At 35.4% G+C, this 65829-nt stretch overlaps 1 protein-coding gene across 1 annotated transcript; it reads right to left on the reverse strand.

The window, feature by feature from the left end:
* Positions 1-1587: 1587 nt before the first annotated feature.
* On the reverse strand, positions 1588-47983 carry PSMD14 (proteasome 26S subunit, non-ATPase 14). Its single transcript, XM_083865813.1, has 13 exons — positions 47871-47983; positions 44831-44880; positions 43281-43356; positions 40274-40325; positions 25772-25843; positions 25324-25443; positions 24163-24233; positions 23040-23190; positions 11065-11172; positions 7916-7990; positions 5435-5560; positions 4201-4263; positions 1588-2017 (listed from the first exon to the last, which is right to left on the reverse strand). Exons 4-13 carry the CDS (start codon positions 40319-40321, stop codon positions 1919-1921), a joined length of 933 nt encoding a protein of 310 aa, XP_083721939.1. The 5' UTR covers positions 40322-40325; positions 43281-43356; positions 44831-44880; positions 47871-47983; the 3' UTR covers positions 1588-1918.
* Between the last annotated feature and the right edge of the window lie 17846 nt (positions 47984-65829).

Here is a 65829-nt window from a genome sequence, read left to right on the forward strand (position 1 = left end):
TGAGGAGTGAATAGAAAGCAGGGTACCACAGCATAAGCTTATACTACGGGAGATCTGCGTCGCCAACAGACTCCCTTCAGCTACCCTCTGCAAGATGTACATTTGTCAAAATTAATTTAGAATATGTAAGACTCACTGGTTTGTCTCCCTGCTTACACCAGCCTCTCACGCATGTATACACTGCAGCACTGCGCTAGCTCTTCTCCTGTTCTGCAGTGCCATGTTACCCACGACCTGCCAAACTCTGTCTCCCTCGTGGTGTTACACGTGTGTGTGGGAGTAGAGAGCGGCAGAGATGCAGAGCCCCCCTGGCAGACAAGCCCCAGGGCAGGTCCCTCGATCAGCTCCTGCCCCATCTCACCCCGGGCGTGCACATCCGGCAGCGGCGAGGCCCGAACGCAGCCTTCCTCAACCACCCCAGGTCTGCAGTGGGAATCTCCAGAAAGAACTTCCATTTAACTACAGGCAGGCAAATGTGGTTTGGTATGTCTCCATTTTCCCAGTCTGATATTCCACTGCCTACTGTGGGGGCAGAGGGAAGGCCATAAGGAGGGCAGCTGCAAAAATCTGCATGTTTCCCTCTGAAGTAAGTGCATGCTAAATATACTTTGAGAGAGAGTTAGTCTAAAATAGTAAATTAAAAGGCCTCAATAAGAAATTTCAAACAAAAGAAAAATCTTTGAATGGTAAAGTGTAAGTAAATACTGGCATAAGCCAGAAAATAAGACAATTTTATGGGTTATTTCCTTAGTACGTAAATAAGAAGTCAAATTTTTAAAACTTAACAAGAGATGTAGATAGTTTTGAAATATTTGCCTGCCAGTACTGTTGCTGTTTATTATTAAAAAAATCAAACCAACAGTGAAGGGAAAAAGAAAACTTCTGCCCAGACAAAAGAATGAAATCAGCCTAAGCAACATCCAGCATTTGATAAAAAGAACCCCAACGAAAAATTCCAATCAGTCTCTGCCCAAAACCCAGAGTCACTCCCCAAACCCAGATATTTTGCTTTGCCTGCTTCAAACCAAGCAGTCAAACCACCTGCCTTCCTGCAAGTTTTTCCTTCTCCAGTCAGTGGAAATGGTTTTAAATGTTGTATTCTAGTTGGGACTCTTTCCATATATTTATATTAATGGACATCTCATGTACATTCTCTCACAGGAGGGTGGGTTCATCTAACCTAGAACAGCTTCTTGTCACTCTAATGTTTATTCTCAGAATACTGCTATTTATGACACTACTAGTGAGAGTTCTGTGATTCAGTTATCAGCAACTGAATTAATTTCCTTAAGGTCAGTTGTCTTCTGTAGATATTAGGGTTTGAATAATATTCAAAAGGAACTGAGAGGAATTTTCAACATTTTTGGTTTTGTACATCCTCAGAATTCAACACTATGATTTTTTTTTTGTTTTAATCTCCAAGAGAGTAACTGGTAATCTATAGGAGCCAAATTCCAGCAGAGAATTTTTGCCTTCCTAGCAATTAGTATCTCAGTAGTTTTACAGTGGGGAGAAACAAATCTTTATTAATACTTTTTCTCATTTGTTAATTCCCGCTGTCCTTTCTCAAAAAACACCATCCAGAACTTAAGGCAGATTTGTAAATGTATTTTTATTATGTTGCAACAATCAAAATATATATGTACTACTGATTTCCCCCCCAAATATTAAATGAAAATGTACTACATTTTTTCCCACATTGTGTTCTCGAATGCTTTGGAATCTGTGAGGGCCCTGACATAAAGAAACTGAAGCAAATGCACAATTAGAGACTGAGAGGTGTTATAGTGCTGCACTTATATTGCAAATGAAGTCAGGTGTCTCCGTTTAATCAAATAGAGCCTCAACAGTCTCTGTTTTGTGAGTATTAAAAACAATAAACAAATATACACAGGAAGTATCACAAACGGTAAATCAGTTATTTAAATACAACTGTATCCAACATAGCAGCTAAACACTGGACAATGTTTGAGGTCATCAGCACATCCACATGCTCTTCTAAATGACGTTTAGGGTCCTGAAATACAAAGGATGCCATGAGAGGAATGACTGAAACACATCTCTGAAAGATTTCATTTACTTCAAGTCTATTTAAGATGTCTGTGAGTTAATGAACACAGGCCAGTAATGCTCCTAAATTTTCCATTCCAGGAAGACCTTGCAAATGACTGAATTTCCATGAACAAAATTTTATTAATTCATACTAACAGTTAAGTTGAGGATAGGTTTAGGAAGTAAGTTTCTATCCAGCATATCAAGAGTAACCGTAGCAGCTGTGAGTTAGTTTTAAGGGTAACACACAACATGTGAATTTTACCCTACATGCCACTAAGGCCAATATTTTAATCTTAGTCCTGGTACATTCCAATTTCTTTTCACATCTTTGCACAAATGTGTGTTCTAATCCTGCAAAGATTCAAGCATCATCTAACACAGCCTTTGAATAGCTATGTTGACTGCAAGAAAATTAGCGTATCTATACCCATAAAAACATGAAACATGAACAATGCCCTGTTCAAAAGCTCTTGGGAATTGAATGTTAAAGCTGAGCAGTTTTCTGAAAATACATATCCCCACGCACTATTACTCAATTGATGTAGGCATTTGTGGGCATCTGCATGCAACAATAAGATTATTTCTGGTTGAAAATCATACCCATGCACTTCTTCAGTTTCACCACTGATATGAAATAATTAATCTCTAAATACTACAAAAATATCAGGCACACCTCAAAAAGATGTCTAAACTTTATTATAGTATTATTGTAGTAATTCTTGTGTGTAAAGAAATTAAAATATGGAAGACAATAATGCATGGGAACTGTAACTTCTTTAAAAGATGGAATTATTGTCAAAATGTAATGAACCCATGTAAATTTATAAAGTTGAGTGCTACTGAATCCATGTACACTGCCCTTCTTAAAAAACTCCTTTTCAAAGATCAGACAGTTCTCCAATATTCTTTCTGTTCCTAACAAATTATACACCTAATAACATAATATCTCTATTGTGAGTGGCTGCTTGTTTACAAAGCTTTTTATCTAAGCTGCATAAAAAAACCCACTTGAAAATTACTTCACTGAACCATTTTTTTATTTAAAGAAAACTTAAAAAAATTTATCAGGAAAAAATTCTTTTTGAAGAACTATATCAAAATGGTTTTTTTCACATATGCGTAACAACTAGTCAAGTGCAAGTTCTGTTTAGGATGACATCATAACCCTTAAAATACAACCCTTTTACATATTTTATATGTATATATTTATGTATGTGTAGGTGTGCATAAACTCCATTGTTCTGAATGCTACAGAAATACATGAGTGACTGAACAATAGTGCAGATGTGTTATGACATTGCTGCTAGAAGCTGACACATAAGAGCAATCCAGAATCTTTTAAATTCTTCTACTGCTACTAGCAATACAATAAGTACTGGTTCTTTAAGGACACACTAGATATTTTAAAAGCTATTTCTTGTTTCCATTGCCCTTCTTGAATGCAAGCTCTTACAAATTTGCTTTGCTCTCCTCTTCTTCACAAGAGCACATTCCCTCTACCTTTATGTTGAAATCAAATATAGAAATAGTTTTTTTGTTGAGTCTTTAAAAAGACATTATATCCTAACATTGCAAAGGGATGGAATGAATTGAGTGGGTTTTTTTGGTTTCAGTTGTGGTCCTAAACAGTCTTCCTCAAACACCAATACAAAGGAACTCAGCCTACCTGCCAAGTGTGTCTGAGAGCTAAGCACTGACAGTGTGTTCATGAACTGAAGACAGGGGTGAGCTGGCTCTTCAGCCATGATAATGTACAAACACACCCCCCTCACCTCTGTTTCCATGATCACCATTTTTTAAGTGTCTCCACAGTTTGGGTCTCGCTGACACAGACTTGGATATCTTTATGTCTCTCAGAAGTTGTTAAAACAAATGAAGAATGAAAAGGGAAACTACTGAATTTCAACACTGCTCTTCAGCATATAATAAAAACAAATGTAGAACACAGCTTGCAGATATTCTGCCAATTACCTACTGTCAAAGGCCCTGTTCCTTGCACAACACCCAACCAAAATAAATTTATTATTTGAAGCATTGAGAACATCATGCACATAGAACTAAAATCACCTATGTGCATGTAAAAAATTAGTATTTAGAATGAACGAAGCATATCATTCCACCTCACTCTAATTCATCACACCTCACCTGCTTGCCAACATTTTTTATTGCCAGCTGTTCAGGTGTCATCTTATCTTCTTCTTCAACAGCCTGTGAAAGAAACACAGAAAAGGTCAGTGTTTCAGATTTCGTTTACTTTTTCCCCAAGCCACAGATTCTCAAAATACAATTCTGTTCCTTAAAAAAAAGGGGAAAAAAAAAAGGAAAAAAAAAAAAGGAAAAAAAATCAAACAGCAACACATTTCAGAAAGTCAAAAGGAAAGGTACTTCAGCTCTTCAGCAGACGTGGTTTTAATTACTGAGTGTTAGTGCAAAAGATCAAGGCAAACACTTATGAATGGTTTTATTGTCAGATATTCACCAAAATGTTATTAAGCAAAAATCTTAAATGAGCGGTATCAATAGTTAAAGATACTTGAAAACTGTTAAAATAGTAAAACAGAACCAAACCCAACATTATCTACACCATTTCAACTACTGGAGATTTGACCTCAATAAATTTTTGTACTCTTTAAAGTAATTTATTTTAATATATTTTGATGCTGTTATGTTGCCTTCAAATACAGTGTCTTCATAAAGTTCATCCACTAACTTAACTAGTGAACGTAATACTGAATAATGAATTTTGGTTTTAAGGACTTCTAAGGAGTTAAAAAAATAACACTTGTTAAGAAATACTGACATGATTACTATTCATAGAATGCTTGTTGAGATCTAGGATTTGTAAGAAATATTTCTAAGTGTGTCAGTATTAAAACGGTAAGTAGCTGTAATTCCTCTTACTTACAGTAACAAATTCCTTATGTAAACAGAAAGAACATTGAATTGGGCTCTGGACTGTGTTCTAAATACTTATAGCCTGTTACTAGACTGATACAGGTATATAACCTTTACTCTGCTGCAATGATCAAACAGTCCTTGACTGAAGGATTGAAAAATGCGACTAACTTCTCATTTTGACCTACAGAAATCTTACATTATCATCACCAAGTAAAAATACAAAATCGGTATGATTACTCACACTTCAAAGCAAAGCACGTAACTAAACACTTTGACAAAAGTTTAGGGCAAAAAGTCTGGTGGCAATGGCTGAGGAGCTAATCTGGCAACTTAATCCAGAAACCACACGTAGCTGATTAGTACGAACTACAGTCATTCTGAACAAAGTTTGTGATAATCAAGTCCTTCTGAAATTAAGCAACTAATTTCTTCACTTCATAAACACAGCTACAGTTATACTATCATTATGGGACATGAATACCTTGTTATAATTCTTAGCTAATTCTAACATCTCCTTCACTACTGTTTCATTGAGTTTGCAGTGTTCACTGTAGTCCTGAAGTGTCAAACCTTCCATCCAACTCTTCTTATGCAAATTTAGCAGCATCTGCAAGATAAAACCTCTTTAGAGCATTCACCATAAAATACTTTCAGAATATAATGAAGATCTCTTTGACAGGCAACTGATTTATAGTAAGAAGAATATATATTAAAAAAATTGGAACTTACAATGTCTGTGTTTAAACAGAGGAAATACAATGATAAGCTATTCTGGCCAGAGTAGAACATAAATTTGCACACTTTTTAAAGATTGAGCTTCTTGAATACTAAATATGAAAATAAGGGATGAAAACATGGGTCACATTTACTTTGACAAGAATATGTAGTTTTGTTTTCTGTGATTTGTTACTTTTGCTGCAGGTGGAGGATACACAATTGCCTCATAGCAGGGCTAAGAGAAAATCGAATACTTTAGCCACCATAGGAGGAACAGTTGAAGCTTTTGGCCTCTGACAAAGTTGAAAAATATTTTAATGCTTGGATTAAATTCATAAAGTAGTCACACAGGCTTCACTGATTATCTGATCTGTATGCAAGCAACTGACAGTTATGATAAAATAAACTTCGAAAGTGACCAAAGCATGACTTGGGTGTCTTTGCCTCATACAGAATAAACAAGCATAAAAACCGTAAGATAAAATGTGCAGAGATTTGATGGTGATAAATGCAGGCACTACTAAAAATATTTGAAAGGTTTTACTTGACACTTTCATGTAATCTTGAAAGAGCAAAGGAATAGCTACAACAGCAACTTCTTTATTTTCATGCATAAAGGAAGTGTATTTTGTGGATCTCCTGCACACTTGACTGTAGGGAGGACCCTTGCAGCAAACAGTTTCAGCTTGCCTTCAATTTGTGAACATTTACTAGACATTTTTGAGAACTGGTAATCCCTGTAATTGCTATCACCTGAATAAAAATACCTGTTTCATCCTATGTAGAGCTTCCAAAGAAACCTGGCTTTGGAACATGTGAACTGAGTTGAAAGTTTGTGTCATAATTTGTGTTAGCAAGATCTTAGCTACTGACAGAAGGAGTCGTAGGCAAACTGCATATGGACAGTTTAGCTAGGCTATCTTGATTTTAAAATTAAGGTTTGGTGTGATGAGCTCCTAATCTAATACATGAAGCATGTACTCTTCTTACCACAGATGGAGATAACAGATCACCACCACCACGAGGGGGGTTTGAGATATGTATGAAGCTGCCTCATGAAAGATGTGAGAGAGAGTTGTTACCTCACAGATTAAAGTCTTCCCAACTTGGTCAAGATTATTCTCCTACTTGCAAAGGTAATTAGTCACTTATGTAAAGCTATTGACGAAAGTACACACTTGAAACTTCAGACAAGACTGGATTTGCCAAATTGTTGCATTTGGCTGGAAAGAATAACCCCCTGGAAGCCTCAGGGACATTTCCTGAGAGCTGGTTTTGTTGAATCAGTTACTCTTTTCAGTAAGAGTGAGGTCTTATAAGTCTGATACTGCACGGAAAATGGTTGTGCATTTCACACACTCTTTCCAACACCTTAATTTGCACACATATTCCTCCACTATTTGAAACTGGGTTTTTTTTAATTATTATTACTTATAACTCAGAAAGTCTGAATTGTGTGAAAAAAACTATTCTGGCCATTTTATCATAAGCTTTAAGATGAATTTATAACCCTAACAAGGCCATGAAAATGCACACACATATCACAGAACATACACAGACGACAGAATCTGGCTTCTCAATGATTAATTTCTGTAGATTATAAGTAAGCCTTTTTCCTTCCTTTTTGTTTTCCTGTTGAGACTCTCAAGCTAGATTTTGCATGTAACCTGAAGAAGTTTGATGCAAAAATAACAAAAACCATTTGTTGTCAGTAACTCCATAGTATTTCTTCTGTAAATGCAGGACATCACTACTTCCTGATATTCAGTGATGTCTTGGGGAATTCCAATCATACCAACTAGAAGTACCTTCTGTCAAAGGGATTACAGCAAACAATAACCGAACATCTCTTGATTATACATTCCATTTTGGAAAACGCAGTTAAAAATTCTCCTAGCATCAGGAATTCCAGCCTGTGAAAACGAAGGCAGCTAGTATGTCTTTCAGCTTCATCACTGAAAACTTGAAACTTTGGACAAACTTAGGTGCAGAGAACAGCATGACAACTTCCCATAAGGTGGACAAAAATGTTGTCAAACTATTCATATGGTCATTAGAATGTGGTTGTGGAAAGTTTCATCACCATGACTGTACATTCAAGTGCTTTCTGGAAGAAAAGCCACCTATTCCAGGAGAGTTAAAACAATTACTGAAAGTAACAGCTGTTGAAATCAGAATACTGCCACAAATTTTAAATAGTTTGTATAATGTTCCTGGTACTCTGAATTAAAGCTGAAACAATTACCTTCTGTTCTAGTTCATTCTTCCTGTAGTTGATGGTGATGGAATAGTAATGTCTGTTTAGTCCATGGATTAGTGCCTGCAAAATTCAGGGGAGAAACTGAGTTAAATCACCCACCACTGGAATGAAGAAATATCATAAGGAGAAAGCTAATTTCAATATAAACATCTTTAAACATCACTCAAATAAAAGAAAACACACAAAGAAAAATATACAGAGACTGTAAGGAGATATGAAGTAAATATACCTGGTTCTATTTTTCATTTTGTGTTCATTAACTGACAGTTATGCTTTCTATTTCTAAACCAGATTTTTTTTCGCACAGTAGCAACTATAATAAGAAAAAATGGTAACTGCCTTCAAACATTTGACCGATACATATGCACAAACATATTTCTCTCAAATTCTTCCTCTCTCAATAAATTTGGTTATCACTCCTACTAAAATATTCTATTAAAATATTCTGTAACAAATAAAAGACTATTTGCTATCTATTTATTTATAAACACTGTAAACATTCCCAAGTTTATTCTCCAGGGTACAACGTGAAAAGGGATTAACTGAAACAAGCAAAAACCTCAGTTAGACAATGTGCATCAAATTAACCTTGGGTATTAAAACTAATTTTACTTTTTAACTGTAAATAAAGAAAAAACCAAATCACCTTTTTCACTATAATTATGGCCTCTGCAAATACAGTCTGATCAACTGGATTATTTTTAGTGACAGCTGTATGCGTGTATTTTCTATTTTGCTCATGCAGATTAGATATTTCCTTTTACATTTATGACTTAAGCATGAGATGTATTAATATTTAGGCAGGTAAAATTCTATGATCAGTCCTCATCACAACTAATAGAGTCTATTTTCAAATAAAATTTCACATATGAAGTATACATTTACAAACAAGATACAATAAATCATATGTAAAGTATGCTGAATTAGTGATAAATACCTGTTTCAAGCATTCCACCTAATTATGTTTAAATATATATTTAGAGCTATACAAAATGAATGTGTAGTTGCATCTTATGCAACTTAATATTTCAGCATTACAAAATCATCTGTATGAAAGCTGAAAATGTTTTCATACATACATTTTCAATAGATTTCTATTGCAAATACATCTATAAAGATAAAAAGTACTTGAAAAGTTATGAGAATTAGCATTTACATAAAACCATTACTTGTGCAACTTATTTTAATTAAACTTGTAAAATACAGGTTTTATCATCAACAAAGGAATTTATAGTTGAAACTATTACCAAGTAATTTCCACTGCCATTTTATTATCTCATTCAAAATGACTGCATATGAGGTTTTAGTGTTTGTGTACAAACTCAGGTGTAGAAATTTAGGAAGTTTTGTCAAGTTGTTAAAATTCGACAAATAGGTTTGCCTTCTCTCACTATCCTCTCCCTTTTCTGTCCCCTTTCAAAAACTACCCTTTAAAAGAGTGGGCAGATGTAAAAGGTAAACAACTGTAAAAAAGCCGTTTGTAAGGGAACACAAGAAAAAAGCACACACACAAAAAAGGAATGAAGCCAAGGCATGTATTATTCTATTATTCTTCTTCCTGAGATTTTAAGTAATGTCTAGCCCAGCTGAAATCAATATTTAGTTTGCTTCCGTCCTCAACTGGGTTGGAATTTTATTCATGGCTTAAAATAAAAGCAAAACAACACTCCAAGAGCTCTTGCAGCTTTAGGAACAGAACATCATTTAAAATTATGACATTTGCAACAGCTCATTGCCAGCTTGCAAAAAATCAACACAAACAAAAACTATCCATTTTAATAACAGAAACCCAAAATCCCATGGCCAAAATATGCCATGCTGCAGTGACAGTGATCTTAAAATAATGAAGCTATACAATCCTGCAGGGGTTTCCAAGGGAAAGCATTACACATGGTCCAGAAAAGCCCAGTTAGAAAAACCCTGAAACACACAAGCATGGGCTTGCCTACATCCAATCAAGAGTATTAGTGGCTTATTTCATACTCATTATTGTTTGCAGTTTTGACCAATTCAAAAATCAAAAGTAAAACAGCCTCCTGAAGCAGACACTCTTTAATTTTAAGACCCTTTTTCGCTAGCATTTTTATCAACAGCAAAGAGTTTCAATGTATTAATGACAAAAACCATCAAGTTATCTTTTTAAAGACTGGGGCATGGTGGTCTAGGACTTCCCATAGGATGGCACTCTTAGAGCATGAGTTCAGCCATTATTTCAGCTCTGTTCTGACTAGTGGATGGCCTTTTTCTTGAAAGTTTACCAAGCAAAAGATTGCTTTTATTGTTCAAGTAATGGAACAAAAAGCAGGAACTGGGCTTCATGGTTTCAAGGACACATGCCTTTAGAATACATAGGAAGGGAGAAAAGTTTTTTAAAGGAAAAACATTAAGGCAGAAGAACAGGGATAAAAACATTAATCACTCCAGAGAATACTTGTTTCAGGATAGAAGCCATTTCTCAAAATAAAGACTTGCTTCAGTGAAGACCAAAATTTTTTTCTTTTTAGTGAAAGTCAACTTCAGAAATCAAACTCTGAATATTTAAGTTTCACAAATGTGTGTGCAAAAGAAACATTACAGCAGAAGCCAATCAGGCATCCATTTTATCCATTGAATATCCTCCTGCACCATTTTTTCAGCAAACTACTGCATTACATAAAAATCAGAGATTAATTATTTAAGACACAACACAAGGTTTAATCTAGATTACATAATAAGCAAGAACCTTGAAAAATTAGAGTAAAAAGAAAAGAAAGAACTTTTTCCATAATTTACTCATGAGTAACTTATCTTAAAGAAAGCTGAGATGTTGACAAGCATCTGAAAAGAGCACCTGGTCTTGCTTCACATGCTATGTCATCAATTGTCACTTTTAAAAGTTTGCATTTCCATAAATTTATACTTGAATCTTTGCTGTACACATTAAATACATGCATTCACACTCAGTAAGCTAATTTAGGGCTCAATTTTAAACCCCTCACATATACATGTCCATTGATGAATCATATCAATTATAGATGTATGTGGAAAAATGCAATAGAGAGAATAAATAATTTGTAACCTACTTTTTTAAGTACCTTCCCCAAAAATTAATTAATTAATCTTGCAATTTATAGGACTATCAGCACGAGGTTTACCTGGATAGATGGCTTGTTTAAGTGACCCAGATTCGAAGTTGTTTGTCTTGGTTCATGTCCTAAGACCATCATATTAGCATTGATCAATCTGAAGGCATCAATAACAACCTGTAAAAACAAGATGTCAAGTCAATTCTTTTTAGAAAATGCAACTAATAGAGCCAAGCAACAGTGGACAAGGCACAATCAACTCTCATCTGTTTTTGGCCTTTATCCAGAAAATCATTTAATTATAATATTAATAAAAAAGAACCTCCTGCTGGCTATGTGATCAGCACAGTACACTACCTGGTATTGTAAGGTGACACCAATTATTACCTTTTCCGTGGAGCTGTAAGTTTTATATACATTATATCACCATATAACATTGAATTTTATGTACACTTACTCTAAGCCTCAAAACTATGCATATGTTTGTCACCTAAATCTTATCCAATCAAAATGAATGACAGAGAGAGACTAAAACTGAAAGTGAGCACAAGCTAAGGGACCAAGTCTAAAGCCCAGTCCTGTCACATCAATTATACTACCACAATACTTGAAATGACAACAAAATTATAGCCAGCAAGGAACTTGCCCCATGTATTCCCTTCTAGTCAGATGCTTTTTGCTTCTTGTGACTACGAAAGGGTCTATAAACTGTCTGATGGATTAAAAAGTCCTTGTCAGTGTCATGCTCAGGAGTAAAAAATAGAGAAAAAGAAAACCAAGGTCATTTATGATTTAAAGGTACACGGCAGGCAGTATTCAGTGCTATTTTATGGCAAATAATGTAAACCCATCACTGATTCTTACTCTGTCCTGTGCTAAATTTGTCTATGAAAATTTTTGGAAAGAGAAATTCATGGTCCCATATAATAAAATCCCCACCCCTATCCAAAACCTATAGGAGCTGTAACAGACCTAAGAACATAGCAACAATACACTCAAACCCTTATTGTGTCCTGACCAGCACAGGTTCATAACTGCAAGAAGAATTCTTCTTTAGGTCCCAGTCTTTTAACTGAACCAGTGCAGCCTTGCACATCCACTAAAACAGTACCAGGCAGACTTTGCAGGCATCTTGTCTGCATATGTTTGAAGAGTTATTAACTTAAATCTCCTTTTAACAGCTTTTCTATAATAATTTTTGTTCTTTTATTTTCTGTACTATGAGTTGGACAACGACAGTTGCATTTACATGCCTGGTTTGGTATTTTGAGGAATTAAGACTTGAACCTTGTTTATGTTGAACAAACAAGAAATCAACCACAGTCACTGAAAGTCTACAAAGAAAGTGACACTGAGTCTCCCACCTTGTTCCAGCACCTTCCTCTCCATTTACACAGGTATTAATAACTAAATAATGTGCAGTTTTTAGGATTACAAGGAAAAAAATATTAAGGTCCTTCATGTGGAAATGAAATTAATTGGCCAGTATTTATAACAAAAAAATCATCAGGTGTAAACAAAAAAACCCTACAAACTTATCACCTGTTGTGATTTACTTTTGAGACCCAAGTGAGACAGTGGTGTTGACTGACGGAGTGCCACTAAGGGCTACTGCTTGGTGTCTCAGCTGTTGGCCAGATCCACCTGCATATGTCATGTTTTCAAATTGCATGCAGAAAACCTTCCTAAAAAAGATGTTCTTTATTAAAAATGTTCAGTTGTGACCCATTAAAGTGAGTTACCAGTGATATTTTTTTTCCTGAACAATAAAAAAACCAATTCAGATTCAGAATGCAGAAGAAGTATGCTATCTGATACCAATGCTACAAAAAAGGAATTACATTTAAAGATTTCTCAAAAATATCTAAAACAGTTACTATATATCTACGCATTCTTTCTCATAACGTAAGTAGTAATTGGGGTTGTTTTCATTTACCGTTTTTCTCTTAGAACACTTGTGACAAGCTTTTGTATGTATCTTTGTATTCCATTTTAACCAGATGCTCTAATTCATCAACACCTGGAAATGCCCAACCGTAACAAACAGGCAGTATAAATTGAAAAGTCAAGCAAAGCAGAAAAAAAAAAGAAAAAAAAGAAAAGAAAAGAAGCACACCACCAGTTCCCCAGAGACTAGCTAGATAATGGAAAAAAACTAAGCAAGCAAAAATTTACCCTGAGGAGCAAGAAACATGAACTTGGAAGTATACTAGAATGACAAGAAGTTGCTTTATAGCTCACTAACAGCCCCACTTCTAGACCTTAATTTAACTGAGAACTTTACTAGACAATGTTGAGCTTATCCAAAAAGAATGGCATTGTCCAGCTTGGATTTGTTTTAGGGCTTGAGCTATGTAAAATAAAATATTACTTTTTTTTTTACAAGCAAATTCAACATTTCTGTTAGAGTTTGGGTTTTTTTTGTTGTTGTTAGATTAGTTAAATTTCACACTAAAATATGAGAACAAGTTCCTGAATTATTTATGAGTGATACTGAATATTGCTCAAACATCTTAATTCTGATCAGAAGTATCTGCCATTATGTTTCGGGTACAAGCTGCATGGGAATACACTGCACTCTCTATCTGTCCTCCTGAAGGAATGACGTGCAAGTATTTCCTAAGTATAACAAATATAAATCTAACAAAAAACCAGTATGAAAATCTGAAATCACAAATACCAAATATTATGCTTTTACACGGGATAAAATGACAAATGGCAATTCCTACAATCTCAGAGGAGTACAAAAAGTACATGTGCAAATGCTATTTTTCGTCATAGCTGCACTCTGATGACCAATGGTAACTAAATACTTTAACTACACTAAGATTAAAGGAATTTGCTGCTATCACTATAGCAACCATCTTAAAGAAACTAACATGCTCAGCAACCTGGAGGCTAAATTTAGACTTAATACATAATAAAAACATAAATACAATAATAAATCTTACATATTCATTTCTATGAAATGTAGTTTCTTTTTTTCATAGCAAGCATAAATCAGTCCCACCTTTAGAGGATTACATAAAAATAAATAGACTCATTAATGTCCAGTGTACTAATGAGCAATGGGTGAAGAAGGTGTTAATTATGCCACAGTAAGATCCAAGAAAAAAGCCCCAGTGAGCACTTGGAGGTGTGTACAAGCTGAAGTCTCTTCTCTATGTTTGTGTATTTCGAAGTACAGAATGATGCAGGCTGATGACAGAAACACGGTCACCCCCTATTCTATGATGGAAACTTTAGACACAGTATTTTGAACAAAGAACTTCTAAGGATTAATTAAACCCAGTACAATCCACCACTCAGTTGTTTAGATTTTTTATTGTAAAAAATCAGTATTTCCCAACCAAAAAATTTAAGTTTTCATTGTACTCAAATAACCTATATAATGTAATACAGCTCTTTTAGTAAAAAATTGTTTCCAAGCTTCATGCTAAATTCCTTTCCTAAAAAGACATTAAAAAGTTAACCAGAAGTCTATACTATTAGGATGTTTCCCAGAAATTCGAAGGTAATTTTTTTTTTAATGCACTTCCATAGTGCAACTCTTTCACCACTCTGACCATTTAATTTTTCCTTGTGTAAGTGTCTCCAGACTTTTCAGAGGTCATTTCAACAGCAGACAGCTTATAACAAAACCATTAGCAGTTTGGCTAGCTTAAGGAAACCTCTTACTTTCCTTTTTTGTTTATTATCACTGCATGAATCTGCAGCATATGAGAGTTTATAATTTCTCAGGCTTGTTAAATTCATGTTAAAGGTCTGTTTTCTTGTTGAATAAATTTTGTTCATATAATGCTGCCTATTTCATATACTGAGTCTTTAATAGCACCTTTGGTCTATGCGCAACTCACAGATCAAAACAGAGGACTAAAATAGGGGTTGATGATGCTATTTACATGTGTGATTCCTGCTGTCTTCTTGTTAGTAGCTTTAATATAATAGAAGACCTTGTCTGTTTTGTAATTAACACATCTTTACTGGAGAGATATTTGGAAGTGATTGCTGTGAATATACTGGTTAGTAAAATAAACACAATCACACACCACTTTCTGTTATCAGACAAATTTGTGAATTGTACACATTATACTCCAGATCAACAAACTGTGATATAACAGCCAAGTAGAAGACACATTTATATAACCCTTTATTTTTCTGAAAATATGTATTCAATCTGACCTTGCAAATATAATTAGCTTGTGGGATGTGTGGATTTCAGTACCATGGATGCTTTACTAATTGCAGTTCTTGGAAATAGATACTAAATATTTGGAAGCTGCCAATACAAAATAAAAACTGCATCTTTTTGTACATCTGTCTTAGCTTCAAAATGCATAATAAATCTAAAAAACAATAACTATACAGCTTTTTTTTTAGCATTTGCCTGGGGTCAACAGCCCACAGTACAGTTCATAGAATGTATTTTTAGAAAGAAGATTTAAAATTATATCCTGCGTAAATTTTGGGACAGCTGTAATTAATATGATTAAAATTTACTCACAGTCTAAGTACTGGACACCTCAACTGCTAGCTAGACAAAAATCTGGCCTCTTATAGTCCCCACACAGTTATTAAAAATAATGGCTTGATTAAAATTTAAGATACTTAGTAGCCAAACTTCTTTTAGCTTCTCCTGAAAGTGTGAATGATATCACTCTTTAGTTTCTTACTATCAGATACTGATAACAACTGAATATTATCAGTTTTTCTAAAACCATTTTCATAACTTTGTGGGGTATAAAAAAAAAAATTAATTCAAGAGTACTTTACACACTTGATTCTTATGTCCTTCTAATATAAATTTTTCAAATAATCCTGAATGAAATAGCTCTGGTTTTCAATTCCCATTGTATTTTAGTGGTAAACTTCAGTTCAGTGTAATTCAGCCTTTATTGTTTAAATTTAAAAAAATCTAACATCAATATTTTTCCAGTGAAGAATCTATGGCATATGGTGACTATCTTTAAAAATGCATTCTGTCCTTGGAATTCAAATACCAGTGTATTGTTTATGCCGTATGTTTATGAACAAACATACCAGTGCTTAAAGACAACTGATAGAGCAAAGGATAGAGTGTGGTTATGCCAGGTGTGGAAAAAGAAGTAATGTCCCATCTAAAATCTCTTTTATCACCTGCAACTGACCTGTTATCAAGTGCTTAGTTTGTTTCTAGATTCTTTAAAAATGAAATGGAACATGTGACCAGAGAAGTGCAGTTCAGGTTTATGACCATTTCGTTATTTATGCTGCCATGCACTGTTAGACAACTACAAGTGAAGAACATCTTCTGTCCCCTGCAAGCCCACAACATAAAAAATTCAAAGAAATCGTACTTTTTATGCCATTTCCAATGAAAAGCACTAAGAACTGAAACTGACTCATGCCAAATGCATATCACTGAATTGCTGTGATTGTGAGTTTGAAGTTTGCAACACGGAAATTATTTATAAAATGTCAATTTTAGCTCTGGAAAACATATTCCTAGGAGTATGTGCATTTTCCTTCTCTATCCTTGGAGAATTATTTACTTGTGGTCAAATCTGCAGTACAACTTCAATATCCATACTGGAAGGGGAAGAGAACTACAGCATAATACATTTATCTTGACAAGTGAGGGCATGCATCCGTAACTCCCATGAAGCTGAGCCACAAGTTTTAAAGCTATATGCCTTAATGAAGATAAATGGACTATTCTACATCCACCACAGCAAAAGGAAATTAAACATTTAATACTTTTCAACAAAGTCTTGGAACTTTCTGTTTTAGGGAAGGGCATGAACTCAAGTAATCTATGTAAATTGTTTTGTAGGTAAACATACATTACTTAATTAAATCACAAGTCCAACGGACATTACATAACAAATTTTGGAATATTAGGATTGATACGAACAATTTCAGCACTCCATTAAAAAAAATAGAAGGTAAAATATGGAAAATATGTTAATCTGGATATGTACAACCACTCTAGAAAATGTAACAAAGCAGCGGTGCACTGGCAGTAATAAAACTATGTAGTTTATGTCTAAGTTTACACAGCCTGAACTGAAAATACCAAGTGGCCCACACTGTGATGCAGACACAATTAATCTCCTACAAATATGATTCTCCAGGAAAAGAACATCAACCTTTACTAAATCAACAATGATCAAACCCAGCACAAACATACAACTTCCTTACTCTTCAAACCAGGCTCCTATTGAAACTCGGTTCTTCCCTAGATCAAACCACGACGTTGCTGTCCAGTCAAAGGCAAGAAATAGCATAGTATGTGAGAGTATCTAAAAATCTAAAATTACTATACACTGTGCATAATGTTCAGAAATGTACTTTTGATATGTCAATTAAAATTACATACTGCAAAGTTATGTTATCCATTTTAGAATTTTTCCATTTAAAATAGAAAAGTATTAGCTAATGCAGTTCTAACAATGGAAGTTGTTCCAGGTATAAAAGATTCTGACAAAATTGCAGGCATCATGTTTTAAAATATGTTTTCTTCTAAATGCTATCTGCATAATAATTCACAATAAATAGGCATGTCTCCAAAGTAGTGACAATACAGTTAATTTACTGTTTTGTTTAGTTGTTTTTAATTACTAATTTCAACTGTGTTACTTATTTTTAACTGTGCCCTAAAGACTTGAATTCACTTGTGTCTAGGGAAGACTTGCTAAGGCAAAAAACAAGACAAGCACATGAAGTGGGGAGGAGGAGTTGGGTATATCAAAGAAGTCTTGTTAGGTGGCTCCAATCTGCTTACACTTCTCACAAATTTAATTCTTAATGGGCTATTTTAAATTACAGGCATTACACCAGTGTCTCCACACATCTCATTTCAAGGACTGTTCTTTTTCTGCCTTCTTAAAAAACAAAGTCTCTTTAAATCCCGTGGTTAATTCGAACAAAGAAGGGAAAAAGAAAAGTTCAAAGGAAAAAATAATAGCAGTTTGATAAAAGACTGAAGGTTTAAAACCATGCAATCTTTCAAAAAACTGGTGTAAAACATGCTCGGCTGAAAAAAATCTTGAAGTTAGATGGTAATTCCAATATTCTGGAAATGAATTGTTAAATTGCTGTCTCCTACTGGTTTCAGTGTTTTAGATTAACAAGTAATTACCAAATTATCATTCACATACATATTTGTTTTGATAAAATGGGAAGATTTGCAGCACAGAAATGGAAGTCAGCAATCTGAAACAGCGTAATATACAGACAACTTAATCTAAACTGGAACATTAAAGTAGCAAAAGAGATCAAAACTACTTGTAAATCACTATTTTTATGGTCAGCACTCAACAAAATGACCATCTATTACTCTGAAAGGTAAAAAACCTGAAACCAGGTATCAGTAAACCCATAATGCTCATATACATCACTAATTACACACAGGCTGTCACTTAGATTTACAAGTATCAATGGAAAAACAGGCAAAGAAGTTGCTAAAACAAGTCCTCCAGCCTCCTCAGGGTCTTCATTTGTATAAGGAGGATAAAACCAGCATGTATCTTTCTCTCCCTCCAGCACAGTAGAAGTAATTTTTTTCATACTTCAAAAATTACTGAAATAACAAATGATAAGGTCCAGCACATTTTTTACTCCTTTTAGAATAAAATTCTAAAGATCTTATAAATTGAACAAAAGAAAGCAATCTTAAACTACCAATGAAAAGAAACTGCATGCACAAAACGATTTCAGACTACAGCCCACATTCTGCCTCTGAAGTAAAAAATCTTCCAATTCCAGAAGAGGTTGCTCAGACCACAGACCAAAGGTTCTTCAATGATGTATGTGGCAGGAGACAGTAGTAATAAACTGAAAAGAGAGCTGCTGACCATATGTATACAAATGGAAAAAAAACAACTGCAAGAAAAATAAAATATTGAAACAGGAATTGACATGAGGCTGTTGAATCAAGACTCAAGTGGACAAAACACTAAATGAGCTGATCTGAACTCAATGTTGAAACTGTGCTCAGCACAAAGTTGGGCTAGATGATCATTCGTAACTAGAATTACTTTGATTTACCAGGCTACCCAAATGTACATATTTATTTTCTTTTACCATCTGAATGAGTTTAAGATAAGGATAAAGTACCACAGCAAAATCCTCTTATGAACGTGGCAGGATCTGGTTTAAGCACAAGATTGAGATGCACAGCATATTTGTTTTTATTTGTCTGAGGTGACTGAAACAGATTTTATAAAGAAGTTATTGCAAAACCTATTTTCCTCAGCAAACAATTAAAAAAAAAAAAGAATTTTGCCACAAACCAATAAATCTTCCTACAAATACTTCTAACAGTGCCTTGCTAGGAAAAAATACAGCTTAACAGAAATGAAAGTTTGCTGTACAAGTAAGAGATTTTGCTACCAATCCTGCTAAACACCACAAGTGCCAACAAGCTTCTCAGATGTACAAAATTGACTTCTGACAATTTTGAATATTTTATCAATCCTTATGCAAACCATTATTAATCAAGGGAAACCACTTAACTCTCTCAGAAAAACAAATAATTTTAAATTGCAACTTTGTTATAATAAAGATCCAAAGGTTACAACAGTTAAAAAAAGAAAACACCATTTTTTTCTTGTTTTTAAAATTAATTTAACAGTACAGTGAGTGCAAGGCAGTAAGTTAATGCTTTTGGAGTTAAAGATACTATGGGTTTAGTGTACTTATATTTTCCCTAAGAGGTGATGAACAGCTGCTAAGTTAAGGTCCAAAAAAACACACTTATTTTTAACACTTGGCAAAGGTTTATGGTTCTCTGTACAGACATTTCAAAGTGTATGTTGGAAATAAATATGAAATGTCAATATTTAGCTGTATTCCAGATCTTTAATGAAATTACTGCTTCTGTGGAATATTCTAAATATGTATTATAGCTTCCATTGCACAGATTGAAAAACTGGAGGGGATAAAAGAAAAGTTTATTAGTAAGTGTAAAATGAAACAACAGCTAGCCAGTTGCCCCATTGGCCATATTTCAGCATGTTTACTTTGACTTCATTCAAAGAAATAAAACAACAACAACAAAAAAGTCTAAACAAAGCTTTTCCTCTCTGGGTTCTGAGACCACTGACTTTCAGTGAAAACTCACTGCTCTGCTGTGAGTTTATTTTACAATTAGAACACTATTAGCCTAAATATTGCAAAATGTGGCACACAGTCATGAAAAAACATACTTTTCTGTACAAGAATATGTAAGTAGAGTAGTAAGGTCAGTATTTGGACTTACTTGTCCTTCATGTGTCCTACTATATATTTATACAAAAATATCCCAGTCCTAAAAAGGTGATTAAAGCAGTTGGCATTTAATCCACAGATCTATATGAGGGGGTTATTTTTATATAAGGATTTTATATGACTTTTTCATTTTTGCTCATTGGCTTTAAGACATAAAATGACTGGTTTGATTTTTTTAACTGATGAGAATTACTTATTTTTAACGTGCAATCATGCATCCCTGTGCTATGTAGAAAACGTGTACGAAGACAAGGCAGTTAGCAAAGAACTTAACAAATTTTCATTTTCTACACTAACAGGGCAAACCGCTTTTTAATGTTTTAGCTAGTCAAGGTGAACCTGAGGTTCCTCATCAGAATTCACTGCAACTTCCTGACACATGAAAATAACCTCTGCCCCAGTTATTCTTCACTAGCACAACCATGACTGCTTCACTGACCATAAACTATGGCAATTTATATGGGCATGGACCTGCCCTGAAGCAGCTTTAAAATTAGCTAATGTGTTATTCTGTTATTTTGCTTTTAAATACATCTAATCTCAGACAAAACACGCCATATTAAAATCTTCTATGCCACATGTTCACTATATTTTTTTTTGCCAGACAGTCCTGCTAGTATAAGGTATAATGAGTAAAAAGATCTTGGACTCATGTAGCTAAAGCCCACAATTACAGTGGTTACTACAACAGCAAAATTACCTCTGCAAGTGGTTCTTCATCTGCTAGTGCTGGCAAATGCAGATAATGTCCTGAAATAGGCTGAGCTTGAGCTCTGTAGCACATGAAGAGGCTCTGGGTGCCATGATAAGTTAGCCAGGCATACGAAGCACTGAAACCTGACCTAAGAACCCCCCTTGAACTCTAATATATCTGTTCTTCTCTCAGTTCATCTAAAATCCAAACACATTTTAGTATAAGTGATCTTGCCAACCAGGATCATGAAACTCGAACACATTCCACATCTTCCAAATCAAGAAGTTAATTACAAGTAGTATTCATAATTTGGGAGATTCTTTTTATTTCTAAGCTTTAAAGGAGGCACTTGCCAGAAACATGACAGATGTAAATTTTTTTTAACGTGAAACCCGAGAACGTAATTTAATCTGACTGTAGCAGCTAAAAAATGTGTATGAAAAACAAACATTACAAGACTTCCAGTAATCTCAAGTACTGGCAGCAATGCCATAAGAGCAGCTGTAACTGAGAAATGCTTAGATGGACAAAAATTTATTCACGTTCAAAATAAATATGCTAAAGATTACTTTATTGAAGATCTCAAAGACCTCAAAGACAGATATCTATGTTAAGAGTGGCAATAAAATTGTTTTAAAAAGAAGTACTTAGTGAGCAAGCGTGTTTTAACAACAGTGTGACTTATTGGGAAGCTTTTCTTCTTAATGGATTTAATAGCTAGTGAGGTCTAAATTAATTACTAGTAATAGTCTTGGCAATTATATTTTGACAAAACAAAAAGATTCCTATTTCAAAATTTCTATTAGAGTGGGAAAATAAAAGTTCTAGGAAAAATAAGTTAGGGATAATTAAGTGTTCTACTGCATCTTTCCCCCCAGCCAGGACTACCTGTATTTTTTTCTACTCTTTAAGCAATTTAAAAAGGAACAAAATTTATACAGATGCCTAATACCTTCCAAACAACCAGGAGCTAGTAATTTTTCAATTGCCTGTTACATAAATGTATTTGCTATAGAATTCAGAATTGAAAAAAAACCAAACAACTGAAAATGCAACTGGAGCTTCAGAACCTTCTGCTGTGAAATTAAGACAACCCATAGTGTTTGGTATCTTTAATAAGATCTGCTTCACAGGAAATATGATACTACAGTTTTATAGAAGATGAACACTTTTAAAATATTTATAAATTTACATGAATATCATCCACATATACCATCACGCATTTCAATAATTATTCTACAATACAATGGGAGTGCATGCTCAAACAAAACACCTCAGCAGTATTTTAAAGCAGTAAACCACCTAGCCAATTTCTGTACGTTCTGTAGTTTTTCTAATCCACTCTCCCTGTGGTTGAGCAAAATCGAATTGCCTCTCACATTTGCAGACAGCTCTGTGAAGGTGATAATAGAGCTGCTCCCTGCTGTCATGAGGCAGGAAATAGGAAAATGGCATATGGGGCTAGAAAGAAATAAAAAGAGAACTAAACAAGAACAAAAGAGATTTCAACAAAGGACAACTATAACCCAATATGCTTTGCAAGTTAATCTCTTTTCATAATAACTTAACGTACTTAATCATTTATCTCCACACTTCTCAAAAATTCAAATGCTTGATATCAACTTCTCTGTAAAGTTTTATTGCCCAAAACATTTGGAATAGGAATTTTAATAAAAATCATCATATGCAATGCCTCCAAATCAATGCATTCTTAGTACCCATGTTAAGGGGCTGAACCTATTCTAATCTGTTAGTAATTGATCTCAGATTTTGTAGCTAAAATGCAATGTATAAAACAATGTATACTTGGATTATTAGTTGTAAACCTGTTGAGTGACAGCTGAATAAGAAAATATTAAGAGAGGATTATGATTGGTTATGTGTACTGACAAGGTCAAAGACTTCCAGCCTGTTTAAGGACTACTTATATAAGATGCAGAACAAACTGGAAGTGATCTTTTCATTTACAATGAGATTTTGGTTTTAATTTTTTTTTAATACAGTATGAGCCTCCAAAAATCAAGTACTTACACACATTTATAGTGCTTCTGTATTAAATCTTACTGAAGTACCTTAAAAATAAAAAACAAGCCTACTATACCTTTCCTTTTACACTCTGAATGGGATCCACCACCACAGCAACAGCTCTTTCTGATAAAGCTTCAAAGCTCTGCTGAGTATTGATATCTACACCAGACAACCAACAGCCAAAGCCAGGATGACTATGATACCAACCAACTACCATCTCAGGTCTGAAACAAAGAGGACATCGAGATTTTTAAAAATACAAATACTTATCACAAGAAGAAACAGGAACATATCAGGACATAAATTAGGGTGAGCTGTGAAAAAACACCATTAGTAATATTTAAATTACTCAGCATAGTATAGTGAAAACATGGACGTGAATAAATGCGACAAAAGAGGGCTATCATTAAGGGATACACATTAGCAGTGGTAGATCATGCTTTCAGTTTTTCACCCTGTTACCACACCTTCCCTGAATCAGTTTTTACCCTTTCAGCACTTGAGTAAATATCTACTCTTTAACTCCTTGGCATCGAAGGTTGAATTTTCACGGCAGAAAGTCCATTTCAGACACGGACAACGGGAACCAACGGTGGGAAAGGATTAAATATCAATTAAACCAGCAGTAGAACTAGGAACTCAGTCAAAAAGCAATTTGCACTGTTCTTTTCAGCTGCTGAGCCTTTTGCTAACATTAATTTTGAAGTTTTTCCCACAGTAAAAGAATTTGAGCAAGCAGACGACAACTGTTGAGAGGTAGGAGTGAAATAAAAATTTGTTTAAATACTAGGATCTTTTGCAAAATTATTTTTCCTTTCTTTTCATTAAAATTGCTCATGAATAAGTTGTAACTCCAAAAAATTTAAATATTTTATCTAAAGGGTTAAATAATAAAACCTAATCTTTTAAGCAGGTGCTGTGTAGTAATCACCTATGCTAAACTGAGCAGCATTCTAATCTTTCTGGGCGATAATCAAAGCTGTAGGTTTAACAGGAGTGACACTCTCCTGACAATTGAAATGCATGAGGGGGACTGAATTACATGCTATGCTACTCACCTAATTTCTTGGGCAATTATTTATTTTTAAACATGATTAATAGCCCTTAGATCACTAGTTTTGCAGAAATCCAGCCGTTTCTTCTAAAATCCGTGGAGGGAGTACTTGTTACTGTCAGCCCTCTTTACAGTGACTTACCTTCCCGTCTGTTTCAGCATATCCAACATTTTTGCTTGAAATACAGGATCAACTGCCTCCACACTGACACCCTGATTTAAAAGACAGACAAAAATCATAGTAGTTGCACATGAAGCAGTATTATCTTTTAACTTGTAACTTCGCACAAACAAAATATTCATAAGCATCTGTTTAAAAAGGCAACCTGAATACTTTAGTACTACATGACAGAACACCCTTAAATGCAAAATGTAATTTTTAGAAATATATTTCAATGTGATTTTTAAAATGCTAAAAGATTATTTTGAATTGCTATTTAAGAAATCTTTACTACGAGTAAACATGATTAAATAACATGATTAAATAGGCATAGGAATTCAGCTTTTTCTCCTCTGTTTGGTCTGCAAACAGTGGCCTGTTGTTTGTTCCAAGTTCAGCTCTACACATTTTATTCAAGATAAATATCACATATTGGTTTTTGCAGATTTTTATATTATACACATGTATAGAATAAACTCAGGGCAAAAGAATTTGAAAATTTCATGGAGTGGAGCTCTGAGTTACAAAGGAATCATCCCATGCCTGTTTTAAGAACATTTCATTCTAGTTACACAAAATAAAGCATCATAAATTCCAATTATGCCCCTTGACTCTTTAGTCTCTTTCATCTGTTCACAAATGGATATTCTTACTCAATTTTTTTTTTTTCTTCAAATCACAGAAATATCATTTACGAGACATGCAACTAAGATCTGTCAAAGAGAGCAAGTTTGAATTATATAGCACCATCACAATTAAGGGCATGATACACTTTTTCTAATCAAACCTTTTACATCTTGAATCTTTCTGCTGCCTTATAGTATACAAGTTCTGAAAGTTATCAATTTATAAGTCCTATAAGTCATGTTATACCGCTATATTTATACATAAAAAAGGACATAATATCTGCATATATTGATACACATGCTTAAGTACTAGCTTTTATTAAAAAATAAGTTTTGACTATATATTTTTTTACTGAAACTCTTTAACCATTAGACTTGTTTGTATTAAAACTCGCATCTTATACCTTCAGATTACTTCAATGAGGTAAAGCACAAAAAGCTTTTAAAAAATAAATTTACCCTAAGGAAAAAAAAACAAGCAAATAAAATTAGCCAGGTCTAGATGCGAAGAACTCACCGTTCCAGACTGTGGCATTGCAAAAACATCAATCACTCTCACAGTATAATCATCAACAAATTCCCCAAGCATCAGACCCATAACTTCCATAGGGACACCAGCACGACCATGCTTCAACATCTGGAATTAAGACCAAATGACACCACATGTTTAACAGAAGGTTCAAGTTTGATTGAGGTAGTTTTTTCAGCCTTTGTTGAGCTCCACCTAATTTGCAACTTGTAGCACTTTTGGAAACTGTAACAAACTATAAAATAGTAAAAACAAAGCCAACAAAAGAGAACTAATTAAGATAAGCTTCTGAGGCTTCCAATCAGTATTAATTTATTTTTAAAATACATCTGGCCAGCACTTAAGCAACACAAGTCCATTAAGTCTGGACTGACTGCTACCAGGTGGTCTAACTCCAGCATTATATTCAGACATGGTATGTACACAGAACACTTACTTTCAGCAGTGCAAGGGAAGAGATATAAACCTGTTCCGCTGTGTCGACTGCAGGAGCATCTGTTGGTGGCCCCTATAAAATGAATAAACAATTATTTTCCCCACCATTGTTATTCCGCGGTTTCTAAATATTTTCTTGTTTTGCATATTACAAAACTTATAGAAAAATGTAATTGCAACTTCATGGGTCAGATGTAGTTGTTACAAACAAAACAAAAAACCACATATCCAATCCCCAAACCCTTCTTTACAGCACTTTCTGTCACTAAAATTATTTTGTAATAGGTCACCCAGCCATCACCCTGTCGCCCCCCACCCCAAACAACACAGTCTAAAGAGCAACCTTATCAGAGCCAGTCAAATAGAAAGCAGGCAAGTGTTACACTGGATACAAACCTGTTACAAGCCATTCAGGCTAAGAGTCAGATAAGTTTCCATTAGTCAGCCTTGCTGCAATGCTAACCTTCGTCAGCTGTAAAATATGGCCAGTTCTCCAATTAACTATGTGTTTCTTACAGTGGTGTGAATGTAAATGCTGCTGGGCTAGCATGATTAACTGGCACCAACACAAACAGCAATTTCCCTTTGCTTCATCAGCTTTCAGCTAAAGAGGACTTGCAGATAAAGGCTATGGGAGTACTTTGCAGATACACTGGTACAGTGAGAGAAAAAACGGACCTCTGATCCCTAGGTGGAAAAGCTGTGAACAAAATACTTTGCTCTTTGCCTTATGAGTAGTTATTCAAAAATTAGCACAACTGTCCCAGGTGTGAATGATTGGTTGAAACAGGTTCTGTGTACTGTTGAAATTGAAAAACACAGGAGGCAGCAGTTTAAATGTCCCTTTCTTGAGGAACAAGAGAATATTGCTGTTATATACAGAATTCCATATCAGTGTACCGCACCACAGCCAATTAACAGCACATTCATTACTTTATTACCAAATTTCCACTGAAAAGACACAGATTACTTCTGCATGAGGTGATGTAAACTTAGAAGGGCAACAAAGCAACAATAGAAAAAAAGATACTCCACATCAAGTTAAAAGAGGCAATATGGTGCCTTTACCCACTTTATAGATTTAGAACTTTGATTCCACAGTGATAAGCAAAATTGGGGAAAAAAGTTTTGAATAAATTCTTAATTTTTCACTTTAAGTGAAAAAATTCAACATAACATGCATCCACATAACATCAAACAAGACACAGCAATCAACACAAGCCATTACCTCCTGAAGATAAAACTGGATACTTAAATAATCAACACATTACATTTGTACAGGAATTATGCTTTCTGCATACTTTGATTTTCGCACACACAGAAAAGTATCAGTCTTCAGAATAAGGCTTTAAAGACAGTAAGAAAAATCAGTTGTGGGGTTTTCTCATCTGAAGTCAATGAATCTATGGATTCTACATCCAATCTTTATATTATGAATCAAATCTTTGTATTTTGAAACTCACATATATGCATGGATCTGTCAACCATACCCAGTTCCTAACAGCTTCAAACCTCTATTTCCAACTTTGATACTGCTGATCATCATTTCTTGATATTTGCCCTTCCTTGCAACTCACTCCTAGTTCCTCTGTCACTTTGGCCTTTTCATCAACAATCTTCCAGCAGGTTTCTCTGCTTTTCACCTTCCACAATATTCTCACCAAAGGCCCATTTTTCATCAACTTCACCCCTTTATCAAGTATTTCCCTGGCCTAGCCCGAGCCTAACAGTGAAATGCTCCAGTGGAGAAGTGCTCCTCTAGCACTGACACTGAAAAACTCTACAAGCAGTTCTTCAGAACATTTCCCAGAACCACGTGGGCAGAGCACCTGCATTATTTATCCCGAATTTTCTGCAATTAAATTGTTTGACTGGCAAAACTTCAAATGCCCAATCATTTTGTAATGCTGTTCCCATGGTTTTTTCTCCATAAACATGTCAGTTTACCTCTTAAACTGTATCTCTCCTGCTTTAAGTCTATTCACTTAGAAGTGTTCACATAGAATTTTAAAAGCACAAAGACTCATGTTTCCACTTAATCAATGCAAAGGAAAAAGCACAAGTAAGTTCAGTTTTAATTTTTAAAAGTAATTTTCTAGTTTGTTAACAGACTCTTTTTCTCATAAATAATGCTCTCCCAATTTTCCTCCAGTTCTAGACCAGAGATGGTCTGAATGGAAGATTAAAAAAAAACTATTGATCTTGTGTTTTAGGAAGAACCATAATACCCATGCTGTGGTCACCAAATACATTCCACATTTGTACCAGATTCACTGTAAGCAACCATCCCATTACATCAGTCAGGAATTTTAAAAATAAAGAATAGTGTAACAAAAATCTCCCCCAGATGAGCACAAATAGGTCCATGATTTCTGGAAGGCTAATCAATCTATGTTTGACTGAGACTAGCTCCTCAAAAATCAGGAGCTTGAACTGAAACTTACTTTACAGACTATAGCTCTTGGATGAGCTCTCCTCCATGGAATTTCTAGTGTCTGCTAAAATCACACTGACACCTGTCCTGCAGCTGAGGCATTAATCACAGCTATCCTCTATATAGATGCCTGTGCCCTCAGCTTATAAAAGCTTACTCTTCAAAACTTTTCTCATATTAGGATCAGCCAGTAGATTCATCACTTACAAGGAGGAAATAAAGACAAATATTAATACATTTTGTTCCTGTAAGACGGCAAATTAATCACCTTCAGTTTAAGTAAAGGCAGGAACTAAAGCAGGGTGTTCCTAATGTTCCCTTATGATTTCTATATTCCTTGGAGCATCCAAATGCTCATTGACCTTGATGAAGGTGAAGGAGAGGGGATACTTAATATGATACTTCACCAAATCTTTAGGCATTCTATGAGCTAAAATAGGTTTTTTTTCTTTAAAACTTACATTGAATTTTTGTTGCGAGCACCCATAGTCAACCATTTATTTTCAGCATAGGAAACCCTGCTTATCCAAAAAAGAATTCTTCATTGGTGTAAACCAGCTTGCTTAAGTTTCATGATTTTTTTGAAAGCCATAGTATTCACTGTGAAGGATTTTACACACTAAATGTGTTTAAAGATATATAAAAATTACTACATTAAAAATTAGGAGGTATCAACTGCATACTTCACTGCTTCATTTCAAGCACATGCAAGACATAGTAAAAATATCAAATAGGAGTTTCTACTCTTACCATGCATTTCAACCAACTTACCTAACTTGCAAAAATTAGCTAATGTTAGTACACAAGGCAGGTTTGTTAATGCTCAGTCATATAAACATACAACACACATCAAGTATTTCCTTGGTCATTGATGCTTCTTTGTGTGACCTCACTATCTCCTTTCCGTCTGCTCTGTTCTTATAGATTTTAATTACTAGATAGATTATGGGAATAAGCCCTCATTGCACTGTACCAATTATGTATATTAATTTTCATGTTAATATTCCTTTGTTTTGAATGTCAATTGCAACAAACTGCTCGAAAGAGTACTGAAATTCAAGAACTTTGAGGAGGAAATGATCCATAGGTCAAGTTTCACAATATTTTTCTACCAAAGACAAACTGCGACATAAAATACTATAAGCATGCATTTGTTTTTCTCCAGAAAACTCTAAACTGAAGTTCATCAAATTCTTAACATAAAATCTTCAAAAATTTAACAGATAAATCCAAAGGGAACATGGGTCTTCCGAGTAGTTTACTTGACTTTAGATGATTTAAAAACAGAGACATCTGGAAACTGGAACCAATTTCTTCCATCTCTGATCACCTCCTTTTTCCACAAATGGCTGATAATCTAACACAGCCCTGGAGTGACAGCCCCAGCTTCTGTGTGTTAGTTACACAGTATGTGGGAGCCAGCTATGAGTTACTTGTCTTGAGATCTCTTTGGCCTGTTTCTGGTAGTCTTTCACAAAAGTTTGTGCATTTCTTTCATCAAGAAAAGAAGAAGAAAGATTTTATTAGCTAATCTCTACATGGAGGCAAATATTTTACACTGACCCTCCACAGCATGTGCTATTACCACTGTTCATAAACTTCACTGCCTGCCAACTTTAACAAAGAAGCACCATCCTCACAAAGCAGAGCACCAAATTAAATTAACTGGTATCAGAAACCCAGACAGGAAAGCGTTTGTGTCTGCAATGCAAAAGAGCTGCTGGTATTTTTTGGTTACATTATCATATTCAAAAGGCAGCTATCTCATTGCATAGTTTTGGAAGACTGTCCATCTCACTGCAAAACAGTGAATATTGCATACCTATAGCTTTATTGGATTATTTCTTGGGGAATTGGAGAAAAATTCAATTTGGAAACTGCAAGGAATACTGAACATTCCTTTCCCCAATTATGCATGCATAAGCTGGATACAGTAATTATTAAAATTAAAGAACTGCCATAAAAAACACTGTTCTGTGTTACTGAAAAATTGATGCTTCTGAATCATCTCTATGCTTCCAGTCACTGAAATGAGCTGCCTGATGGCCACCTCATAAAACCCAACCAAGCTTTAGGATTGCTTTTGTTTAGAATGGCAGAATTCCAAGTTCAATAATAATTGATAAAATCAAGTTACCACTATTCAATTTATTTTTTTTTTCGTAAGACTCGTAAGGGAAAAAGAATCACATGCAAGTTATGGAAAGAAGATTACACTGTAATATTAAATTAGTCATGTTACTATTTTTGTTTCAAATAGTTAAAGAGATGATCGAATATAAAAAGCAGTCCTTTACTTGGGTAGTCCTCGTTGACGAAGTGTTAAAGGCATTTGCCATTCTTACAGGATAAAAACTAATGCCTTGAAGTGTTACCTACTCAGGCCTTTTAGCAAATTTGTTAACACTTTCAGGAATATTACTTCACCTTTCTCTTAGTGTGAACCAATAGAAATTATTTAGCCAATTTTATTATTAAATGTGAACTAAAGTGTCATTTTAGAGCACTGCTCTTTATTTGTACTATTTTATATTTATTCAAATAGGTACAGAAAATTGACTCGATTAATTACATAAGTAACTGAGAAATATTCCACAAATGGATACACTTTCCATTGTTTAAATGGATCTTAAACACTGCTCTGGCTTCATGCTAATAGCACAAAAGATGATTCTGAAATATATCATAGCTATTTCAAAAAAACTCAGTTTTGCAAGGGCATCTGTAATAAAAATCCAAAGGCAGTGAACTTAAGTGCTGTAAAGCACATCTCAGCTTTAATGCACCAAACAACATATTACTGTGTAAAATAAAAGAATCATTACTACTTTTATTTACTTTTGTAACTAGAAAAAATTAAGCACAAACACAGGACACACAAGCAAACAATGACTGCTATCATGTTTTATTTCTTTCCCAGTAAACTAAGAAAGAACCTTTTAATAGTTTAATTTTGTGAGTATTAAACAACTAGTGTGAAAAACAAGCTGCATGTAAACTATTTCTACTGCCTCTGCTTCAATGACTAGCTGAGGCAACCTGTTATAGGAGGTGTTAATTGGCAATAGGAGTACAAGTCAGAAGCATGTTCCCCATCGTCCTAACCCAGCAAGGCTAGGTCATTAAAGTGGAAATGAATTCTTTCATGCCGACTTAACCCTTTCACTACATATTTTCAGCTGTTATATCCAAAGACAATTGAGAAAGATTAGCTAAAAAAAAAAAAAAAAAAAAAAAAAAAAAAACCTGCTTGGATTACTTTTGAATTTATTCACCTCACAATTTTTCTTCACTACCCTTCCCTACCTCCTCCACAAAAAGTGTTATAGGTAAAGATGGCATTTTATTGTGTAGGTAAGGGGTAGAAAAGCAACTGAGGTATAAATGCAACGACAATCATTATAAAATAATAATTTATAATATTAAAAGATGTATGGAAGGATGAAGCACTTAAAATGAGCTTAAAGCTATTATTTTGTGGAGATAAATTCAACTTTGTATGTATAGCTTTGTACAAGGGAAAAAAATTACAAAATACTAGCTGCAGAGAGGACAAACATGAGCAAGAGTGCAGAGGAGGTTGAGGTATTAAAGATAGCAAGGCCTTAAAAGTTCAGCACAGTACCACTGCTCTTCTCTACTTTTTGCCAGTAAGTGGTACAACCTGCTGATAATATTGATATAAAGAATAAGAAATGTCTTAGATCAACACTGTTTTTTACACATTGCTAAACATAAAAATCTAAGCAGAGTTGGGACTGTGGAACCATTTTCTTTCTGTACTGAGACAATACACTTATAGAAATTACCAAGTCATGCTCCATCAGTGGAAGTGGCAAAGGGAGTGAAGCACATTCTGGGATCTCAATGATTTTAGCAACTTTGTCATGACAAGCACCAGTAGCCATGTATTGCATTTTCTGCAGTACAGGAAGTTAACGTGATCAGTCACGACAGAGAAAATTACTAAGGTTATACAAAAAATATTTTAAAAAATCAGTGAACTCAATAAAAAAGGGAAAAAAGTTACTTTGCACTGTGAATCACACACTAAAGTTAGGAGAAATTTGAATTTTTATTGCTATTTTCAAGCTATTACACACACTTTCTGCATCAACAGGATCAGATTTTGAAGCTACCATTATGTCTAAACAGTTTGTATGTTTAGGTCCATTTTTATACCAATTATAATCGAGCATGCATAACAGACCACAAAATACCATAAGTCTCAGCAAACAGCCTAGATTTCTCAAAGGATCACATTCTCTTGTTACACCATATGTCAGATGAAATAAAAATTGTAGTAATATGTTTAGTTTCAGAGACTCCAAAATGGACTAGGGATACTGAGGAAGTATTGTGGCATCAACTGCTACCTTAAATTGAAAAAACTCTGAAAAAAACCCACCTTAACAGGCTAGATAAAAACTGTCTCAGTATGTTTTACAAAATTCTGTTGCCTAAAAAAAGTTTACCTAGGTTCACATTTACAACAGAACTCCACGAACAGCAACATAGATGGACTTGAAATATATAACATTTCCCATCTCCCTTCCTCTTCAAAACCAAAATTACAAAACACAGAACTTTGTATAGCTTTGAGCAGTTGGTTAAACGGGTTGGGATCATAAATTTGCCAACACCTCTTTGGTGCAGAGCCAGAATTTTACTGCTTAGCTTTTCTGCTTATTTAGGATTTTAGTTTCTGTGGGGTGATTCTGTGGTTTTCTTTTTTAGTGTGTGTGTGGGGTGGGTTTTGGTTTGGTTCTTTGCTAGGGTTTTGGTGGGGGGGGGGGGGGGCGGGGGGGGGGTATTTCTGTTTGTTTGGTTGGTTATTTTGTGGGGGTTTTTTGGGGGGTTGGGGTTTTTTTGGGTTGTTTTGTTGCTTTTTTGGTTGGTTTGTTTTGTTATTTGACTGTTTTTAACTAAGAAGAACTTCAAACAAAAATAATCTCTAGCTTAATGGGACACTCAGACAACATTATTATTAAAAATAAACATTTACTACTCAATATTAACAAGTATTCATGATATAAAATTACTTACATATATCACCTTGATGCAATTTGCAATAGTCAGACTTCCTGCAATGCTCCCAACACAACCATTGTATGATATGGCTGCTTAAGTTCCATTTTCCCTGGGTCAGTGTTTTCTCTGTCTTTACCCCATTTGATCTATACATTAATTGAGACACATAACCCAAAGGAGTAGGTGTTCTGTAGTGCTGCAGTTACTGTTCCTTATCAAGCATAAGGACAATTTGAACTAAATGACCTTTAAATGTCCCTTTCAACACAAACCATTACATGATTATACGACAATGTTACAGCTAACAAAAAGCCATAAGATTAGGGACACAACAAATTCTCAGTAATTCTGTACATCTTTTTGAAAAGAACTATTGTTTTTCACAGCCTCAATCTACTGGAAATAGAAAGAAAATACAGAAGTCAGTTTCATTCCAGAATAAAGCCAGGACTACTAACCTGCTATCTACTCCCATCAGCATTACAGAAGGTATTGGGACTTAGAACTGACCCTCAAAGCAGATGAGTCAGCACCTGTAATTTCGTCTGCCTCCAGTAGTCTTGCTCCGATGCAGATTTTTAATTACCTTATTCTAGACACAGTTCTGCAAAGAAGCCAGGGCAGCCCTCAGCAGGTTCTGCCTAAGCTCATCCTAAAGTACACTTGGTGAGGCAAAGCAGTTAAAGATATCTCCTCAATATGAAGAATGCACTAGGTTCTATATGTCTGTGTGTTCAATGTTGTGAAGAGCTGGTCCTCTGGATACAAGCAGGTGAACTGGGAGACTCAGTGGCAATATGCAGCAAGGTCAGTTGTTTGCAACACTTCAAAAACCAAACCAATCAGCCAACACCTGCCACCCCCACCAGATCACAATGCTGTAACACAAAAACACTTCAAACTTCGTAGACAAACTTGCAGAGGACTCTTCTACACAGCAGAAAGAAAAGATAAATCCTTGTTCAAAGGTGCTGCATTGTAGCATTGCAACTTAATATTCAATTGCATGGGAGTTCAGAAAGATACTATTTCCAAGAGAAATAAAATTAAATCAATCACTACAAGGCAGCTGTTTCCTGCTTGCAGAAAGGAGCATAAAAAGTGAATTGGTGTAATGCAAAATGCACAGATATCTCTTCTTTACTCTTTCTTCCCCATGTTCTCCCTCATTATGGCTACACTCATTTCCTTGTCCAAGCTCCTTTGTCTCTTCTGGGGAAAGTCAAAAGTCAGCTGGACTACACTGGCAATTAAATTGAGGAGAGAGAATCTAATTGCCTAATTATTAGAAATATGGAAGTTTAAGATCTGAGGCCAAGAAGAGGCAGCTAAAAATGTTCTCCAAAGTAAAACAGCAGATCAGAGGAAACTGTAATGCTCAGACACAATCCACTAGCTTTTTTAGTTTTGTGTTTGTTTGTGATTAAGACATCTAAGACATATCTGTAGTCCAGCCATCCTACCTAAAGACAGCCTTTATAACACAAACTACACACAGGGTTTAAGTAAAATTACATGACTGCTTCTAAACCAACTCTAGCAGGTTTCTCTTTCCCTCTCCAAATCAGCTCCTCAGGAGACAAATCACATTACAATGACTCAACTGAACTTCAAACGTATGAGAACTATACTCTTTGCTTTGCCAGCAACTATCAAACAAGCCTAACATGACCCATGGAGTTACTGTGTCCAGCAAAACCAGACCCAGGCCACACCTGGACCCTCAATTTGACAGGAACCCTGTACTAAAACACTAATCAATGCAGTAAAACATTCATCCCAGACAGTGAAAGTAAAACAGCAGTTTACTACAAGGTTGTTTTTTTCCTCAAAACAAGATCATGTATTTTGTATATAAAAACTGATTCTGAGGCTTTCTACAGAAGATAATGCAGGCAATTAAGTCTTCTGAACTTTCTATGGGATTTCATGTCGGATATTTTTAATGGATGAAAAATGTTTGTCACTGAGAAAATTTTTTTGTTCCTTAAATGGGTTGACAGCTTCCAGGGAAAAAATGTAGAATAGGAATAACCCACCCAAACTGTACACCATCTCATCTACTGGGAATTACATTTGAGTTCTAGGAATAGTACCATTCTTTGTACTTGAGAACTTTGCTGGAAAATGTCTCAGAAGCAATGGCACAGAAATGATGCACAATTTCAAGAGCTATAATTCAGATTTATTCCCCTGGCAAAATATTCTCAAAAGGTGCATTTAAAGCTCCAAATACATATGGAAAGCAGGCAACAGTGCATCATCACAACTCAAACCATATAAAGCATACATACTCAGGAGACACAGAAAGTAGAAAGTCACAGACCTGAACAGATACTGAGGTACCAGAACACTCTAAAATGTGTAGAGTGTTTACCATGAAGAAGGTACTTAATTAAAGACAATGGATTTGCAACCCTTGAAATTAAAACACAAGCTGTTTCAAGAATCAATGAACCAAAACAATTTTCAGTAAGATGTTAGCAGTTTTTCCTGTTTGAGTTGTTGGTGTGTTTTTGGGTTGTCTTGTTTGGGTTTGTTGTTCTGTTGTTTTTTTCTTTGAGAGGAGGGATAGGGGTGTCTGGGTTTGTTTTGGGTTCGAGGCTTTTTTATTGTTGGTGGATGTTTTTGTTTACATGTGGAAGATGTAAGATGCAAGAAAAAGTCACATACTTCAAATGACACATCAGCTTAATGAAGTAACTCAAGGAAATTTGCAACTAATTGTTAATTGGGAATGATCTACACTGAGCCTGACCCTCTGTCTGCCATCCACTCCTCTTTGGAAGCCTCACAAAAGAGTGCACTGTGCTGTCCTCCAACAACCACTCTGACTGGATTAGCACATGAAGCAGAACTTTAGAGCAGCAGCAGGTCTCCCAAGTTCCCATGGTGCCACAGATTTACTAAACAGGATAAGCATGTTCTAAAAAACCCAAGATCCTGTGAGGGGAAAAAGGTTCCACAGCACCAAGCAGTGCAATATTTGAAACCTCCTAATCAAAGTGACAGTTTTCAAGTGCCATTTACAATGCCCTAATCTGGAAACATCCCAGCTAACCCATCTGATCAACTATTTCACAGATGGAAGCACTTGATGGCTAATTGGCAAGTCCATGATTCAAATAAAATAGCTATCTGCACTTCTTTTTCTATATTCCAAGTCAAGGTGTAAACATTCCTTATAAGACACAGGTCAGTTCTCTGTCTCCCCCTCCCTTCCCACTGAAGTTTTCCCCCTTCCCCTCTGTCATCAAATATGTTAATTCAAAAATACAGAACCAGTTTTATTTTTCATTTATTGTACTAGAACAGTTGTCTGCACTAACAGAGCGGTGTAAATGAATATTTTCAAAAATCTACCAAGAAATGAAAAATTACTTTAAAAGCCTTTTTAAAATGTCATTATTTCACTGCTTCCTATCACATCTGGATTCAGAAAAACAGATAACATGTGCTAGTACAGACAAGAACTTGCTTAATTTGAATTACTGTTCTGTAAGTGATGGGGAGAGAAAGCTTGGCTACAAATGTACTTAATTTGCTCACACCCTTTGCAGTGGGACTGCCTAATAGAGGCATATGTGGAACTGATTTCACCAGCAAACAATAGTTCAGCATACAAAATGAAGAGGAGTGTTGCTCCAAATCCCCGCCTGCTACATAAGCAGAATGCTTTTATGTAGCCCACAAACCTGTTCATTTGTCTGCAGCAAAAGTACAATGCAAATCAAAGTACTAGTATCTAGTGGTTACTAGTGAGATTCTGTGGTAGGCAGTATTCCAGAGGGACAAACAGGGACAGACAGAAAAGAATGAATCAGGAAAGAGAAGACAACAAGAAAAACCCAACATGACAAGGGGCAGAAGGAGAGAGAAAGGAGACCATATAAGTTAAGAAGAACAAGGACATTGCCAAAATCTTAATTTCCCACATCTTAATTTCCCATTAACTACAATAGAGAAATTGAAGTAGTAAGATTTTCTTTGAGACATCACAATACTCTCAATCTTTTACATCTTTTCTAAAAGGCTTCAATCATTCATTCATTCATCTTATGCATTTATCATGAGAACATAAATTCAAGACAAAACAAACTTATGGACCAGACCTACATCATCAGTCATGTAAGACACAAATTATTTCTGCATGAAGCAGTGTTCCAAAGGAGGTCACACTTCTGGCATGAAGTGAAAAACTAAACACAGGTACTTTGCCATAAAAAGAACACACAGTTAATGACCAGGGGCAATGCCAGAAAATACTGTGAATGGCTTATGGGATGCCAAAAAGTTCTTAAGATTCTCTTCCCTTCTCCTCTCTTGTCCACACCTCCTGCCCTACTAAGACAGCCCTTTGTCCATTTGTGATTAAAAGAGAAGAAATGCCTCAAGACTTCTAAGCCACATTTCACTAGAAGGAAAGCTTATTGTTTAAGTATCAGTTTAAGATCGCTTCCTTAAAGATTTATTAGCCATTTGAAGAATGGCTATGAGTAAATGGGATTTAGCACTGACCATCTCTGGAAACCTAAAGGCCAGCCAGCCATTCAATAGCATCCTGAAGGAGCAAGAAGTAAGGAAAGAGAACCACAAATTCAGTGACAGCAGTTCTCAAGTGTAATACACTACACCAAAACACTTGAAAAGCATATTGCAAACACATGAATTTAAAGTGCATTTGGGACAACATATCTGAGTTTGGAAATTAAGAAGACCAAGAAAACCTAAATGGGGAAAATAATCAGAAGGGGTAATTTTGCCAAGGGGAAAGAGCCAAGTAACGGCTGCTGAAGAAGCTAAAGCAAGGCACTGAGAAAGAATGCCTTGGCAGAAATCAAACAGGAACTGTGCTGACCAAGCATCTGCCGGCACTTTAACATCAATTACAAAGCAAATCAAACAGACTTTATGGGATGCAGTCCTCTTGCTAAGCAGACTCCAAGCTACAAGAAAAAGAAATCTCCAAACTATGTGATAAAACTACTTTGAAAATGCCTCTTTTTCTACCAGACTATATACAAAGGCGATTCTTACGCTGGAAAGAATGACTCAGTCAGATGTTTTTACTATGCTCAACCCTTAGAACAACTGTGACACAGCAATAAGAACAAAACCTTTATACCATTGTTTAAAACACTGTAGTGCAAACAAATGGCAATAATTTTACTTTCTAGCATTACAAAATTTATCCAAGAAATACCTTCCTCCTCTCTTCTATCTCAAAGACATCTGATTCACTCTGGATTATCTCTCAATCTCAATTATCATCAATTGATACTCAGAATAGAAGTGACCTTTCAAAATCCTTTTAAATGCAGTATTTTAAGGACATAAAAATATTCTATTTGAAATGCCTCTGTGCTGATTCAATAAACCAAAAGACTACAAATGTAGTCAAGACATCCAGTGCAAGCAGCAACTTGAGTGAAGAGCAATTCAGTTTTATGCTTTTTTTTAATCCAATACATACTCATCAACTCATTTAAGAGACAATTCCATATTTAAACAAACACAGAGCAGCTTTGCAGGCCAAAGCTACCAGAGGAGTTCAGCGAACTCCCTCTGAATGTTATGTTCTATTGTCTGCCACAATTTTCTAGCAAGCTTTAAGTTAAAGATGAAAAAATCAGGAAACAGCAGAGAGTTAACCATAAATTTGAAAAACAGCTTTGATATGCGTCAAGTTCAGAGAGGACTAAGAAGTGAAAGCTTGAGAGATTAGACTGCACAGATGTTAAAAAATGAAGAGTCATGAAGCAGGCTGGCAGCTCAGAGGAACAAGAGAAATAACTGTTTAAGAAAGTGAAACTAAAAATAACTGAGGGCGGCTTGAAGATTCACTAAGAGAACGTGAATAGAATTTTAGCTATAAAAAGGGGAAAAAAATTATGCACCAAAAGTTACAGCTTATTTGGCAAAACATCTAGAGTCTGTAGATCAGTCTGGAATATTTCACCAAATGCTTCAGTATTAAACTACTCCTGTAGTTATACTGGACACAAACACACTATACACAACTAAAAGAAGCTATAGCAATTTCAACCATTCCCAAAAGAAACCTGCACATACATCCTGAAGCCCAAGATACACAAAACTGATTCCTCCAGAAGAACAAGAGTCTGGATTCTCAATTTATAAAGAGAGCAGGAGGCAGATGAGGAAACAGAGAAAGGCCAGCTACTGCAGCCAACCAAAGGCAGGGAGTACAAAGGAAATTACACTGGGGCCCATTCCTTAAGGAAATAATTCCTCCTACAGACCTCAAACGAAGTTTGAGGTTATTTTTTCCCCTGTACCACAGTAATCAGCACAAGATCAACAAGATGTAACAAGATCAGCTTGATTTTATTTTTGAAGACTGCTGGCCATGCCAGTCGATCAAGGAAAAAAGCACTAGGACTTGCTGTAGAGGTAGGAGAAGCCACCCAATGTGAACAGGTCTCTCACTGGAACAGGACAGCTGCCAGGGAGCCTTTTTGCTGGGAGTAGTTACAGAAGTGAGGACAATCAACAAGACGGGAGACAACAAAACACACATACAGGTAGCTACAACAACCCATAAGTGATAAATTCAATTCAAATTACCTCTAGAAATTTATGTATATTTCAGTATCTCATAATGGCCCATTCACAATGTGATCCAAGTACTGAAATACATAATTTATGAAAGATGTGGACGTGCTTGGCCATTTAGATTACCCCTCATGTTTTGAAATTACATATTATTGGAAACCATTTTTTAAAAAAATGTATTATGTGCTTCCAATGCTTTTCAATACAAACTTTAAATGCTCAGACACAAAAAGAAAGGTTTATAACCATTCTGTAAACTTAGTGCCAACACAGGTATTCATGTTTACAAAAAAAAGAGTCAGGTTGTAACGAAGATTTGCATACACATATAAAATCTCTTGAGTCAAAGATTATTACTATGAACTGTTTTTTGGATGCTGTTTTAAAATACAATAGTATAATAGAAGGAGTACTCCAGAATTGATTAATTTTAGAGAAAAGATTGACAAACTATATACTAACCTGTCCCAGCCCAGGCATACCTCCTCCCAGTCGCAGAAGTCTATCCATATTTCTAGAAAAACAGAAACAAAGGAAAAATGTTCCCAAGCTCGAAATGTTTACTAAATTGTTATCTATATAATTCACCTTCAGTCACTCAGTATGTCAAAAATATTGGTGGTAATTACAACACAACATCAGACTTCCTGTTAATTAACACCACATATTAATTCAAGAAGCTGTCTTCCATGCTAATTAACAGACTTTGTTTTATTGCTTTGGTTTTGGGTTATCCCCATTTCTGAAGACGAACACTCTTGTCAAACTTCTCAAAACTTTCCCATCATTCAATTAATTGGGGGATTTTTGTTGCTTATGATCAGTACCTACAGCCAGAAAGTTCCTAAAACTTATTAGATATACAATCAAATTTACTTTAGTTTGCTCAGAAATCATCAATAAAAATCTTAAAGTAAGGATTTTAGCATCCTCATTAGTAAGTTCCACGCTAATTAACTTACAGCTTGTCAGTTATCATCAAAACTACATGTGAAAGACACTAAGCAGATTATGGATCTCTGAATTAGCATCAAAAGCTTTTTTTTAATGAACTCATTATACTAAAAGAAATACTGTAAAGTAAACATTTAATGTGTATATAGTTAGAAGACTAGTGACAGTACAGTCATTTATTACATTCCCAGTGTTGCATGTGCCACTGCTTTAGTGCAAGATTATTCCAATCAATGAAACATTCTACTTTAAAAAAAAAAAAAATTAAAAAACCTCCAAAAAAACAAAAAAAACCCCACAAACAAAAAAAACCCAAACACCAACACCCCCACCCCCAATTATTTTTTGTGTCCTGTACCTTTCAAAGGGGTGATCCCCAGGAATAAAGGCTGTTAAAGTGCCCAACCAAAAAAATTACACTGTTGTTTTTCTCTACAGTTTCTTCACTTTCTGTTGCTGAAAAAGCATTTACAATTTCATGGTGGATACCTAAGTACAGGTTCTGCCCCAGCTTTAACAGAACCTTACTGTGCCTACTTGGCTTTTTAACTTCTTAGTTCTATACAACAAAACTTATAGAGAAAAAAAAAAAAATCCTACTGAATATTAACTTTTAAACAGCTGTTTTCAGCAAATCAAGCAATTTCCAAGGGTTACAGAAATCAGAAAATTTTACTGGCTTATTTGGGAAATAGAAGATACAAAGTACAGCAACAAAAATTATGGTCTTAATTTGACAAGTTTGAATACAACACAACAAAGCCTGTTTAGGTGATATGAGAGCAATTGAGAACACCAAGTATGATTTCCAAAATATATTCATTCTCCAAGCAGATGTTACATTGCACATAAGAGAATTATATACACGATTTCAGATTACATTGACAATACTTATACAATAGCCTTCTTTTGTAAGTAATTATGCAAAAGAACTTGAAAACTATATTTGCTTTATATACAGTGAAGGTGAAAGTCACCATCATTTTCATAATTTCTTCTGATATTTGCAAGAATTTTTACTGGCTAAAGACTAACAGGTTTTATTTCAGTATAAGTTTAAAACAAATAGTTTAACACACAAAGAAACAGCATTTTACTTCCTACTTTAATAACTTTAAAACAATATCCAGGATGCATTGATCAGAAATACCTGCTCTACTTGCTAAGTTCACTTTCCCAGTTCAATGAACTATCAGGCTATTAGCTTAATATGGCTCACTCTCTTGATTTCCTAGAACCTGCAAATCAAACAAGTGCAGCCTCACCTGGCAGTAAGTACTTTCTTAAAGCTCCACTGGCACCAGATAAATTAAAAAGGAGTTTATTAACGGGTCAGTGGTTATGCTTCACATTTTCAGTAAGTCATTGAAACCAAGCTTCTTTTTTAGAGGCAAAAGCTGCACACAGTGTATATGCTTTCCTATCCTGAACTACAATAAATTCCAAATCAAGTTGGAGGATTTCCTTAGAAAGGTTAAGTTGCTGTTTAAAGATATTATGTAAGCATATGTTAAATGGCTTCAATAAAACAGTCACAATGTTACCACAAATTAACGCCAACTACAGTTCATTTTACCCCTCTGTGGTAGATACTCCTCCATTGAACCCACAATGATTCATCTGCTGTGACACTAAAGAGGGCTGAAGAGTAACTGAGAAGTATATTTAAACTATTAAAACTATTCTTTTAATCCATCATGGTTGTTCGTTTATTTTAAGAAACTTTTAGTCTCTACAACTGGTAACCCTAAAACTGGTAGTTCTGACAACTACAGCAACTTCCACAAACTGATGAGGCACGTACATTTAAGAAACAATACATTAGTACATGTACATTTAAGAAACAATAAATAAATAACAAATCCTATAACGCAAGTGAAAAGCAATAGTTCGTATTAATTAATTTTTTATTAACACAGTTTATTCCAATTTCTAACCCAACAATATAGCATATCATTTATAAAAGCCATAAAAGCTATATATTTCGCCATATTAGAGTTGGATTAGACTAATGTGTTAAATAAACTGATTATTTATCAGCATAACTTTACAACAAAATCTGTCTTACAGAACTTGAGGGATGTAACATTCCCACAGACTAGTCACTGAACTGAGATAATCAGATTTTTAAGACAGAAGCACAGACAGAAAATCTCCAAAACCCAGTTCTAGATGCACTGCAAATCATTTCACTAGTTCCATGACTTGATTCTGGTTAGAGTTTTGGCAACCAATGTTTTACTTGCCTATTTACAACCGAATAGGTTTTAGTAGGCTACAACATATATAGACCTAAACATGTTTGTTTATTGGGATGTATAAACATCTGAAAAATTTAGGTTAGTGGACCACGTTCACCAAAACAGATTTTAATTTTTGTTAATCCATCTAAATGTTATAAACTCCATTCTTCAAATAATGCTTTTGTAAACCTTCAAACAGCTTGAGCAAAATTTTTAGACATTAATGAAGCTAACTTTAGCCTTTACAAATAAAGCAACTATACATTTCTAACCTGGTGCTCAGAGAACAAACTCGGCAGCAGCTCCCACTTTTTTTGACTATAAAGATGACACCAGCAGATTTCTTTCCTGTAGAAGGAAATAGAAAGGCAGAAACCCAGTAAAATTTAGAAACCATGGAACATGGAAAAAGAAATGTTACATTGATAAGCTGCAAAAGGACAAGGCACCACTGGAGAATAACCCAAAGAATGTTTACTGGGGATTTTTTTCCTTTTACCATACAAGTCCTTCAAGTGGCACATGCCATGTCTCAAGTATCCATAATACTGCAAGAAGCTTCCAATTTTCTCAAAATTACATGTAAAAATATTCTAATAATTCATTTAAGCAATTCAAAACTAATTGATCATTTTAAGGCACCAAGGGTAAGAGTCATCTGCAGGTACAGAAAGCTTTCCTGTTTATTTCTGCAAGAGCAATTGGTGTGACCAGAAAAGTCACAAAGATCTCTAGATTTGCCTGAATTCAAGTAGAGAAAGGCTGCTTCACATTCAATTTGGGAGTTAAAATTCATGTTATCCTCCCCCCTGAGAACACTGCCCATTAATTGCATCCACTCAATCATTTGTAGAGCAGTGTTTTAAAACAGATCTGCAAAATGATCTGTGGCCATGATTTGATAGACATTCTTTTCAATGTCAGTGTTAACATAAGGAGCAATGAGGAAGCTGCTGCTGCTCACCAACTTGATGCTGCTTTCTCAGTACTGCCAGGACAGCCATTTGTGCAGCCCTGCAGCAAACTGAGAGGCTATCAAAAGCGCTGGGTTTAACCCTGTTCACTTCTCCGAGAGGCTTCACGCTGCATCCCAGAAATAGTTGTCTTGGCATAACAGAAAAAGAGGTCTTGGAAAAGCTTGTAACACTAATACAGGCTCCAGAAGACATTTCTGTCAGATCATTCTTTAAGCTAAAGCTGCTCAAAGAACGTCTGTGGGTTTTGGGGGTTGGTTTCAGATTTTTGTTTGGGTGGGGGATTTTTGTTTTTTAGTACCTGAGGCAATTTAACAGAGACCCTTTTGAAGCTGATATCAAGTAGTACAAGAGTAAAGGAAGATGGGCTCACCTTAGCAGAAAGTTGGAAGAGAAAGGACAACTCAGAGTTTCTCAGGGCTGACAGGCTGAAGTGGAAATCACTAACAAGTTACCATCTTTCTGCCAGCTTTGCAGAAGGAAATGATCCAGGAGAGAGCACAAGAGCCAGCAGCACAGGCTACAACAGAGCTGCAGCCACTTCTTCAACTGGGCTTGAATTATTCACCTTTAGCCACCTGAAGCCACCAGTTGCATTCCCTTCCCCACTTATGACAAAGATATGAAAGAAACAAATCTCTGTGAGCTTGGTCTGTTCCCCAGGGAGGCACATGGTAACCTACAGCTGGGAATCTTACCTCTGCTACAAAGTGCAAAAGCTGGGTTGATTAGCAACTTCTCTGTCCATTTTTCCCCTATATTCGCACCCACACACAGAGATATTTACACTATATATAGACATTAATAAAAGCCAGAAAAGTAAATAAACAGTTCACAGTAAATCTCACCTGCTCTCCTTCCAAAGTTGGCAAAAGGTATTTTGATTGTTTCCCTCTGTCTGCAAGGAAGAGTTAACAGTCTTTTTTAAAGCGAAACTTTAAGGAAGTAAATGCATCCAATAGTTCTATACCAGAAAAAATACAGAAGGACAGTTATCATAATAAACTTGCATTTTGGTGTACTGCAGGATTTGGATGGACATGCACTCATCACTGAAATCAATATGGTCACTAATGGCTTAAAAAAATAATTGAATAGCTTCTCTGCATACATATGTCCATTATTGGAAACACCATAACTAAAGTATGCTTGGTTATAGGATGGCATTTAAAAATCTAAACCTCCATTAGTGCAATTTTTTTTTAACTGTCCTTACTTCAAAAGGGAAAAATAGTCGATATTAATAATGCAGTGAGAGTATACACAGAGCATATCAAAACTGATCTGAAAACAGAAATTTTAAAACCCATGTCTAATATTTGCTCCTAATACTACTGTTAGGCAACTGTAATAATTGGAAAGAGTTGCCCATTTGGAGAGCTCTGGTTCACTACTCAGTTGTTCATTGGTATTTTCAAGTCACTTAAATTCTGACTTTTAATAATGAAATTTTTTTTCTGAGGTAGCATAGGGATGAAATTATATAAAAGGATTATGCACAAATGTGTACACACATATAGATATAAACCAATAGCTACTGTGTTTATACTTGGCATGTTTCAGCATGTATTTTGAAATCAACTTGAACAGTCTTAAATTACTCTATCTCCTTGCATGAGACACATGAGTTTCACACTACAGTGCACTATTTTTATCTAGCATTAACACTCCACGATGTGATCCCTCAATGAAAGAGGGTTCTCCTGGTTTGGCAACTTTTGAGTTAGTAGAGAAATAACTATCGAAATCAGCTTTGACATACATAAAAAACAATGGCTACTAAATTGCCCTATTAGTGGAGGGAGTATCAGGCTACACACAGGTGACAGCAATTTACTTCACAATTTGTACACAGAGTGACTTGATGCAAATAATTTCATCTTCGGTAACTCAGTTTCTCCACCTGAGACTTCATAACAAGCTTTGCATAAGCACTTCCAGATCTCCTCTTGTGGAGTTACATGCAGCAGATGATCAACAGTTTTATTAACAGTGCGCAAAAGTGGCTCAAGGTTTTTAGTGCAACTGCAACCATTTTAGCTTCACTAGGGATGACAAACAGAGGTAAATCAGCTGAGAAATTGTGCACTGCAGAAAAACATTATTTCACCAAGGAAAAAAACTCACTGCAATTAAAGTCATCAAACCTGAACAGAGACTGCACAAGTGAAAAGCTGGGGGGGAGGGGGGGGGGCGGGGGGGCAAGTCTTTCTAGCTTCCTATACATTTTGGATGAAAAGAAGAAAAAAATACACCTGTTACCATCAATTCTAAATAAACTGTTCATTAAAGGTAGAATTTAATTATACCATGCACGAATGCAGTCTCAGTAGTGCAAGTCCAGAGTTACATGACTCTTGCTTCCATACCATGCTCAGTTCTGTAAACCCAGACCCTGTTTTGGATCACACAGACCTGATTCTCAATAGACCTGAGCCAGACTAGGTGGTCTGCAGGTCAGCTTCCCAGACTTTGCTTTCTGACTTCCAGAAGTACAGCAAACCTAATTTTACTACATTCATTGCTGAGCTGGAGTTACTTCAATAACACAGATCCAAAACAGATCCAAAAAGACTGCTTTAAAGCTACTGAGTACATTCACATAAAACTTACAGATAAGCAAAGATTCATTAACAAGCTGCACCACCACAGAAACTGACAGAATTAATTAATATATGAAGTAATAGCCTTGTCTGAAATCTGCAGAAAGGCAAGCAGACACACAATTATTGTGGAACTATGGACTAGTCCAGCAAGTTCTCATCATACCAGTTCTCTATTATTCAAAGTGTCCTTAACACCTGCCCTTTCTCATCATCCTAGATGTTACAAGGTAGTTATAGGCATCATTAGTTTATACTCCATAATTCTTGTCAGGAATGAATCACTTCCAAGAAAGTTGATAAACTAATTTAAATAGTGGTATTATTCAATACTATTTTGGAAGTATTCTCTAACTTACAATGTCCTAAATCATAGTTTTCAAATGAATACCGCTGAAATGGCATGGTACAACAGATGACGAGACACAACACTTCCCATTAAGCTACAGGCTAAACCCTGTTGCTCAAAGTCACACTAAGTGATTCAGAAGCAATTCATATGCAAGCAAATTTCTGAATTTCTTCACAAATAGGTATTTTTCCCTGTCTCAATAATGTCACGAACAGCAAATGTTTTTCTGTTTTTTCACAGTATACCGAAAGCAACTGCAGCCTTAAGACATGACGCCAGCACACTGTTTACAAGTATCCAACTATATGACACAAATCTGTTACAGAAACATTACTTTAGTCAGCTGCATACTAGAAACAGCGTCGTTAATTTTTAATTATCGCTCCTTTTCTACTTAATTCGGCTACCTTCCCCTCCAGGTACCCCGGCCAGTGCTTTGCTTTCACTTTCCCCCGTGCCCCTCCAAGTTCAGCTGTCCTGCCGGGGATGGCAGCAGCGCTGCCGTCCGTGAGGCCCGAGGGGGCACATGTGGGGCACATGTGGGGCACATGTGGGGCGCTGCCCGCAGCACGACCCGCACTCGCGGCTGCCGAGGCGGGGCCGTGCGGGGGCGGCCGGGGCCGGGCCCGTGTGGCGCCGAGGCCCGTCCGGCCTCATGGGCCCTGCGCCGCTCCGCGGCCCTTCCCGCCGCCTCCCCCCGGCCCGTCCGCAGCTGCCCGCGCTCCCTGGAGCGCCCGGACTTCCCAGCGGAAAGCGCAGGGGCCCAGCGCGCTCCCCGCCCGGGCCGGTGCCGCCCGCCAGGCCCGCCCCGTCCCGTCCCGCTCCGGTCCGCGGCCCTGCCCCGCTCTCGGGCCGAGCCCCCGGGCCGCGCTCCCGCCGCCGCCGCGCAGAGCCCCCCGCGGGGCCCGCAGAGCCTGCCCGCCGGGCCCTCACCTGGGCCGGAGCCGCCTGGGCCGCGGTGAATCAGCCGGATCTCATTCAAACCGAGCCCTTCCCGGTTCACAGGGCACCCGGCGGCGGCTTCCGGCCCCGCGGCCGGCGAGGAGGAGCCTCTGCGAGCGGAGAGCGGCGGAGGGCGCGGCCTGCGAGCGGAACGGGCCGGGGCGGAGGCCGTAAACTGCTCTGCTGAAAAGTGCTGTGGGAGAGCCCTGTCCCTTGGCAGCCCAGTGGCGCCGGGGATGGAACAACGACACGATAGGATGGCAGAAGAACCAACAGATGAGTCATCAATAAAAGAATGATTACTGTAATAGGAACAGCATCACATGCACGTCTCTGAAAAACAGTATAACAAAAAATACGAGGATTTCGAGAAGAGAAATATGAGTGACCATCTTGTATAAAACCAGCACAAGCGTGAAAGTCTTGGCCAAGCAAAAATAGTAGGGAGATAATAACATGAAAGTATGCACGCTGATGAATGATGCAAACTTTTCTGATGTAAACAGAGAAGCAAATTTCTATTACCCATATATTAAGTGGAGCAAAAAGCTCTTTTGAAAATTAAAATAGGAAAGCACAAGGCCAAGGGAGTACATTACCATTACATTACATTGCATGTGTGCAAGTTGTGGATCTCAGTGCCCCTTATGAACTTCTTATGGCTAACAGAATAAAAATTTTCAGAAGTTGATTTATATGTAGTTACTGAAATACTGCAAGTATTTTAGAAATATTGGGACACCTTATGAACCCACACAAGCAATTTATTAGGACTCTCTAGAGGGTTTCTGCCATGCTGACGAAGAACCTCATGGTTTATGTGAAAGCTCCTTCAAAGACTGAGGATGTAATATTGGAAGATGATCAACATTTTCTGCTCACAGACCAGCTACATGGAAGCAGGTGAAAAGGTAGTAAGTTATAAATTACATGAGAATTATCTCAGACAGATATAGTCACCACTTCCACAACACTTAAACACTTAGTTTTTTATACCATGAAGTATAAAATTAATCCAAAGGAAGGAAAAGGGAATTACCCTTATATGGTATTCTGTTTTTTAAGAAGGACAACGGTTTTGAAAAGCAAGATAATTTTCTCTTCCGTTTTGTTTTCAGATCTTTGCTAGGCTGAGGGAATCTCAAGAGTTAAAATTTCCAAAAGATTTCTGAAAAGGCTAAAGGTTTAAAATGTGGTTTCAATTGTGGGTCAGTAGTTTCTTTCTCACGTTACTAATGCAAAATGTATTAGTGTAATTTATTGCTGCACCCACAGCCCATTACTCAGAAACAAAGAGTAAAACCTATATGTGTCTATATGTCAATCTGAGTATGTTTGTCTCAAACAGAACTCTTGCACCTAGCTTCAAACAGGCTGTTATGGTCCTTCCTGTTTTAACCTGGCAAAACTTAGCTCCTATAATCTTGAGACTGTATTTTGAGACTTGTGCACATCTTAATGTTCTCAGAAGTCATTATAATAATAATTATGTGGTCAAAGATTTTTCCTCTGGATTAAATTAATGAGGTGAAGTATTAATTCCGTGAATTGAAATGCGTTATGTATTTTGCTGGTTTGTACCATGATTTTGAGAGCAATCCATTTATTCCTCCATGTTCTCTGGAATTCTGACACCTTAAGGAGAAATACCCATTATATTTGGGTTCTCACTCTGCATTCATGTGTTGTTTAGGTACCCTGCATTTCTGAAAAAAAGAAAGAAACACAAATATTTATTTGTGAAAAGTGAGCATTTTCTGTAATGTGTATGATAAGGAAGAACAACATAGTTAAATCTTTATAATATGCCTATACCCACTGACTTAAATGAGGAATGGCATTTCAAACCATTCGAAGTTTTGGCCCTTCTTTGAAACACAAAGTGAAACAGACTTTCATTGTTATTCCTAATTACATTTCAAGTCATAGTATTGACTTTTTAAATATATACATTTATTGAAATTTTATAAATAAATATAGTTACGGAGAAAGAAAAAATGAGAAAATAGGAGAAATATTTACACTAGAAAGTATAGTGAATTAATTGGATATATAAAAGCAGTATCATGGTTGGAACTTATGACAGATGGTATTTTATATTTTTATATAAAAAAGATATATTCTTAATCGTATATGTCAAAGAAAAGAGACCATATGTTGTTAAACACTTCCAAATTGTCATTTTATCTGAAGGGCACTCTTTCACATGCCACCAAATCCCTCATTGTTTTGGTCTAACCAGTGCTAATCTATAGACGATTTTTTAATCGATTTTCAGTAATGCAGTGCAAGAAAATGTTCAGGGTTTGTTCCCTTTTTTATTATTTGGGTGGCTGTTGTAAGTGGTAAATACTAGCTTTGATTGGACCCTTACATTTTTCCTGGTTTCCCCACGCTAACCTATCCTTGTTTGTAGTGAAGTGATCAACAGAGATCAGACTTGCTAAGAGATCACATCATTTTTTCCTAACTCCTGGTATGCAATTTTCCCTTCAACTCTGTTCATGATTGGATTAAAGCAGCAATATTGTTGAAGCTCTGTAATTAAATAATTCGATTTTACATGGCTAAGTGGCAAAATTTAAGATTGGCGTGTAGAATGTGAAGAATACACTGAGAGATTGGACACAATTTTTTGGCGAATCATATAGGTAGAGAGTGCTGTTTGTGCTAGGACAGGAGGAATTCTCCAGGACTGAGAATGCTGATATACTATTAATATTTATAATATTAAAAAATAGAATCATCAACACCAAAACCCCTGAACAAACCTAACAGAAGATACAGTTTCAGAAAATTTGGTGTTAGAATACCTGATGCACTGTGGGTTGACGAAAAAAATGGCTTGCGAATATTTTTGTTTTCTATGTTTAAACATGTAGAACAGAGCATGGGGAATGAATATACATCAAGGGGTACAAGAGCTGACATCCTCTTTGTGAGAGGGTAATAGAGACAGAATCACACTATTTTATTTATTGATTAATTTAGAATTATGTTTGGTATTTATACACTGAAAAAGTAATGAAGGAATAATAGTGTTTAAAACTGCAGCCTTTCACCCTGGGAATGGACTGGAACTCTGTCTTGGCAAACCTGTAAATGGGGAAATGGTTTCTTCTGTTATCCTTGGCAAGCACTCACTCTGTTGGAAGTGCTGATGGTGACCTCTGTGACATCCCCAACAGCTTGTACAATGCTTGATCAACTCCTTGCTGCATGCAGAGTAATAGCAAGGCTTGTCACAAACAATGAATAAAATTTTACAGGATTAGTTAAAGATAGTATATGAGTGAGATTACTTTTTTTAGACTCTTCAACAATTCTACAATCAGCTGCAGAAGGCTGTTAGAGGCTTGAAAGAGGCTTCATTAATCATGAAACATATGATTATTGAAAACCTGCAAACAAAACTATTTGCATCTCTTTCAGATTACAGACCTGCCCATTAAAGTATGACAAGCATAAAGTCAGTTTGAGTGAGAAGAATGGTAACAATGTATTTGGATATAATCCATCCCAGTTAAGAAGGGAGAGGATATTAAAAAAGCAAACATTCCTTACAGTGAGCCATAAACACAGCCCCAGCCCCCCTCCAGTTGGTGCCAAAAGATGTTGTTTATATTGGGAATTTCACCAGCCACAAGTTTCACATGCAGTCCTAAAGGAAACTGGACTTTTGTCTTTTTTAAGACTATTTAAAGTGATGGCTGAGCTGTGAGAACTATCTACAAACCATCTGGAGAAGATAAGGCCAAGAAAAAAATCAGTCTTGCTGGAAATGCTTGTGTTGGGGGTGTCTATGGAAAATTTTTATGAGGAAACAGAGAAGTGGGTTTGTGTCCCTGGCAATTGCAAAGGTGCTACTCTGTGAGAGACAGTTTATTTAAATAACTGTGTAGAAGACTGTAAATTGAAAACTGTAAATTAAGAGAAAGGTGATATGTAAAGTGGACATACTGTGTTTTTTTTCTGGATTGCTGTGGAATACTACGCCTTCTTTTCCCCCCACCCTTTATTCAGTGGGAGATTTTCCCTTTATTTTGACACAATAAAATCTAATTTTATACTTCCTTTAGTACTTAAGATACTTCTGATTGGGCTGAAACATTACTTTTATAGAAGTGCTGTGTAATTGGCATAATTTTTTTCATCAATTTCAGGTAGTGAGAGCCAACCAACAAAGATAATTTCAATTATTTCTGTGGTTATGTCTGTGTTAGGGAGTAGTGCAGACTAGAAGGAGTAAATGTGTGGGGCTAAATACACATGATACGTTTCTGTTAGCATTTTTTATTTTGGGTAGCTCTACTTATGTCCCACGGGTGAATGCCCATTTGCAACCAAATTGTCTGAAGCATGTTTCTGCTCTGCCATTTTCCAATGCTACTTCCAGCACTCCCAGACTTTGGTTTGCTTCACGGAGCAAACCAAAGCACCAAACTGCTTTGAGAGTTTTGCTTTAAAGGCACACTCTGGATACAAACTTAAACAATCACGTAGATGCATGGTATGTATCTTTTTTATTTTTTTCTTTTTCTTGACAAGAATTAACCAACAATGTGTAAAGATAACATGGCAGAAAGCTGGAGAAGAGTGAAATAAAATTGAAGAAGGTGAAGTCCTCCACATTGCTGCACATGGCATGCCCAAAGCACTGGGTATATACAATATGTTCTATGGAGAGCCTGAGGGACCTGTAAACTGCTAGATAAAAACCCATTCAGTGAATATTTTGATCCTCACAAGAATGTCACTTGGGAAAGGCACATTTTTTACAAGAAACCAGCTGCCAGATGAGACCATTGACCATTGTTAAGATCTTTAAAATAAAGCCAAGTAATGTGAATTGGAGCAGTTAACAGATGGATGAATTACTTGTGATATAAGTGATAACCAAGTCAAAGCAAGGTGAGAAAAGGACTTGACATTGCAAAGAACAGCGGATATTTGCAGGGCTAGTAAAGACTGCTTCCCAAATAAAAGTGTTAGCTAGTGGTGAAAGAACTGGAGTGTATCTAATTAAAAATGCATACCAAAGCATAAAGAGAGAATACAAGGGTAAACAAATGGCAGAGACCAGACTTGTTTTCAATAGATGTAAAATCAATCACAACATGGTGAAAAGGTCCTACACAAGAGGTTCGGTGTCCTGTATACAATGAAAGCAGCCATTTTGCCGAAATTAAATTGCTTTCAACTCAACTTATAAAGATCTGCCTAAGAAAAGCTGTCTGTGACTGCGCTGCTGGAGGACAGAACGGATGACAACGGTGATTACAATGGCTGAATAAAAGGATGGTACGGATGATGCTATTCTAGAGAATCAGATTTTCCGTTGGGCCAGAACTTCACCTTTGAAATCAACTCACAAACAGGATTGCAATTTGCAATTTTGAAAATTCTCTGATGACACGAAGTAATAAAGAATTCCTAGATAGTTTAATTCCACAGAGTTCTACATAAATGAAATAAATCTATAGAGATGACATTACTAATCACAGAGATACAACAGAGAATAAAGTATTTGCAGTCTTAGTATCTCTACAAAACGAGATCTGTTCATCATTTGTAATTTACCCTGTTACTCAGGATGTGAGGAACCTGGACTCTCTATTTAAATAGAAACTGGAGGTAAATACAAAATAATGTATCTAACTTAGTTGTTACATTTGTGACTTTTATATAGTCTTCAGAATTATTAAAGTTATCAATCAGATATATTGACTCTTCTCTTTAGGATGGTTCTTGCAGTTCTTACAGCCCTTCAAGATACACCATGGCATTTTTTCCTCTTCATTACCCTGGCTCTTTTTTGTCATCCTTGGTAGAATTCTCTACTGTCCTTATAAACATTAAATCATGATGGAGCCCAGTTGTATTTGGATTTTTTTATGAGATAATGCAAATTATTAATAACTAGCTAAGATAAATTAGATATTTCTCCTTGATTGGTTTAGAAAAATAGCTATTTTATCGATTAAACATATATGTCATACTTCAGTCAGTTCAGCTTTTTGGAACATGAGGCAATGGTAGAAGGAAAAGGAGAATAAAATGTAACAATTGTTTTTCAACTGCACACAGTCTGTGGAGTTGTGATCATGCCTCGTTCTCTGTGTCGTGTCACAGAAAAAATACTAGAAATACATAGAAAAGGTTAATTTCATTCTTGTAGTACCCAAATTGACAGAAATGTAATTCTTCCTGACTTTATTACACTGAATAGACAAGTTTCTTACAAACACTGAGAGAAATGTAATTTGGATAGGCACAATACTTGCAATTGCCAATAAACTATTCAGGTAAGGCTATATCCTTATTTTAGCTATATTGGCTATGTGCCATAAATAAATACAGTAGCAATTTATCTCATCTCACTAGCTTACTTGATTCAGTTGATTAAAGGCTATAAACTGACTTTAATTATATGTTGTAACAGTTGGTATTTGGAGACCTAAATATTTGGATCCATGTGGTGGCAGTTTTAGTCTCCATTGTAGAAGGGATCTGAAGAAGCTTTTAGGACTGCCCAGATTTCTAATTTCAACTTTTTTTTTTTTTAATTAATATGCCTCCAGATTTTTTTATTCACTTAGGGGGTCATTATTCTTTCAGTTTGACTACTAAACACTTTTTTTTTTCCTCTCTTATTCCAGGTCCAGAGATCATTTCAAGACCAATTGAACCTAAGCCTTTTCTTTGCAAAGGTAGGATGTGGAAAATGCAATGCATTCCAGATATTTTTTGCTAAAATGATCAAGCAGTGAGACATTTTATCCACACAGAAAACGTGGATGCAAATGTTACACTTGCACATGCTATTGTTTTATAAAATTATTTGCATTTTTTTAATTCCTAAGAACTGATGAGGCAACTCCTCTCAATAGCAGGTGCTTAAGGCATCATTGATTTGTTCTTTGAACACTTTATTAAATTAAATTATTTAAAATTAAATTTAAACTTTATTTCACTATTTTATTTCATATTTAGTTACTCTGCTAAAAAGAGTAAATATTATTCCCTTGTTTATTCTTGCTGTTTAACTATTAATCTCCACAGCACTGTCTAAGTTATTATATTTTGTTTCATGGATAAAAATGAATCTAAATCCAGGTAAGAAGAGTATTCAAGGCAAAAGTAAATACAAAAGCTTATTGTAATTAAATAAAAATATTGAAACCAGATAATGAAATAATAATATTCATTAGGTCTTACAAACTGCTGTATTGCTGGCATTTAAGTTGCTGGGTTGTTACAATGTAATACAATACACATTCTTTAATTCTGGTATGGAGTCTTTTGAAGAAAGTGGATTTGAATTACTATAGCAGAGAAATATCTTGAGACCACTGATTTTTCTACCTACCTGATTAAATCAATGTAACTGGTTTAATACCCAGATAACTTATTGCAATAACTTAAATGGCCAGTTACTTCAGTATCTGCTACCTACTTTTGGTCATATTTGAACTTGACACTAGCTCAAACCTTAAAGTTTGTTTTGGCTCTTGTTTTATTTCCTACTATGTATGTCAGTGTATGGCTGTAGTTTTTTATCTCTTTGGAGTTGGAAAGTTATAAAAATTTCAGTGGCCGAGGAATTGCATTAGAAACACAGTTTGAAGACAAAACTCCACAGGCACTTTTTTACCATGGTCCACAGGTCACAAAGTTAACGTCAGCACTCTAAAAATCCTTTGGAATATTTGACTGGTTTTTATATGTATGTTTAATATATCTGAAATACAATATCATTATTCATATAGCATATTTGCAATAGAGAATTTGGGGTGGAATAAATGCAATGGTGATGATCTCGATAATCTTTTTTAACAGCAATTATACTCCCTAGCAACTACCTTCTGCCACAGAACCTTATACTATTTTTGTGTATGTTTTAGGAGTGCTCTGTTTTAGGAGCTTGGAGTTTTTGAGTAGTGTTTGTATACTTAATACTTACACTGTTGTCCTTTTGTGATAGCCCTCTCAGTATTAGTCCAACAAGCCAATACAATTATTTGCTCCTTTCAGCTTAATTTTACACTCATTATTGAGAACCTTTCCTTTCTCCACAAAACTTGGATATAAAAATTAATTAAATAACGCATTTCCAGTTTACCTGAAAAATATGTTTAAGCAAGAGCCATAATCTCCTCTAGCTAACAATTACCTTTTATATTCAACATCCTTCACTTGTTATTTTCAGGAACTGTGGATAGCCTCTAAAAAATCATCAATCCTTTGTTGCATATTTCTTTATGAGCACAGATGCTTACAACGTCTATCGAGTGACTGTAAATAACATCATTTTTAATTAGAAATGCGCTGATTTAAAACTGCCTGCTCATCTTAGCTCCATCTTTCAGGTAACTGGAGCTGCTAATTACTTTCAAAAACCCAGGTCAAATGGTCAGTGTCTGAATTCATTAACCACTCAGCAAAATATCTCTCTCCCTCTAAAAAAGAGGAAAACTTTACAAATATTTTTAAAGGTCAAATATTGTGCTCCACTTTACCCATTGACTTTGTTCTTGGTAATATATCTGGGATTTTGTAGTACCAGTAATACACAAATAGTTAATATTGTTTAAATAAGTGGTAGGTAAACCAGCTCTGTTCCTTTGTAATCGAAGACAACAAAAAATTCTGTTAATGGTGTACATAAGCAGCAATCTTTTAAGATCTCCATCCCTCTGAAAAACATTCAAATCCAGTTCATTTTAAGTTTTCTTCATGCAATTTTTTATGATTTTATTTCTCAAGTAAGAGAAAAATAATTACCAGTAGTGATCATCATGTGTAGACTATCAAATAATGTGTTCAAATAAGCATAAAAATTTGGTCTAAAGCCCAGGTGTTTTAACCCATTTTTTCTGACCACATGCGTACGACAAAATTTTTAAGGAAATGTTTTCTACTTTTAATTTTTGAGAGAACAGTTTGAAGCTGTTGTAACTTTTTTTTTTTCCTGACAATATGGAAATTGTCCACTCTAGATCTGTACTTTTATGTGACTGATATTGTTATGAACACAAATATTTAAGGAACAATTTTATAAATGCAAGCCACTGTAACTGTCTTGAACCCTAAGAATAGGCCGCCCGCTGTGTGAAAAGTAATTGTGGTTTGAATTCTTTGAAAATACTTTTGATATTGCAGTTAGTTTTCAAACAACCATTACACTTAAAGCTGGTGAGCTATTTGCATTATTAAGATGGTGTAGGCCTTTTAATTTTTTGGTGCTTCTTTCAGGTCTTTATTTCCTGAACATTTTTAACCTTTATTCACTGGTTTACCAGTAAAGTTCCAGCTGGTTTAGATACTTCTCTTGTAATCAAAACTTGGTTTCAGATATACTGGGGTGATGTGGACTATATTCATGTCATCAATAAAATAGTGTAAGGGTTTTTTTACTTGTGTGTTGTTATAATTATGTGCTGTTATGATGTAGTTAAGTTTTGTTTCTCATTTCATTGGTTCTAGCATTTTTACTACACAAATAGAAAAAACCCTTGATATCAAGTCTTTCTTGTGACAGAAAAAGGAGCCATCTCTTATATTTTAAATGAAGTGGTATTTTTATGGAGGAAGAATGCACTCTACCTAAATTTGGACATTCAGATATTTTGCCTCTTGAGGTCTTTGTCATTTTAGTAATTGAAGAAAGAGGGTGCTTTCTTTTCCCCAGAAGCTAAGAGTGCTAAATATACTCCTTCATAGAGCTTACTGAAGAACAATAGTTTTATTTTAATTTTTACATTGATTGATGCCAGTAGGAGGGGAGGCATGTATTATTATGCAATATTGCGCACAAATTTATTCCATGTTTTCATGAAATATACATTTATATTTCTTTAGAAAAAATTATTCAGGTGCATCTTCAAATACAAGGAAACACTGTGAATAATGCTGTCTTTCCCTTCTGAATTACAAACGTGTTCTATGTGACTCAAGCCACCTTTGCATAAACCATTCTACAATGCCCAAGCAACAAGAATCATAGAATCATAGAATCGTTTAGGTTGGAGAAGACCCCTGATGTTGAGTCCAACAGTTAACCTGACACCTTCACCCCTAAGCCACGTCCTCAAGTGCTACATCCAACATGATTTTTGACCAGTGATTCCACCAATGCCCTGGGCATCTTATTTCAGTACTTGACCACGCTTTCAATGATTATGTTTTTCCTAATATTTTCTTAAAACCCAGTGTAAACCTTCTTTGGCATAACATGAGACCAGTGTTTGGTCTTATTGATCTATATTTGGTCACTATTGGTATTTAAAACGTAGGTGTTCCAGAGTGGTGTGATCATCTCAGTTGGCATTGCTCTTATTTTAGACCAGAAGTGCCACTGCCTTTCAGAAGAGCACATAGTAAATTTCTTGACTTCAAATGGTCATCAAAAATGTTTTGTGTAGTAGCTGAAGACAAAATTCTGCTTTAGTTAATTCTTCATCTAATTAATAATTATGTTATTATTGATTTCAACTAACAGCAAGAAGAATTTTTTGGATGCATTTTCCTTTTTGTACATTAAACTATTGCAGATAATAGCTGTTGGACAGGTGTGCATCTGTATAGACAAAACCATCCATCTATAGAGCAGCATGTAAAAAACCCCAAAATTATGGACTTTATCTTCAACTTGCATGAAAAAAAAAAGAGATTGCAAATTCACTAGTATTTATTACCATTTACGTTAAATATCTATGCTAGCTGCATGCTTTTGTTCTGCAAATGTTGGTGGAAAATAAGGCCATGCATATTCCTACAACAAAGCTGTTCATTGTATAATTTAGTTTTTAGCTGACTCTGAGCTTACTGCAGGTGAAAATAAGATGATCCAGATCTGTCAGCACTGATATACATGTAGGTGGTTCCATTATTATAATTTGTGAAAAGCTCACAAGCTGTCTTTGTGAGCTTATATAGAGTAATGTATTAAAAAGAGGCAAGATGTTCTACCTTATGATGGCATTGCAGTTGTGCAGTTTGTGTAAAGTAATCAAGTCTTTCTAAAATACACATGAAAAGTATTTGAAGAGGAAAATTGATTAATATTCTTATATGGTTTTGTGTGTAATGTAATACTTCATACTTTAAGAAAGAATTTCCTTTTTTATGGGACAAATATGTTCCAATCAAATGAGCTGATAAGTATTTATAAACTAGATGCTCTTTTCATGAGCTGTGAGTACTACAAGAATAACACCACTATTCTTATGGAGAACATAGATGTTAGAACTGCCCCTCTCTTGAATAAAGAGTTGTTGCATTACTACTGGTGAAATTTCTGGACTTCTTCCACTATTGTGAGAAGACCTCCCTGTTTTTTCCATCTTTTCTTAAATTTTGCTTTCAGTTGTTGTTTAAAATTTTCAATTACGAGCTTGTATAGTATGTGTAAGAGGTATTATAACCAGCCTGCAACTGATGGAAATAAATTATTGGGAAAAAAAAATACTTAAAATATCTGCTTCTGATAGGCTTATTAAAATTTTTCATGTATAAAAATAAAATAATATGATGTATCTGTATATAATCCAGTATTTTATAAGATGAATTTCAGTCCTCCCTTCTTCCTCCCCTCCATGTTCAAAACAGTAGCAAAATTATATTATGAGGTTTTATTGAGACTGGCTGATATACTTAGAAAGAAATAGAAGAGCTTTTGGACTCATGATGATTTCACAAAATAATTCTGCTTCACTAACTTTCAGTGAAGCAAAAATAAAGAAAAATCTGAATTTACACCAATTTAAGCTTGTGTTCTTGTAACTCTATAGGTATGTAATTTTGGGGCTCTCCATGGGGTCTACATATGAACCCATGTTTGAGCTTAAATAATGGAAAATGGCCAGCTCTGTGATGTAATAATTTTTTTATGAAAAGAGAATGAGCTGTACTCACCTAAAATGTGCTAATCCTGTGAATGCTTGACCACATTCTCTACTTCAGTCACATGGTTACAGAAGGTTTTGGATGAATAGAGCATTCCTAATCTGAGGAAATCACTTGATGGACACTTGAATAAGCAAGGTATTCCTCCTTCTGTGAAATGAAGGGCAAAAGTGTACTATATCTATCCCTGAAAAAAAAATTCCTGCCCTCAAGCATAGTCAACTATGTTAAAAAATAAAGTATTGAGCAGCCCGCTTTATCTATCTGAAATCTGAGCATTGGAACCATCAAATTTTTGTATAAGTAGCAGCTCTGCTTTTCTCTTCTTAAGTTCTGGCCAGTGTGCCATTTTTGAAATATTCAAACAAAGAAACCACAAACCGCTAGTCACACCACAATACCAGCTTGTGTTTACATTTTCAGCTCTCCAGATCATGATCCTATTGAGTGCACATAGAGCGAGTGCGTGTACACGCGCCCATCCACCATCAGGAGGAACGAAACTGTAAACACAAGCTGGTATTTTGGTGGGGGCACACTAATATGGCGGTTGGTGGGGTCGGAAGGTGGAGGGTGAATTATGGATCCAGAATTTCCTTGTATTTTTAAGTCAGGCTGTTTGCAGTATCTGCTTTTCAAAATGAAATGTTTGGTTGTTTTATAAGACCAAGGCCTAGTTTTGTTAATTCTAAACTACGCGTTCTGACTTGAAAGATGATGGATGAAAGCGCTAATGCATGACAGATTTAAACTGGACAACGACTTACAAACTGTATTACAGGGAGTCCTGATTGCTTGAGTGGAGGGTGGGCAAGAATGATCTCACAGTTATTACCATTTATGGGATTCTTTGCTGAACCAGCTAGTGAATCATCCTGCTTAATATTAAACTAAACACTAAAGACATTGTTAAAAATAATGTGGTGAGACCAAAGTGACTATCTTTAAATTTGCAGAATCTAAGATACATATTTTAATATAAACTCTTGAAATATAGAGCACTTGATGGGCAAACTGAGGAGATGAAATGTATTCAATTAGATATCTCTCAGAACTTCTTCATGTTATTTGTTGGATAATTTAAATATGCCTGTAAGTCCCTAAACTTTTTTTTTTTTTTTAATCAATGAAGCACTAATATTTAATTAAAGCTTGAGTGCCTGAACAAAGCTTTTATCTGGAGAAGACTTGGTTTTGCTGGTTACAGATCAGCTGTTGCCATTAATCTTTATGAAAATCTCATATTTGTGGCCATCTGAAGTTGGCAGGTCTTCTTTACTGGCCATTTGCAGCCACTTTCTTTTGTCTACTCCTCGAAGAAGAATATTGCTGAAAGAAGAATTATATTGCTGTTTTGAGAAAACAGGATGCTGGAATGCATGATCAAGTCATGGCCTCAAGGAATAGAAGAGAGACAAGAACAAAAGGGAGGCTGTTGACTTCAGAAGGAAAATAATCTCCCTCTAAAAATCTAAACAGTTCAATAGCTTTTCCCAGTGTGAAAACAGCATGGCCTAATTTTCAGTCCTGCTCTTGTATTAGCACATTGTGTTAACAACAACATTTCTGAGCTCACTCCTTTACATGCTATGTGTTGTTCTTTCCTCCATAGCAGACATTCTAAAGCACTACTAATTAAACCACAATCACAGATACTAAAGTAGTTTCTTTATAAATTAATTGAAAATTTAAACCTTAAAAATAATAAAATGCAGACATATTTTTATCTCAAAAGCCATAAATCCATTTTCTGGCTGCAAGTTTGATTACTTAGCACACAATGCCCATATTTATCTGATCCTTTTTAAAAAAAAGTATGTTAGAGGGAACAACACAGTGCTGAAAAAAAAAACATATCATAGGCTTTGTTGTGAACTGTCTACACTTTATGGAAATTACATAACGTCTTAGTTCTTAGTACAACTCTGGTTAAATAGAGTGGAAGAAGACTGTGTACCTGCACTTAAAGAACTTCTGAAATTTGATATGTATGTATTTTGAGCATTTGAAATTACTAACTGGGGGAGACTAAATATAATAATAATTTATCCTTATAACTAATATGATCATTTTGGAACAATAATATTCAGAAGACTGTAATTCAACCACAAGATCTGGAAAAATACCACAAAGCTTTGAAAAAAAATTAAAAATCAGTCTGCTTAATGCAATTAAGTGAGTGTGCAACTGAGATATTTTCATCTACCTCTTTAGGTAGTTCACAGAATATAAGAGAGAGATTAGAGAAAGAGCCAAAAAGGGACACATTTTCATTCTTACTGCTGTCACGCTTGTGCTATTAAATCACTGATATTTTTTAAAGGTAAGCTTTAAGTTATTTGTAAGAAAAATCATGTTTTGATTTGATTTAATGGAAGCTGAAATTCGTAATGAAATCCATCACACAATATTGTGAAACTTTCAGTAAAATCACGAGGGTTAACAAACAGCCAAAAGCTTAGTGAACTAAAGCTGAGGTGGAATGACTTGATAGGTGGTGGGCAATCTCATCTCACACTCTTACCTAAATAAATGGATGATAATATATGGGTTTTGCAAGGTTTTTTGTTTGTTGTTTTTGTTAGTTAGTTAGTTAGTTTGTTTGTTTTTACATTTAGATCCCCTTTTTTTCATGCTGAAAGACAAAAAATACCCATCTAGATTGCTACTTATTTCTGTGGACCTTTCATCTCACTTGCTATTCATGGCCAAGAAACTCATCCAACAGTGAGAAAGAACTAACCTTTCAAGAAAGCTACAATAGCCTAAAAATGAAAAGTTCGTTCTTTGGTTGGGCAGAGCAATAGAGCTCCATCAGGTAACCCATCATTACTGCAAGGAGATGTAGTTGTGAGAGATCTGCTCTTTTCCTGGACCTTATGAGAAAATTAGTTAGCAAGAAGTGATGAATACAAATACTGCTAATGTTTCTCCCATAAGCATTTTTCTAGTAGTAGGTTTTTACTACATTTTCCTCTAAAATTTTGTTACTATAAAATCTTGTCAATTCAATTCATAATCTTCTGATTTATGAATTAATAAACTTTTCTCTCAAAATTCTGAAGGAACGTTAGACTAAAACATTAGTACAGCTGAAATAATAACTATAACTGCATAGCCATTAGTATTAAATAGTTGCAGTCCTGTCTTGTAATAGTTCTGTTTCAATACAGAGGAAAAAAAATTAAATTGGGAAGATTCCATTTCTGAATGCCACATCTGAGGAAACTGGCAGAGATCAGCCACTCTTTAATTCCAGTTTAAAATGCACAGAGATAAAAACCCTAATACTCAGCTACTAAGAAGGAAATCCCTCAAACTGAAATGCAATTGCATGATTAGTGTAAATAGGAACAATGTAGCCAAATCTCGCCTCTACATACTCTTACCTTCTGCCAACATGCTGCTATGACACTTTTGCTTTATTTATTAATATGAAAAATTATTAACATAATTTTAAGTGTCAAACAGTGGATTGTTTTCCATATTTACTATATATATGTGTGTGTTGGATATATATATGATGCAATGTCAAGAAAACTGCTTGAAAGTTCTCTTTACATAATTTCTAATTTTATATTAAAATTAAACAGTAGTACTGAAAATATTAATGAAGTATATAAATAGGATATAGTAAATAGTTTCATCATGTATAAACAGATTTTAACATCATACTACCCAACGGAGTAATGCTTTCAGAATTGTTTATATGGAGAATTTATTCCAGAGAGAGCTATTCTTTTAAGAGGCTTTTACTGACATTTCAAAGTAATGTGATGCATATTTCACAGAATAAAGAGTAAAAAACTTTTTAAATGCATAGCTTTGCATTTACAGTTAAATGTTTTTAAAATATTCTTTGAAGGGTCAGATTAAATCTTGCATAGGTAAAACTCAGTTCAGCATCAAGTATAATCAACTGGTAGACTCACATGTTGTGTGCCAAGTGCCAAGGCTGAAAATACATTACATGAAGTAAGTTACTATTACTATTACTATCACTGTAATTGATGTGCTTCCTGGGTTTTTTTCCTTGGAGGAGGAGTATGAAATGACTCGCCTTATGTTTGTTTTGAGGAAGTTCCTTCAGAATTAGATCTTATTTACAGTAAATCCAAGCCTGTGGTTCCACTGAAGCTGAAGCCAATCTAAATGTTGATTGCTGCAAACCCTACTTTTGGCCATATGTTACCACCGCTTTCCCTTGAGCTCTCTTTGCTGTGCTCTTCTCCAGCATTTTCACTGGCACCTTCATTCATCTGACTTTAAACCGAACTGTCTTGTGGCTCAGGAGCCTTCTTCTAGTATAGAGAAATATATTTTATAAGATTTTTTTAGTATCTCTTTAACTTCTCTGTGGAGTCAGATCATTACCTGTGCCAGGGAGGATGGAGCCAGGTTTGGGAACAAAACAGAAGCTGGATAATTTCTTTTTATAGGGGATTGATTTTAGACCAGCCTAGTTGTATTGTCAGGCTTCACCCTGAATAGAATTCTGCCATGAAACAACTCATCTCTGTGGGAAGGCAGTGGGGGGACAGTGGCCTCCATACTTTGATGCAAGAGAGAAGGCAGAAACACTTGGCACAAAGCACAGGGCAGCTCCAATGTAGAGCAGTTCAAAGTGTCATGAAACTGCAGCTTTATAGTATAGTTGGCTTCATGTTGCTCAGGATATGTTAGCTTTTAGTTTAAAACATGTCATGTTTATAATTAAACAGAAATAGTGTAGTAATGTTTAAATGTGTTAATTTAGGATGGCACATTAGAACAATTTGAAATCAGTTGTAACATCATTCCGTTTTTAAATTATTGTACAATAATTGCTATTATTATAATTAATGTTTTGTAAATATTTAAGAATGGGAATGTGAACCTATTTTCCTTCAAATCCATAGTTCTGTTTCCCAGAACAGGACTAGACATACTCACAAATTCCCTAAAACTCATGTATGACAGCATCTTACTATATATGCCTAACTATACATTATGGCAGTATACCCCCCCAGATTTTAAACATGTAGATCTGTCTTCCATCAAGGCTGTTTTCTTATTTAAGAAGGTCTTGTTATTGCATCAATTGCTCCAAGACTAACAGTGCTTCTAATGTGATACACACAGCCTTTTAAGAATTTAATAAATAAAGACTTATTTCCAAAGTATTTAAAAGAAATAGAAAAGAAAGTCACTAGCTTAAGTTGTATCATATTAGATGTGCAGTATTTCATAATTTAAATTATCCTTAAGCATTGTATCTAAATAGTATTAATGAGGTTAATATCCATAAGAAGACAGATTTAGAATCTCATTGCTAAAACTGGTCAAATAATTCATAATGAATTATTCACCTTGTTTTTTTCATGAACTCTTGGTGAACAGATTGTGATTTTCTCAGAAGGATTAATTATTCAAAGTTATTCACCAAAAAACTTAATAGTTCTTGGGCTCAGATTCTTGGTGAGCAATATATTGTGAACATCTGACCAGCTCCCGTATTTCAGATCATACAAAAGTGGATTTTTCCTACTGTGACCTTTCCTAATCAGTTAAGGTCTCCTTGAGATGAAATGTTTATGGTACTTTTTTTCTCATACTATCTATGGAGCTGTCCCTTTAAATCTGACAGAGACAAACAGTAGCAGTCCTACAACTAATACAATATTGTTCTTGCCTTTCAGTTACTATGTACGGTGTGCTGTATTATGCCTTGACCTAATTTCCCTTTACTTTGATTCATTGTCAGTTATGTATGGATGATGTGGGTTTATATATTGAATATCACATTCAAATTTTTTCTTAGAATTATTGCTGAAAACGTTCTATATGAGTGAATAATATTGAAAACTGCTTATACAAACCAAGAGAATTAATTTTAATGTTTTAATATTGTATTATCTAATTTGCTTAGTATTTGGAGGACTTTTTTTCTTCTGTACTGGTTATATTACATAAGAACATTGCTTTCTTCTTCTCTCAAATATGGAAGTTATAAATCTCCACTGCAATCTCTTCACTTTCTGCAAAAACATCTTCAGTGAAATGA

The sequence above is a fragment of the Zosterops lateralis genome, assembly GCF_965231275.1.
Source record: "Zosterops lateralis genome assembly, chromosome: 7".
Taxonomy (NCBI): domain Eukaryota; kingdom Metazoa; phylum Chordata; class Aves; order Passeriformes; family Zosteropidae; genus Zosterops; species Zosterops lateralis.

What these genes read in the sequence shown, in the direction of transcription:
- PSMD14 (XM_083865813.1), bottom strand. Translation starts at nt 40,321, where the DNA reads ATGGATAGACTTCTGCGACTGGGAGGAGGTATGCCTGGGCTGGGACAG. An exon ending in TTCAGAGTGTAAAAGGAAAG is followed by an intron (nt 11,173 to 23,039) that starts GTATAGTAGGCT and finishes TTGTTTTTACAG; the next exon opens with GTTGTTATTGATGCCTTCAG. An exon ending in AGAATGAACTAGAACAGAAG is followed by an intron (nt 5,561 to 7,915) that starts GTAATTGTTTCA and finishes TTTATCTTGCAG; the next exon opens with ATGCTGCTAAATTTGCATAA.